This window comes from Trachurus japonicus, chromosome 10 (assembly GCF_045865225.1).
Source record: "Trachurus japonicus isolate A0001 chromosome 10, Traja_1.0".
Classification (NCBI taxonomy): domain Eukaryota; kingdom Metazoa; phylum Chordata; class Actinopteri; order Carangiformes; family Carangidae; genus Trachurus; species Trachurus japonicus.
This window is the reverse complement of record NC_140916.1, coordinates 37,084,539-37,141,318: the sequence shown is the minus strand read 5'-3', so window position 1 is coordinate 37,141,318 and position 56,780 is coordinate 37,084,539. Positions and strand designations below refer to the sequence as shown.

The following is a 56,780-nucleotide window of genomic DNA, read 5'->3' as shown; positions in this document are numbered from 1 at the left end:
TTTGGTTTCAACACAATAAATACTTTTCTAACTTAAACTCTTGTTTCAACTCAATATAGATGTCTAAATGTAAATGTAAATGTAAATGTAAATGTAAATGTAAATGTATCTAATGCCCATATATCTTTACTTTGTTGGAAAATAATTTCTTTTAATACGTTAATCTCCACTTTCTCTTTGTTATAATAACGGTCTTCATATCCAACTATTATTATTTTTACTTCTTCTCATGAAATGATTGTGACAATGTGGTTTATTCTTGATAGATAAAGTGTATATCTTCTGAAGACTTTATTAATCAAATATATCACTGTGAAAATTAAACCTTTGCAAACTGTGTATTCAGGTAGATAAATGCAGTAAGACATCATTGTATAACTGGGACTCTTTATGGGTAACAGTACAGTATATCTGCATATGTCTCTTTATGAATGAATAATCTTATTAAATATGTTTATTGTAAATTCTAACTTCACAGACTGGTGCTGGTCCTACACAGGGTTTCTGTCATAGGTCCTTTTAGTGACTCTTTACTTCCTGTCTAGTTTTTCTGTCAGTTTAACCTGATTCATATTAGACATGTTTCCATGGTGAATCTATCTAGTCTCTTCTCACTTTGTTTTCCACAGTTTCTTAACATCAATTTGACAACACAGGCCTGATCATTCCAGGGGAAACTAAAATGTGAGTTTGCAGGGAGGACTTGCTGTTCGATGCCCAAACGTGACATCTGCAGGTAAAAAGGTCAGTGTATCTTTTGGTCATTGGATTTTCTTTTGATGAATGGGAATTAAAAAAAAAATAAAAAATGATTGGTTTATTGGATGTTCATTTTGAAATACACAAAAAAAAATTGAAACACAAACCGTTCTTCTTTTTGAGCATCTAAGAACAATTCACAAAAATTTTTAAAAACAGTTTGATTTTCATGTTATATTTCATATAACAAAAATAAAATCACTAGACGACAGAAACAAAAAAAACAAAGGTCATATTCCGGCACTGGAAGTTGTAATTTACAAGGCAAGACTGCTGGCCGGACTGGTCTATATCAGGCCAGTTGATAGTCTTTCCTGGGCCCAGGATGGGACAAGATGATTTAAAAAAAAATGTATTTTCCACAAATAGGCCTATTTTGAAACAGTATTCCATAATTGAATGAGGGCCCCCTCCTGCCCTTGGCCTGTTTCTGTCGACTGCTGACTTTATTTTTTGTTATGTGACATATAACATGAAAATCAAACAGTTTTTTACATTTTAGTTAAAGGATAATTTCCGTTTTTTACAACCTGGACCTTAATTCTAGCATAAAATACGATCATTTTACTCACCCAGATAACTTTGGTGTCATTTGGGGTCGTTTTGACGAAATTAGCCCCAGTGGAGCGGCGCGTATATCCGTATAATGTGAGCACGCAAGCGCAGCCTCTAAATAACACATTATCCGCCGCAAAACTCCTTCATGTCACCAATATTTAGTTCTGATAGGCTAGTGCTATTCCCCTCTGAGTCCGGGGTTAGCTGTTATCAACATCCGGGGTCTGTAGGTTGACCTACTGACCTCTGACCTGGATGATGTCATCTCTGAGCGCCGCCCGGCTCATTCTGATAATAATCATTCTGCTTCGGCATTCGGGTCCATTTTTATCTCAACTAGCCGGAGCTTTAGTGAGTCCAGGTTGAGGAGAGGAAGCCTGTGGAAGCTGAACTTCATCCAGCTGCTCATTTTGTTCTGACAAGTCAGAAACACGCAGAAACCAACCGTAGCATTAGCGGTAGCAATAGTGGCGGCCGGTCAATAGGGGGCGCTAGGGCGCCGCCCCCATCAAAATTTCAGGAAAAAAGTGTAGACACAGTAAACATAAATAACATAATAAAAAGTAATTACCATATCTGTTCAGTGTTCACTCATACAATGGGTTTTACTTTGAAATGTGTAAGCCTTTCCATTCCATATTGGGTTTATTCTGGGTTGTTTCATACATTTCAATAGCGAGGGGCGCCGGCCTAATGAGTGTGTATGTGGCCTCTTAAACTTTTGGCTTCCATGTGACTTCATGCTGGTCTCTAATTGGTCACTTCAAGATTCTCCTCCGGAATTCTCATGGAAGGTATACACACGTTTTTTCATTACTCCAAAAATACAGTCTAAATTCACAACATCCATTACTTCAGACTGTTGGCGAAATTGTGGGGAGCACCATGCGAACCACTCACACATTTTCTATTTTTGTCCATCATTAAAACCTTTTTGGAAAAAAATTACAGAATCTTTCTTTTCAATTTTCCAATTTAAAAAAACATTGGAACCGAAATGCATTGTTTTAGGAATAACACCAGCTGAACTTACAACAGAAAAAGACAAATATTTATATAGAATACTTAGAATAGCAGCTTTGAAGCAAATAACAAGAAATTGGCAAAAATCTATCTCACCTTCTTTTAATAACTGGAAATTAACTGTAAACAATATTCTGGAAATGGAAAAAATTACATATAGAGTCAGAAATCAAGAACCAGAATGTCCTAAGAGATGGAATAAGTGGCTTGATTATATAAATAAATAAATAAACGGATGTTTTCAGCCCTGAAGAAATGTTTATTAGATCTCTGAAGAGAACAAATTTGTGTATGTATATATTGTAATTTTGTTTCTATTTTATGCCCCCCTTTTTTTTTTCCTTTTCTTTTCTCCAACTGTTTTTGTCCCACCCCCCCCCCCACCCCCTTTATTATTAACATTCCCCTTAATATTATTATTATTAGTATCTTATTTTTATTTTTTTATTCTTATTTTACTTTCTATTTTATTTTTTTCTTATCCATTTATTTTTCATTTTTCCTTTGATGTTTTTCACAAAAAAAAAATGTTATAAATGTTGCAGGAACGTGCCAGTGACTGATAAGATATGTGCTGGAATATGAACTTGAATTCTGCAATAAAGTATTAAAAAAAAAAAAAAAAGATTCTCCTCCGGGCCAATCAGCGCGTTTGAGTCATTTTTTCATCCAATCGGATTGATTCATGATACCTGACCTGTCAATCAAACAGCTACAGACGCACCCGCGTGCACACGGAGCAGACACACAACAACAACAACAACAACAAGACAGGAGACAAGGGCGGCCGCAGCAAAAGAAAAATCAGTTGTTTCTTTACGAAATAATCCTTTCATGAGGCGTTCGCTGGAGTAAAAAAAGAAGGATAAAGGAGCTTGGACCGGAGCAACCTGACTTAAAAATCCTGCAGCAGGCCAGTGGCCGTGGACGGAGTTACACGACGCTTCTCCCGTCTGTCAGGCCAAACTCAGCTGAGGGCTGTAGCTACTGCGAAGCCAGTTAGTTAGCGAGGTATGTTGAGTCTAAAGCCAGGCTCTCCTGTACTACAAAGGTGGCTCTCTTTTAACCCGACTAGATCACCACGGTAACTTATGCTTAGCTCATAACCTGGTCCCGACCAGGTTATGTTCAGAGTTTCATCCTAAAATCGGCTATAAAGGCGCCGCTGTTTCACTATTCAGCCTAACTCATTTTCAGCGGGCGTCACCTTTACTTTGAAAGTCCAGTGGGGCTAGATCAGAACGGAGCGTTGGACCGGAGGGAGAGATCAGCTGATCCGCTGCTGATGCTGTTTACTGCTGGATGTGAAGTTAGCAATGCTCTTTATTTATCTTATTTATCTGACGCCCCCCCAATTTATTTTAGCACCAGCCGCCACTGGGTAGCAAGTTAGCCGCGCCGCACCACGGTCGGAGATGACATCATCCAGGTCAGAGGTCAGTAGGTCAACCTACAGACCCCGGATGTTGATAACAGCTAACCCCGGACCCAGAGGGGAATAGCACTAGCCTATCAGAACTAAATATTGGTGAAATGAACGAGTTTCTCTGCAGATAATGTGTTATTTAGAGGCTGCATTGCACTGCCCCGTGCTCTCGCATTATACAGATATACGCGCCGCTCCACTGGGGCTAATTTCGTCAAAACGACTCCAAATGACACCAAAGTTGTCAGGGTGAGTAAAATGATCTTATTTTATGCTAGAAATAAGGTCCAGGTTGTAAAAAACGTAAATTATCCTTTAATTGTTCTTTGACACTCAAAAACAAGAACACTTTTACTTTGTGTTTCAATTTTGTTTTTTGTATTTCAAAACGAAAATTGAATAAACCAATGATTTTTGTTTTTTAATTCCCATTCATCAAAAGAAAATCCAATGACCAAAAGATACACTGACCGGGGGGGGGCGGCCATTGGACATTTTTATATTAGGCTATTCTTCATTTTTATGTAACAGTAGCTGGCCTTACTGCTAACGACAGACCGCCACACATTAAATTGCAAAATTCAAAAAGACTAATGTTATAGCATTGTTACAAGTTGGCTAACGTTAGCTAGCATCTAGGAAAAATGAGCTAACTTCCCTAACTGTTAATAAATGTCACAGAATAAAAACCATTAAACCCCCCTTTTGATCCAAGAGTGTGAAATGATATTGAGATCATGCTATTACCACATTAAGAATAGGAACATTATTATTCATATTAACAGTTAACCTACCAGAAAATCCTGATGTGTCCGGTCCAACTGCTCACAGAAAGATCCAGAAAGTTCGACAAAGGACGAGCGGGAAAATGAAGAATGACCCAGCAGTTGGGTCAAAGTAACCCAACCAGGTGTTCAGATAGGAATTAACCCTCACAACCCATTTGACCCAGCATGAAACAACCCAACAGTGTGTTTACAGAAATAACCCAGCATTTTTTGTGTGTATTCTGTCTTATGCTTCTTTTTTTTTATGTTTTGTCTTTATGTAAAGCACATTGAGTTGCCTTGGTATGAAATGTGCTGTATAAATAAAGATGCCTTGCCTACCAAAGCCACATCTGTGTGTTCAGGTCCAGAGAGAGACAGCTGAGGGGCGATGGGCCCTGAACGACTGCGTCACCAGCGCGGACGCAGGTGACTGTGGAGTGTTTGTTGGCCGCCGGGGGGGGTGTGGGGGGGGGGGCCAACATCAGTCCAGCCTCAGCACCGTGAGAGGATGAGATGAGGATGTCCAGTCTGAGCTGTGGAGATGGTAGTGTGGGAGTGGGCGGAGGATTCCCCCTCTCTGTCTTCCCCGCTCACCCCTGTCGCCCTGTGTTTTCCAGCCTGCTGAGCGCCCTGCAGCTGCAGCTGGAGCAGCGTGGTGGGGGGTGGGGGGGGTCGGAGATGCTCCTTGGCTCCACTGTTCCCACACATGGAAAGTTGCATTTGACAGAGCTTCATGTGCAAATCAATTAGCTGCTGCTGCTGCTGCTGCTGCTTCTGTTGCATTGTGCCTCAGATTCAGTTAAAGCAGAAGTAAGTGATATATTTGTGTTAATCTAAGTCTTAAATAGTTGTATCTTCCGACAGCAATCACTTCTATAGAGTGTTTGGTCTGAAACACGGGTCTGTCAGTCACTCTGCTCTGCTCTGAGCCCAGGAGAAAACTTTCCTTGTATCCTACAACCTTTATCCAATGAGGAGAGAGAACGGCATAAAGGGGCAGTCCTCTCTGTGTGTGCAGCCAAGGGATGCGCCTGAATGTGGTGACGTAGGGACGAGGACCAATAGATCCATGACGAGGGCGGGGGCTGCTAACTCCATCGGCTGACAAGACGTTATGGTGCGTTCAAGGCAACTCGTAACTCGTATTTTTCCGACCTGTGAAGTGGTACCAGTTCGATCTGGTACGAGTTCACGGGTCAGAAGTTACGAGTGGCCGTTATAGTGACTTTCACAGGTAAAACAGGTCGGAAAAACAGGAGTGGGTTGCCTGGAACGCTACAGAGTCGTAAGTCGTGACTTGAAGCTGTAACTTACGGTTTCAAAAGCCTGCCTGGAACGCAGCATTAGCCAAAACGACCGGATCGCTTACTTCTGCTTTAACCCACCACTAATAGTTCAACATTTTGGCAAATTGGCCCATTGCCATAATCCCTATAGTCATAGCAGTAGGTTCGTTACCTTTAATTGTCGGTGCAAGCTGTTTTTAGAACGGCGGAGCAGAGCCGTGAGCTGCTCAGAGCTACGCTACGGAGGCTCATTATGGGATTTCTTGGTTTCCCTCATCAAACTCATCAAATACACAATCCAACAACTCCACAACGCTCTGGTGGACAAGTTGTGAGCTGCACATTCACCACGCTATGAGATAATAACACAACGTTACCACACAGAGTTGTTTTAGAGGGAAATTCATGCAAAACCACTGATGCACGTTGCCTTCAGGGACAGTTTTTCATCAACAGTCTCTGAATTTACCTAGAAAACGGCTCAGTTTCGTAACGTTGTGTTATTATCTCATAGCGTGGTGAATGTGCAGCTCACAACTTGTCCACCAGAGCGTTGTGGAGTTGTTGGATTGTGTATTTGATGAGTTTGATGAGGGAAACCAAGAAATCCCATAATGAGCCTCCGTAGCGTAGCTCTGAGCAGCTCACGGCTCTGCTCCGCCGTTCTAAAAATAGCTTACACCGACAATTAAAGGTAATGAACCTACTGCTATGACTATAGGGATTATGGCAATGGGCCAATTTGCCAAAATGTTGAACTATCCTTTTAAAACATGTCACCAAGTTTGAGTGTCTGGGCCTCTCCATCCTCTCAGAAAGCTCCACAGGAAGTTCTCTCTCTCTCTCTCTCTCTCTGTCTGTCTGCAGGGCAAAGCAGCAACAGGTTGTCGTTTCATGTGAACACAACGGCTCAGTTCACATGAAATAAACCAGATCAAATCCCAATAAAACAGTGAGGTTGCAGGGTGAAAACAGAGCAGTGAGGATGTGAGGACGAGGGTGGTCGCGCTGATGTGAAGGCTGACTTACTGAGACATTCAGGCCCGGCCCCTGGCATAAACCCTCTATGTGGTTGTTTAGGGCCACAGCCGTTAGGTGGGGGGCCACATGATCAGAAAGGTACCGGGGTTCATCAAGTCATTTAAACATCCTGAGGTCTGCACGTGCAGCTATGAGCTTTATATGTAATGTGAAGTCAATATTCAGCTTCTTTTATCTCACATTTGAGACATTTGGTGAAAATAGAACGGCAGAATGACAACATTTGTGCTCAAAAAACAATCTAACAAAATGTCATTTTAGACTTGTTTTCTACACTTATCTATTACTGTATTCATATCCTATTTCAAGCACCAAAACAGTTCATTCTCATGACTGAAGGAGTGTTTTCACAAGGGATTTGAAATGTTTCAAAAAGCAGACCTCAAATTTCCAGCATTTGGCCTAAATTATTTCTTTCTACAGTGTTCTAGGACAAACTGGCCTCAGTGTGCTTACAGCGGAGGTTCTAATATTTAGACATAAAACACTTGAGTATTGTTACATCTGCAAGTAAAAGATCAATTTAAGAAAATATGTTAAAGTCGAGAAAATGGCCTCAAACCTCAGAGGGATAAACACGTCTGTATTCAGTTTTAACCAGTGATTTGGTGTTTGTGCTTAGAGTGCAGGGCCACAAACAAAAACCTTGTTTAGGGGGCCACCAACATCCTAGGGCCGACCCTGGAGACATGTGTTAAGTTTGATGAAGTGATTTGTTGGTTGATCTGTGTGCGCTGCTGCATGCTGCTGCATCGTCCTTCTTTTGTTTTCTGTCACTGTGTGTTTTGTTTTGTTTTGTGTGTTTCCAGATTTGTGTGCTTCTTCTTCTACGGCATCTGTGACTCACAGACAAACAACACAGCGGGTGGCGTGTGATGTGATGTAATATGGGCCATATATAAATAAGTGTGCTGTCTGTCTTGTCTGTAGAGGATCTACCTGAGCAGGGAAACCAAACCAAACCAAACCACTGGTCAGCTGCTGCTGCTGGACCCTGGTGGGTTCAGAGTCTAGAGATGTCTCACTATGCAGACTGAAACTTCTCTCTGGGCTGTGATCAGGACTTTTCTTCTTCCTGGTGTTTCATGGAAAGATTTGTGTTGTGCTGTTGATACTAAGTGAATATTTAAGATGTCATCGCCGCGGTCCAAGCTGCTCCCCTCGCTCCTGTACGGGCTCCTCCTGTGCAGCTCCGTGGCTCCTCTGCCAGTCTTCAGCAGCAGGACTCAGACCCTGCAGAGCGCCGTGCAGAGCGCCGTGCAGAGCGCCGTGCAGAGCGCCGTGCAGAGCGCCGTGCAGAGCGCCGTGCAGAGCGCCGTGCAGAGCGCCGTGCTGCAGAGCGCCGTGCTGCAGAGCGCCGGCTCATGGGACAAGAGGGAAGCTGAGGCCAGCGATGGAGAATACCTGCTGGGGATCAAGAGACTGAGAAGACTTTATTGCAACGTGGGCATCGGCTTCCACATCCAAGTCCTGCCCAACGGGAAGATCACAGGTGTGCACAATGAGAACAGATACAGTAAGTATAACCTTTATACCATATCCATAATAACCAAGGGGTGACAGGGGCTTTTCAATCTGTAGCCCCAAAGCTCTGGGATGCCCTGCCTCCCCAGCTGAGAGCAGCTTCCTCCATTCATTTCTTTATTTAAAAAACAGCTCAAAACGCACCTGTTTACACTGGCCTTTTATTAACAGTATTTAATCTCTTGTAATTATAACTGTTTTATTGCTTGTTGATTTGTGATTTGTGTCTGTCAATCAATGTGTCACTGAAATTTTCCCATTGCACTCTGCTTTGTAAAGCACTTTGTGACTGTCGTCTGTGAAAGGTGCTATATAAATAAACTTCTATTCTATTCTATTCTATTCTTTATACCTATAGTCCTCACTGCTCAGATGTTATAGGAACAGCCAGAAGCAGACAAACAGTGACTTATCACTTTGTTTAAATGTTTTATTCATTCATTTTCAGTAGTTTAAACAAAGAAATATTAAGTGTATAATAACACACTGGCACTGTTGCAGTGTGTATTCAATGTTAAATGTGGAAAATGTGGAAGTAAAAAAGCTGCAGTGATTCCACTGTACCACTTTATTTTTTTATTTATTTTATACTTTATTGCAGGATTGCACAAGTTCATATTCCAGCACATACTGTATCTTATCAGTCACTGGAGCATTTCTGCAACATTTATGACATTTTTTAGTGAAAAACATCAAAGGAAAAAGGGGAAAAAAAGAAGAAAAAAAACGTAAAATAATAATAAATGAATAATAATAATAATATTAATAATAAAGGGAGGGAAAAAAAGGTGGGACAAAGACAGTTGGAGAAAAAAAAGCATAAAATACTGTACCACTTTAGATATGATCCACTGCTTCTTTCTACACTTCTCACATGTAAAGTTATACGTATTGATTATTATCATTCATATGCATATACCGGTAGTTTGATTATCGTTTTGAAAAAGTTTTGAATAAGGGCCACCGTATTCAAAATCAACCTCCTGTGCTCACAGTTCGATGTCTGTTCGACTCGATCATGACCTGCTGTGATCGCATCAGCAGTGAGATCGAGGCAGCTGCACAAATGTCGAGATTTGTTCAGATTTTCACTGGCTCAGACGTTTGACCAGAAAATATAGAAATAGATATAAAATGGTGATGTTTTTTAATGATAAAGATTTTATACCAGGATGTTTACCCAGGGTGTCAGAAGCTGATTAAAGGCAGATCTCATCTACACCATCGGAAGTCAAAGATAAGATAAGATAAGATAAGATACAGTAAGATAAGATAAGATAAGATAAGATAAGATAAGATAAGATAAGATAAGATAAGATAAGATAAGATAAGATAAGAATTACTTCATTACTGTAATCCCCAAAGGGAAAGTCATTTTATTATTAGTTATTTGAAGCATTAGAGGAAACAGAGCTCTGTATCAGTCATACACTATCAGAAATACATAATGTAACATAATCAAATGATAATAGATATTGTAAAAATAAATAAATAAAATTAAAAAATCATACCGTATATTGACATATATATCCAACCCAAACAAATACATATATATGTGTGTGTTTGCTTACACTAGACATGTGTTTTGTAAATATACATATATCCATCCCAAAGCCAGGCAGTGTACAGTGAGTTGATATTGTATACAGTGCAGTAAAAGTCTGAGAGCCCTTACACAGGATGTGAAAAGATGTAAAAAATAAAATAAAATAAAATAAAATAATAATGGGGAATTTAGGTTAGGTTTTTATGTGTATGTTGTTTTGATAAATTTGCATATCTATCATAAAATATATGGTTGCAACATGTTCTACCATATAGAAATGAATCATGTATCGTGTATTAGGTCATACCTGTTGTCGATAGATAGATAGATAGATAGATAGATAGATAGATAGATAGATAGATAGATAGATAGATAGATAGATAGATAGATAGATAGATAGATAGATAGATAGATAGATAGATAGATAGATAGATAGATAGATAGATAGATACACTGCAAAAACTCAAAATCTTTCCAAGAATATTTGTCTTATTTCTTGTCCAAATGTCTCATTTCTAGTCAAAACTAATCTCTTTCCACTTAAAATAAGACTCATTACCTAAAAATTAACTTGTTTTTAGATCATTTTCACTTGTTTCAAACTAATTTTCACTTGAAATAAGTAGAACAATCTGCCAGTGAAAGTAAGTTTTTTGTGCTTGTAATAAGAAAGAAAAACTTGCTCCACTATCAGATTTTTCTACTTATTTCAAGTGAAAATAGACTTGAAAGAAGTAAAAAGTGTCTAAAAACAAGCTACTTTTTAAATGTGATGAGTCTTATTTTAAGTAGAATGAGATTTGTTTTGACTAGAAATGACATTTTGACTAGAAATAAGACAAATATTCTTGGTAAGATTTTGAGTTTTTGCAGTGTAGATAGATAGATAGATAGATAGATAGATAGACAGACAGACAGACAGACAGACAGACAGACAGACAGACAGACAGACAGACAGACAGACAGACAGACAGACAGACAGACAGATAGATAGATAGATAGATAGATAGATAGATAGATGCTGACCAGTCTCGTCTCACCCCAGCCCTTCTAGAGATTTCCCCGGTGGAGAGAGGAGTGGTGACTCTGTTCGGGCTGAGGAGCGGCCTCTTCATCGCCATGAGCGACAAAGGGAAACTCTACGGCTCGGTAAGAACTGATCAACTTCTGATAAGAAGAAGAATATTTGTCTTATTTCTTGTCCAAATGTCTCATTTCTAGTCAAAGCTAATCTCTTTCCACTTAAAATACGACTCATAACCTAAAAATTAACTTGTTTTTAGCTCCACTATCAGATTTTTTCTACTTATTCCAAGTGAAAATCTGCTTGAAAGAAGTAAAAAGTGTCTAAAAACAAGCTACTTTTAATATGATGTGTCTTATTTTAAGTAGAATGAGATTTGTTTTGACTGGAAATGACATTTTGACTAGAAATAAGACAAATATTCTTGCTAAGATACTTGAGTTTTTGCAGTGTAATGCTGCATTAGCATCAAAACAAAGAAGGCTAAATAAAAAACGATAATACATACGTAGTCTAAGAAAAAAGAAGGAAAAGTTAGGGGGAGGGGCCCACTTTAGTATTCTTTAAGGGGGCCCAGAATTCCTAGCAACGGCCCTGTCTACAGCTGCCAGTATATGACAAACAGCATTTAATGTAATTTTGAATGTCATGAAATATTTTCCTCCAGTGTAAAGAAGGCATTGATTTTCTGATGTATAGACCAACATGGACAAACATCAAACACACGTAGTACAGCTCTGGAAAAAATAAATAAAGAGACCACTACTCCAAAATGTTGTTAATAAATCAGCTTCTCTACATGTTGCTATGGCAGCCATCGATTCCAGTGTCTGTGGAACTCCAACACAAGCACACCTCACTCTACTGAGCTGATCACCTGAACCAAATCATATTTAATGAGGAAGAAAGATTATAAATAAATAAATAAATAAAAACACTACTGCGATTAAAATCAATGTTGATTTCTAAACTCTTCCTAAGTTTAAAAAGTAGTGTTGTGTTGTTTTAAAATGAATATGAACTTGTTTTTGTTGCATTATACAAGGTCTAAAAAGTGTCTAAAAACAAGCTGCTTTTTAATGTGATGAGTCTTATTTTAAGTATAATGAGATTTGTTTGGACTAGAAATGACATTTTGACTAGAAATAAGACAAATATTCTTGGTGAGATATTAGAGTTTTTGCAGTCTATAAATGGAAGTATCCACTTCCACTTTCCTAACTCAGAGCATCACAACATAACACTGTCAGAACCACATCAAATACACTGAAGAAAAGGTCACAATAAATAACAGTGCATGTTCAAGGATCAGTGTTTACATCCGGAACACAAGGTTTAAAGGGATAGTTCACCCAAAATTCAAATTTCACTCATTATCTACTCACCCTCATGTCGACTAAGAGCTGTGAGAATTTTCCGAGTCCTCCGTTCCTTCTCTGAGTTACCGGGGGGGTCCGTGCAGCAGTATTTGTTCATATAATGGTTGTGAATGGATACCAACTTTCTTCGTCCAAAAAGACACACCAAAAAACATCCAGATACCTCCATACTGCTCGTCTGTAATGTCCCTCTTGTATTGAAGCCCCGACATGAGAAATTGTTCTGAAAAAAATTAAATAAGTCTATATTTTAAGCTTGTTTGTAGCAGAAGCTCCCAGTGTCTTGGTTCACTGCTCTTCAATACAAGAGGGACATTACAGATGAGCAGCATGGAGGTATTTCGATGTTTTTTGGTGTGTCTTTTTGGACGAAGAAAGTTTGTATCCATTGACAACCATTATATGGAGAAATACTGCTACACGGACCCCCCCGGTAACTCAGAGAAGCAACGGAGGACTCTGAAACTTCTCCCAGCCCTTAGTCGACATGATAGTCTACTTGCCAACAATGAGTACCCGGAAATGTTGAGTACCCCAAAGTTTTATGTTAGAAATAGATAGTATGGGTCCCCAGTATTCAGAAACTGCCGGATGCTAACTTATATATATTGGGCAATTAGCACAATTGATGCTGAATCCATTTCTGACATTTTCACATTCTGACAAAATTCAAAATGGCTGTCTAAACCGGAAGTGACCAGATTTTGAAATCCATCAAAATCAGCCCACTGGCGGTTAAAATCTGGTCACTTCCGGTTTAGACAGCCATTTTGAATTTTAAAAATGTCAGAAATGGATTCAGCATCATCAATAACCCCTAAAACCACTCCAATATTGCCCAGATCAGCCAAGTAAATTTTGTTGAAATAATGCCCATATAGGCAAAATATGCTAATTTATGCTAATTATGTCAATTATGCTAATTGCCCAAAATATATAAGTTAGCATCCGGCAGTTTCTGAATACTGGGGACCCATACTATATATTTCTAACATAAAACTTTGGGGTACTCAACATTTCTGGGTTCACAATGGGGCCCTACTATGAGGGTGAGTAGATAATGAGTGAAATTTGAATTTTTGGGGTGAACTATCCCTTTAAAAACAGAGCACATGCGAGAAGCTAAAACGACGACTGACTTCAACCTTCCTCCTCCTCCTCTTCCTCTTCCTCAGGGCCACTACAACGATGAATGCCAGTTCAAGGAGAAGCTGCTGGCCAACAACTACAACGCCTACGAGTCGGCCGCCTACCCCGGCATGTACGTCGGCCTCGGCAAGACCGGCAAGACCAAGAGGGGCAACCGGGTCACGCCCACCATGACCATGACGCACTTCCTGCCCAGGATATGAGGTCATGATGATGAGACTGAGGTGGAGGACAAAGCTTCACCTTCTCCTCCTCCAAACACTCACTCACTCAGCACGGAGAGAGAGAGAGAGAAAAGAGAAGTGTGACTGACCAGAAACACCAACATGTCTGTGAATGAAACATAAAACTCAGACAGTAAAACTGGGCTCTTCACTCTTATTGACGGACACTCAGCACCAGGACAATCTAAAAGGCTACTTTGCTTGAGTATTAGATTTCTTTGGTACTTATTACTCTTACTTGAATACATTTCCAAGACAAATATTTTTACTTTTACTCAAGTTAAAGCAGAAGTAAGTGATATATTTGTGTTAATCTAAGTCTTAAATAGTTGTATCTTCCGACAGCAATCACTTCTATAGAGTGTTTGGTCTGAAACACGGGTCTGTCAGTCACTCTGCTCTGCTCTGAGCCCAGGAGAAAACTTTCCTTGTATCCTACAACCTTTATCCAATGAGGAGAGAGAACGGCATAAAGGGGCAGTCCTCTCTGTGTGTGCAGCCAAGGGATGCGCCTGAATGTGGTGACGTAGGGACCAGAGTCCTGCATCGGGTCGGATCCCCGCGGGTATCCGACGGGTACCCCGCAAAAACGGTGTTCAACGGGTGGATAAGCTGTCTTGTAAAAATTCACGGGTCCGGCACAGGCGGAACTCAAATGAACGCGGGTGTATGTGTCGGCCTACAGAGGAAAACTCACGCGCAGCTGCATGAACCAGCGTAGCTAATCATTTTTTTTTATCACTCACGGCAACAACAGAGCAGCATCTTGATGTAAATAAACGATCTTTGGCCGCTCGTGTGACCGCTCACAGCTTTCCCTGGAGTTTAGCCTGTCATGGCTTGACTGCTCGGCTTCTGGGTAAAAGCTACAAACACACCGATGGGATCAATGTAAAGGCTGAAGTGTCGTGCTTTCATTAAAAAAAGAATTACGTCGCTATCATTCTCCGTTCCGGAAATAGCCGCGAAAGAGTACGGCTCCCCCCCTCTCTCTTTTCTTTTCTTTTTTCTAAAGAGTACGGCTGTACCCCTGTTATCGCCGGTGATGACGGCGATATAACGGGCAGCGGGTCGGGCAGCGGGTCTTAATATTGACGGGCGGGTCGGATCCGGGTTGTAGTAAGAAATAATCACGGGTGACGGGTCGGGACACGGGCTTAAAAACCAACGGGTCGAGCGGGCGCGGGTTTCCAAAATTGGACCCATGCAGGACTCTGGTAGGGACGAGGGCGGGGACTGCTAACTCCATCTGCTGACAGGAAGTTAGACAAAACCACCAGATCACTTACTTCTGCTTTAATTTCTAGGAAGACTGAAAAGTACTCGTTACTTTCAGGTCTGCTCTTTTTTTCTTTTCTTTTTTTCTAAAATACTATTATAAACACAAGCTGTGTTTGTCTGTGAAGGAAACCCTAACCCCTAAAAGCAGCACATCAGTGCAGCTGCTTTCAAAGAGTTCATTCTCACTAACAAGAGTTAAAAGCTCCTTACATTCATTTAGAAACAATTATAGTCATTCATTGATGTGAAGAATAAGACATTTACTCTTAACCTACTCTCATTTTTACTTAAAGTAAATTTAAAAGCATGTACTTTGGGATACTTAAGTTCCTTTAAAAGCAAGTACTTTTTTACTCTTACTGGAGTAACATGTCGACTGAGCTACTTTTACTTAATGGAGTAAATTTTGACCAGTAGTATTTGTAGAGTACTCTGTCCATCTCTGTGCACGTGGAGTTTGCATCAACACAATATATAGGTTAAAGCTGCAGGTGTTGAAGCACACACACACACACACACACACACACACGACCGAGGAGCTGAGTCAGAGTGAAGGTGAAGACCAAAGACCTGGTTAGATGTAGCTATGTTAATAAGCAATATTTGCACAAATCATTTACAACTAATGGTAGGACTCCTCGTGAAACCTTTCCTTCCTTCAGCAGCACTTTATGAAACACAGGAGGGGTCCACACACACACACACACACACACAGGGCCGTTGCTAGGAATTCTGGGCCCCCTGAAAGAATACTAAAGTGGGCCCCTGCTCAGAACAACCATGAAGAACCAGTCAGGGTTCCACCAGTGACCACTTTCTTCAGCGTTGAACACTAACGGCCCAACAGTCAAACCCAGGGCCGGCCCTAGGATGTTGGTGGCCCCCTAAACAAGGTTTTTGTTAGTGGCCCTGCACTCTAAGCACAAACACCAAATCACTGGTTAAAACTGAATACAGACGTGTTTATGCCCTCTGAGGTTTGAGGCCATTTTCTCCACTTTTACATATTTTCTTAAATGTATCTTTTTAAGATACTTGCAGATGTAACAATACTCAAGTGTTTTATGTCTAAATATTAGAAGGCCAGTTTGTCCTAGAACACTGTAGAAAGAAATAATTTAGGACAAATGCTGGAAATTTGAGGTCTGCTTTTTGAAACATGTCAAATCCCTTGTGAAAACACTCCTTCAGTCATGAGAATGAACTGTTTTGGTGCTTGAAATAGGATATGAATACAGTAATAGATAAGTGTAGAAAACAAGTCTAAAATGACATTTTGTAAGATTGTTTTTTGAGCACAAATGTTGTCATTCTGCCGTTCTATTTTCACCAAATGTCTCAAATGTGAGATAAAAGAAGCTGAATATTGACTTCACATTACATATAAAGCTCATAGCTGCACGTGCAGACCTCAGGATGTTTAAATGACTTGATGAACCCCGGTACCTTTCTGATCATGTGGCCCCCCACCTAACGGCTGTGGCCCTAAACAACCACATAGAGGGTTTATGTCAGGGGCCGGCCCTGCTAACAGCTCCAACCTCTGTTACAACAAAACTCATTTAGCAATATGAATGATACACATGTATGAGATGCTTTGTGTTGAACCATATGAGACTTGAAATGTAATTTATGGATGGATGACCCACAATAAACACTGACCTATACACTAAGAGAAGCAAAGTACTGCTGTTATTGTTGCTTTAGATTGATGCTGCTGAGTGATGATCATCAGGCATCAAGCATCAACCTCTGGAGCTGAGAAAGAAAGAAGAAGCTCATGTGCCAAAAGCTGCAGACTCTTTAGTGACCACCAGAGTGAGTCAGTTACCATGACTGCCGAGTTCAAATGACCAGCTTTACAGCCTGAGTAGCTGAGGCCTTTTATATTTACCTACCTTTCATTACGTTTAAAATGAGCCTGTATCAAACTGAGTGTTTGAATGGCAGGTCCTGTCGGTGCTGTTTAGTGTGTTTGCACTCACAGGCAGGAATGTCTGTGCTCACCTGTTTGATAACCAGCTGGTTTAACTAACCAACCCTCCTGAATGAATGAGCCTTGTTAGCACGATGCTAACAGGCCCATTTGCTTTCCACTGTTATTAAACCATCATACATCAAAGCGTCATCTCCACACACACACACACAGTTTAGTCTATGACCACAACTACTGTAGTCAGGGCCGTTGCTAGGAATTCTGGGCCCCCTTAAAGAATACTAAAGTGGGCCCCTCCCCCTAACTTTTCCAGTTTTTTTTCTTAGACTACGTATGTATTATCATTTTTTATTTAGCCTTCTTTGTTTTGATGCTAATGCAGCATTACACTGCAAAAACTCAAATATCTTAGCAAGAATATTTGTCTTATTTCTAGTCAAAATGTAATTTCTAGTCAAAACAAATCTCATTATACTTAAAATAAGACACATCATATTAAAAGTAGCTTGTTTTTAGACACTTTTTACTCCTTTCAAGCAGATTTTCACTTGGAATAAGTAGAAAAAAATCTGATAGTGGAACAAGTTTTTCTTACTTATTACAAGCACAAAAAACATGTTTTCACTGGCAGATTTTTCTCCTTATTTCAAGTAACAATTTGTTTGAAACAAGTGAAAATGATCTAAAAACAAGTTAATTTTTAGGTAATGAGTCTTATTTTAAGTGGAAAGAGATTAGTTTTGACTAGAAATGAGACATTTGGACAAGAAATAAGACAAATATTCTTGGAAAGATGTTGAGTCTTACACAGAATAAATCAGTCATACAAAGATTAGACTACTGGGGTTTTTTATGGGCCCCACTGGGCGCTGGGCCCCTAGAGTTATCATCACCTTTCTCCCCTATACAACGGCCCTGCCTGTAGTCTACCTTACATTCATCATTTATTTTTCTGATTGCAGTCGATGAATTGTTTCATCCATAAATATCAGATATCTTGTTGTTTTCTTGGGGCTGTGACTGACAGGGACTATTAGTTTTTTATATATAAAAAAACCAAACCCTGTTCTATTCACATGGCAATGATAAAACTTATTTCTTGTTTTTGGCACAAAGTTAACACCTGGCAGTCAAACCTTTTGCAGCTGTTCACATTATATCAGATCATGTCCCTGCCCGGCCCCCTAGTACCAATGTAGGCCTATACCATTCCAAACCCAGCTTCAAAAACAAAGTGTGTAGTTGTGCTGGATCACACCTGTGGGAATTATTATTTTATTATTAAATGAAAGACAAAAATATGAAATATCAATCCATTTCCTCTGTGATCAGTGTTTTATTTGTCTTACAGAGGCTCAGCAGGAACTTTTCTTTGGTTTTAAGGCTCATACACTTTTTACACCTTGGTGGTTTGAACTAGATGGAGGAGTTTAGTTTGGGCATCTTATCCAGGGCCGTTGTATAGGGGAGAAAGGTGATGATAACTCTAGGGGCCCAGCGCCCAGTGGGGCCCATAAAAAACCCCAGTAGTCTAATCTTTGTATGACTGAATAAATCTGCATAAGACCCTGATTAATACTCATAGTAATGCTGCATTAGCATCAAAAAAAAAAGTGGAAAAGTCAGCGGGAAGGGGCCCTCTTTAGTATTCTTTCAGGGGGCCCAGAATTCCTAGCAACGGCCCTGATCTGATCTCAAAGTTGTGGTCAGTCACTGATTCTCAAAGTTTGTTTAAATACTAAGTTTTACTCCCCTGCTGTTTGTAATGAAGAGCTCCAGATAACAACCTCCTGAACCACAGACACTGAAGGACTGACAGTGATGGTGGTGATGACAACAACTCCCATGATCCCTGACTATTTCCTGTTGTTTTGACTGATGGAGCCCTGAAGGCACCAGTTGGACCGTGCCGTTCACTCACCAGTCTACAAGGAGCCTGGGTTCAGCATCAAACTTGACCTCATCCCCTCACTCTTCACTCTGGTACCTGTACTGAAGCTAGCAGCTAACTGGCTAGCCCCGGTCCCTTCCTTCCAGTCTGTCCTGAACAAGCAGCTGCTTTAAGAGGATGTAAGGATGGATTCCAACCTTTTGTCTTCTAAACAGCGGCTGAAACTTGTGCACACCGGCACGGACCGACAGGTGCAATACACATTACATTAAAGCATCTCATACATTAATAAGAAAAAAATCGAATAATTAAAAGTTTTTTAAGGTTTTTTAAGACCCTGAGGGGCTCTCGGGGAAACAAAGAATATAGAAAAAATATCTAGAAAAACATCTTTTCGACAAAATACTAAGACATCCAACGATTAAAGTAGCCTACATTTCTGAAATAGGCCTACATGTACATGTTAAGGAGACCGAACAAAACATCACCCCACATCGAAAACAACATCATATCATATCGAAAATATCGAAAATACAAACATAATTCATTTGCTAAAAACATTAGACATTTTTACAAATTTCTTCACATTTCTTCACATTTTTTAAGCCAAAGAGGGGGGTTAGGAAGAAACATGTCAAAATTATCACAAACACACATGAAGAGGCAAATCATCATTCAGACCTCTAGGTGAAAGAGTCTGTAAGTTGTCTGTAAGATTTGTCTCTTCATGTGTGTTTGTGATCATTTTGACATGTTTCTTCCTAACCCCCTCTCTTTGGCTTAAAAAATGTTAAGAAATGTGAAGAAATTTGTAAAAATGTCTAATGTTTATAGCAAATGAATTATGTTTGTATGTTCGATATGATATGATGTTGTTTTCGATGTGGGGTGATGTTTTGTTCGGTCTCCTTACATGTAGGCCTATTTCAGAAATGTAGGCTACTTTAATCGTTGGATGTCTTAGTATTTTGTCGAAAAGATGTTTTTCTAGATATTTTTTCTATATTCTTTGTTTCCCCGAGTGCCCCTCAGGGTCTTAAAAAATCTTAAAAAACCTTAAAAAACTTGTAATTATTCGATTTTTTTCTTAATGTATGAGATGCTTTAATCAATGTAATGTGTATTTCGATACAATGTGTATATTTTGTTGACACTATATGTAACTTTTTCTCTGTGGTGTTGTCACGTGAGGACGCTGTAAATAAAGCTAACACATAGCTCCTTTAATGATTCCACATTTATTCTGCGGTGTCAGTTTAGCATATGTACATGCAGTGATAGTAGAGGCTCTTCAGTGATGTACAGTAAATGACTCTGGAATATTTAATGGATGAGCAGCAACACAACACAACTGTGAGGGAAGAATGAGGAGGTGTAACAGAATAGTTGTTCATGGTTTATTTTAACAGGTGCAGGACTGACAAAAATAAAATGCAGCATGACACTTTCTGTGATCAATGTCGGGACTAATTTCCATAACACACACAAAAATAAGAAATTATCCAGAAATAAATACCTGGACCAAACCTTTGGGCCTGAATTGACGGGACTAGATTGAGAGGGTGCATCGGTTATTGTACAAAGGAGTCATCCACAGTGACTTAGTGCTTTAAAACAAATTAACTTCTGCTGAATCTTCAGTCACCTTGAAAGGAGCGCGCCTGTGAAAATCTGCCTATCTGCCCCTGCAGCTGCTCTCCTCCGTCCACCCTGATGCTCACACTGCAAAAACTCAAACTCTTACTGTACCAAGAACATTTGTCTGATTTCTAGTCGAAACAATCTCATTATACTTAAAATAAGACTCATCATATTAAAAGTAGCTTGTTTTTAGACACTTTTTACTTCTTTCAAGCAGATTTTCATTTGAAATAAGTAGAAAAATCTGATAGTGGAGCAAGTTTTTCTTTCTTATTACAAGAACAAAAAACCTCTTTCACTGACAGATTTTTCTACTTATTTTAAGTGAAAATTTGTTTGAAACAAGTGAAAATTATCCAAAAACAAGATCATTTTTAGGTGATGAGTCTTATTTTAAGTGGAAAGAGGTTAGTATTGAGTAGAAATGAGACATTTTGACAAGAAATAAGACAAATATTCTTGGAAAGATTTGGGGTTTTTGCAGTGCAATAGTCAGGTTTCCACTGGGCTGCTCCTTTAAGGGTTGCCGGGGGTGACAGGCATCCTACGGAGCCTGGGTGGTGCCTAAGCCCACAGCGTTTGCATAAGCAGAAAGCAAACTGACCACCTGCCTGGTCTCCAGAGTGAGTCTGGCTTCGTTGAGCCAGTCCTCGGCCACCCTCCGAGCCTCTCCCCTCAGCTGGTTCACCAGCTTGGCCGCCAGCTCCAGATCCCCGTGCTCTAAGCAGTAGCTGGCGTACGACATGAGCTTGAAGGGGTCTAGGTCCTCGTTGCTCAGCTGGGTGGGCGGGGCCTCCTGCTGGGCCTCGAACAGCAGCGCGGCCTGCAGGTAGGACAGGAAGTACTGGTACAGGGAGTTGTGAGACTCGTCGACGAGGGCGACGCGGCGGGCCAGCGAGCGCAGGGAGTTGAAGCGAGCGCGCAGCGAGGCTTCGCTGTACACGCCGCGCCGCAGCGACTCCTCCGGGAGCGCCGAGGCCAGGGCCGACGCAAAGTCACTGTCCTGGCAGCTGTCCCGCACCACCTGAGCCGCGCCCTCCAGCGGCGCCGTGGGCGACCCCGCCTCGGCCGTCTTCAGAGCGTAGTTCAGAGCCTCCACGGAGAGCCACAGCTGGTGAGCTTTACGGGCCTCCTCCTCCGCCACCACGTGGCCTGTAGTCAACACACAGCAACTCTCTATCAGACACTGGCTTTTTGTGATAGAAAATGTATTCTTTTAAACGGGATAATTGATAAAGCTCCATCTAAGGTTCAATGGCAAAGGGTGGTAGTCGAATATGTTGCTTTAGACCAGTGATTCTCAAACTGTGGTACGCATACCACTAGTGGTACGTGGGCCCCCTCTAGGTGGTACGCAAAAGACTCACTGAATTAAAATAAAATGTATTAAAATAAATTTCAGATGCACCAAAAATTGGGCAACCGCATATTTTCGGCCGAAAAAAGGCAAAAAATGCATTTGCAGGATGTTGTGATGATACCATAGAAGAGAGACTGTATGAATACAAGCAAAAATCTGTCGAAAATGCCGACATCATTATCAGCAAAGGAGTCTGCTCCGACAACACGTGTATCTGTTTACCTGTTAGCTCCGTTAGCTGCGTTAGCTCGGCTACAGTCCAACTGGAGCGGCCCGTTTATAAAATGAAATGAGCAGCGCTTCAAATAACCTGCGTACTTGTGTACTGCGTACGTGTGTCTCTGATGTTAAAGTTACTTCTCAGAGTTTTATTTTTACATAAACATGACGTACTGCTAATCTTTTCCGGTCAGTCATCATGGAAACATGACACTCTGTCAGTGCTGTGGCTTTTGGACCCGAGTGAAAACAAACGTGTGTATGAGCTTACCGTTTAAGTTTAAATTAGGTAACTTGTATACACCCCCCCCCACCCTTGGACTTGGTGGTACTTGGAGAGGCAAGTATTTTCTGGGGTGGTACTTGGTGTAAAAAGTTTGAGAACCACTGCTTTAGACTACTACAGTATCTCTCGCCTGTACACATTTGAATCTGAGTTGGTATGTGAGCCAAATTTATGTTATGTTTGTTTTTGTTATGTATATTCTGTCTTATTTCTTGAAAATTTGAATAAACATATTCAAAAAAAAAAAAAAAAGAGACACATCAACTCAACACTCAACAATCTGTCTAGAACTTCATGCATTTGTGTCCAGATTATTATGATTATTAGCAAGATTTTTCTCTTTTATTCTCTTTTTACTCTCTTGTTCTACAAAACAAAAGGGGCAGAGAGCTGCACACAACTCCAACTGATCCTCCAAACCAAATCAGACTGTCAGTTCATCAAACAGGAAATCTAATAAATGAATCAGGTGGTGGATTGATTCCTGCCTCCTCCAGTCCATGTGTCCCAGTGTCTTAAAGGGGAATTTGCCTATTGCCATAATCCCTATAGTCATGGCAGTAGGTTCATTACCTTTAATTATCGGTGCATGTTGTTTTGAGATCAGCAGGGCAGAGACGTGAGCTGCTCAGTGAGTGGTACAGGTCCCCTGTCACTACCCGATTTGCATCGCTGCCCGATTTGTGACAGCCATGTACGGCAACTCCACTTGGACAAACTTAGTTGAATTGACTTAGGATCACTGCCCTATGTGCGTCGCCAGAGACGGTTTATCTTTTTATTTATTTTTTTAAATACTTTATTAGTAATGTAAATTGAGGGTTGGTTGTGGTGGTCTGGATCTTGATGCTCAGAAAACAGGAACACAGGAGGACTTTTAATGTTTACTGTCCTCTTTTCTGGCCGGCCTCATCACCATGACAACCACAAACAATCACAACTACCACAACACTCACTGAATAAACGAGTCTGCCGCGGCTGTCTTATGACGGACCTCCGCGGTTTTTATTTTATTTTATTTTATTTTTTAATCATTTTCACAGTACCGTATTTTAATTTCACAGAACTTTAAGCATGTACGCAAATCGGGCAGTGCCCAAATGAAGTTTGTCCAAGTGGAGTTGCCGTAGGCAGCTGTCCAAGATGGCGGCCGGTCTGCGCATGCGCAGACCAGTTTTGTCACAGATCGGGTAGCGTCGCAAATCGGGTAGTGACATCCCCTGTCCCTCATCAAACTCATCACATACACAATCCAACAACTCAGAACTACTGGCACTGTGAACTCACTCCGCCCAGCAGCCGTGTCTGTAGTTCCAGCTGCATTTGCCTCGAAAACAACTCTGTCTGGTAATATTAAGAGTTTAAGAGTACATATTCAGGGAGAAGTGCGTGCATAGGATCTGCTAGAATAGAGCAAACTCTATTCTAGCAGATCCTATGCACGCACTTCTGCCTGAATATGTACTCTTAAACTCAGGTAGAAGATACCGAGTTCCCCTGTGCAGGCACAATCGCCTCAAAAACTCGTTCATCCCACTGTCCATTAAATTTATGAATGAGCAGCTTGTGTGATGTGTATGAATGTTTGTGTGTCTGTACATCTGCCACTATCTACTCTCTGAGGCATATTGCACTTTAATGATTTTACTGTATGTTTTTAGTATTTTACTGCAGCTCCTCTTTTGTACTGTTTTTGTCTTGTTGTGAAGCAGCACTGCTCTCTGTCCCAGAGAAATTTCTCCCATGACAGACTAATAGATGATTTTGAACTTTGTTACCAGACAGAGTTGTTTTAGAGGCAAATTCATGCAAAACTGCTGATGCGCGTTGCCTTCAGGGACAGTTTTTCATCAACAGTCTCTGTATTTCCCGCTAAAACAACTCTGTGTGGTAACGTTGTGTTATTATCTCATAGTGTGGTGAATGTGCAGGTCACAACTTGTCCACCAGAGCGTTGTGGAGTTGTTGGATTGTGTATTTGATGAGTTTGAAGAGGGACAGGGGACCTGTACCATTCACCTCCATTGTGTTCACTGAGCAGCTCACGTCTCTGCCCCGCTGATCTCAAAACAACATGCACCGATAATTAAAAATAATGAACCTACTGCTATGACTATAGGGATTATAGCAATTGGAAAATGTTTGCCAAAATGTTGAACTATTCCTTTAAATTGACTCAAATCATCCTGTATGAGTAAGTGTGTGAAAGAGATGTACTGTACGAGTGTGTGTGAATGGGTCAATGTGTCTGATTGAGACTAGAAAAGCTCCATATAAAAACATCCCATTCACCATTTACTGCATGTTGCAAAGTGTCAACAGAAAAAATCGGGGCTCAGGTCGAAGCCCACATACAGCTGAATGCGCTGTATCCATGGCAACATACTTCCTGTTTGTTGGAAGAGTTTGGTTTCTATCTGTTTGTAGGGCTGGGACGATATGCTTTTCTCCCGATTCGATTCTTCTACGATTTTTTTGGATGGCGATTCGATTTAAATTGCGATTCTACGATATTGCCGATTCTCTCGATTTTTAGTCTTTAGCATTTTTAACATTTATCTGCACACAAATAGTCTACTTGCCAGCCCATAGGGCCCCATTGTGAACCCGGAAATGTTGAGTACCACAAAGTTTTATGTTAGAAATAGATAGTATGGGGCGGTGTTTAGCTCAGTTGGTAGAGCACCCGCCCCATGTGTTGAGGCTGTAGTCCTCGCTGCAGGCGGCCCCGGTTCGAGTCCCGCGTCGGACGGCCCTATCCTGCATGTCATTCCCCCCATCTCTGCCTCCCATTTCCTGTCACACTCTCAACTGTCCTATCTAATAAAGGCATGAAAAAAGCCAAAAAATATACTTTAAAAAAAAAAGAAATATATAGTATGGGTCCCCAGTATTCAGAAACTGCCGGATGCTAACTTATATATATATTGGGCAATTAGCACAATTGACATAATTAGCATAAATTAGCATAATTGCCTATATGGGCAATATTTCAACAAAATTGACTTGGCTGATCTGGGCAATATTGGAGTGGTTTTAGGGGTTATTGATGATGCTGAATCCATTTCTGACATTTTCAAAATTCAAAATGGCTGTCTGAACAGGAAGTGACCAGATTTTAACCGCCAGTGGGACGATTTTGATGGATTTCAAAATCTGGTCACTTCCGGTTTAGACAGCCATTTTGAATTTTGAAAATGTCAGAAATGGATTCAGCATCATCAATAACCCCTAAAACCACTCCAGTATTGACCAGATCAGCCAAGTCAATTTTGTTGAAATATTGCCCATATAGGCAATTATGCTAATTTATGCTAATTATGTCAATTGTGCTAATTGCCCAATATATATAAGTTAGCATCCGGCAGTTTCTGAATACTGGGGACCCATACTATCTATTTCTAACATAAAACTTTGGGGTACTCAACATTTCCGGGTACTCATTGTTGGCAAGTAGACTAAAATACTGTAGGAGCCTATAAATTAACATACTCCATTATAAAGTGAACTTAAACCCTTTTCAAAACCTGGACTCTCTGTATGTAAAAAAGGCTAACAAATGCACATTGCACAATATTAAAAAAATCCCCCCCCCAAAAAATCAATTTTTTTCAAAAAAATAAAAAAATAAAAATAAAGATTTTTGAAAAAAAAAATCAATTTAAAAATCGTCAAAAAAGATATCGCGATATTTATGTGAATCGATTTTTTCTCCCACCCCTAATCTGTTTTGTCTTTCAGAGCCTTTTGGTGAGCTACCGGCAGCTCTCACAGTTGTGTGTGTGTGTGTGTGTGTGTGTGTGTCTTACTGTCGATGGCCTCCTCAACCCCCTTCAGTCTTGCGTAGGCCGTGTTCATATCCAGAGTGAAGTTGTCCAGCTGCTCCTGGCTCAGCTGGCGGTAGCGGGTCTCCTGCTCCAGCATCTTACTGCTCAGCACCTGAACCAAGCCACAGCAGAGCAGTGAAGGACACACACACACACACAGCTACACACACACACAGCTACACTGCAAAAACTCAAATATCTCACCAAGAATATTTGTCTTATTTCTAGTCAAAATGTCTTTTCTAGTCCAAACAAATCTCATTGTACTTAAAATATGACTCATCACATTAAAAAGCAGCTTGTTTTTAGACACTTTTTACTTCTTTCAAGCAGATTTTCACTTGGAATAAGTAGAAAAATCTGACACTGGAGTAAGTTTTTCTTCCTTATTACAAGCACAAAAAACTTGTTTCACTGGCAGATTTTTCTACTTATTTCATGTGAAAATTAGTTTGAAACAAGTGAAAATGATCTAAAAACAAGTAAATTTTTAGGTGATGAGTCTTAATTTAAGTGGAAAGAGATTAGTTTGGACTAGAAATGAGACATTTTGACCAGAAATAAGACAAATATTCTTGGAAAGATTTTGAGTTTTTGCAGTGTAGAGGCTGGTGAGCTGCTAGTGTGGTCTTTTTGGTGCGACCAGACTCTATTCAACTTAAGATAAATCAAGAATGGAACAAGGTACAAACAAATGAGTTTTTCCCTAGTTAAATAGAGAGTCTCCTCTTTCCTTGGAACTGTTTGGTGTTTTCAGAGTCATAATACAAAATATTTGTTGGGTCTTGAAATATTACTCAAAATGCCCCAAAACGCTGGCACATGGCACTGACCATTTTATAAAAGGGCTGGCACTCAATGAGTTAATACAGGCAATGCCACAACTCTAGTCACTTGCACCTCAATATTTCTCCAACCCACTCACTAAACATATTGTTATCTAAAAAAAAACATCTCAGCCACTGACCATGTGATGGAACAACACGGGTACTACTGTATGTACCGTTTGTTTTTGTAATCATTCTTTTTTCTTTTCTCCTCTTTTTTATTACATGCACTGCAAAAACTCAAATATCTTACCAAGAATATTGGTCTTATTTCTAGTTAAAATGTCATTTCTAGTGAAAGCAAATCCCATTCTACTTAAAATAAGACACATCACATTAAAAAGCAGCTTGTTTTCAGACAGTTTTTACTTCTTTCTAGCAGATTTTCACTTGAAATAAGTAGAAAAAATCTGATAGTGGAGCAAGTTTTTCTTCCTTATTACAAGCACAAAAACTTGCTTTCACTGGCAGATTTTTCTACTTATTTCAAGTGAAAATTTGTTTGAAACAAGTGAAAATGATCTAAAAACAAGTTAATTTTTAGGTGATGAGTCTTATTATAAATGGAAAGAGATTAGTTTGGACTAGAAATGAGACATTTTGACTAGAAATAACACAAATATTCTTGGAAAGATTTTCAGTTTTTGCAGTGTGAATATATATTGGTGTTCGAATACCTTGCAATTTAATCTTATTATATTTATGATGTCTGTCTTGTGTGTTTATGTGCTGGACCACAGGAAGACTAGCTGACACCGAGGCATCGACTAACAGGGAATGTGAGTGTAAAGTGTGTGTAGAAAGGAGGACAGTGTGTGTGTGTGTGTGTGTGTGTGTGTGTGTGTGTGTGTGTGTGTGTGTGTGTGTGTGTGTGTGTGTACCTGCTCCGCCTCAGACTTCAGCTCCTGTTCCTGGACTTTCAGGACGTCTTGGACGTGGTCGGTGTGAGCAGCCGCCTGGCGCCGCAGCTGAGTCCTCATCTCTGCCTCCATCACCTCCCTCAACTCCGACAGCTACACACACACACACACACACACGGACACACACACACGGACAACACAATTTTGTTAAATGAAATAAAAATCTAAATGGATACGACTACGTGAGCGCGAGTGTCTTTTTATTTAAACATTTCAGTCATTTTACAGAACATTTCCTGACATATGGCTTCATATAATAAATGAGTGACAGGCCGTATAGCAATATAAGTTATAAAAAATACATAATTAAATAAATAAATAACAAAACAAAAATAGAGAAAAAATAAAAAGGCAATTAAATACTAAGAGTAGAAATAAATAGATAAAATAAATAAATGAATTAGTTATTTAAAGCAGAAGTAAGCAATATTTTTGTGTTAATCTAAGTCTTAAATAGTTGTATCTTCCGACAGCAATCACTTCTATAGAGTGTTTGGTCTGAAACACGGGTCTGTCAGTCCCTCTGCTCTGCTCTGAGCCCAGGAGAAAACTTTCCTTGTATCCTACAACCTTTATCCAATGAGGAGAGAGAACGGCATAAAGGGGCAGTCCTCTCTGTGTGTGCAGCCAAGGGATGCGCCTGAATGTGGTGACGTAGGGACGAGGACTGTTATGGTGCGTTCAAGGAAACTCGTAACTCCTGTTTTTCCGACCTGTGAAGTCGTACCAGTTCGATCTGGTACGAGTTCACGGGTCAGAAGTTACGAGTGGCCGTTATAGTGACTTTCACAGGTAAAACAGGTCGGAGAAACACGAGTGGGTTGCCTGGAACGCTACAAAGTCGTAAGTCGTGACTTGAAGCTGTAATTTACGGTTTCAAAAGCCTGCCTGGAACGCAGCATTAGCCAAAACGACCGGATCGCTTACTTCTGCTTTCAATAATAAGTAAAAAAAAAAAAAAAGGTAATAAAACACACATTTATCCATACATAAACATACACAAACATGCATACACATACCTTCATCCACATATACACACATTTATACATACAGTTTAAGATAAGGATACAAGTGTCTTTTTAATCATTACTGGAGCTGGTTGCAGCTGCTCTGAGGTGTGTGTGTATGTGTGTGTGTGTGTGTGTGTGTGTGTGTGTGTGTGTGTGTGTGTGTGTGTGTGTGTGTGTCCCCTGTACCTTCCTCTCCTGCTCCAGACGGCTGTCCTCCTTGTAGTGCTGCAGCGCCGTGGCGACAGCTTTCTCCTGGGCCTTCTGGTCCTCCAGCCGCTGCTGCTCCAGAGCCCCGTCCATGTGGATCTGCTCCCGGACCCTCTGCTCCGCCAGCTCTCTGTTCAGCTGGTCGATGCGCCGGTGAGCGTGGGCGATCAGGGCGTTCAGGTCGTCTGGCGACAGTTTACCAGCTGAAACACAGGTTAGGTTATAATCCTGTTGTCAACAGGGCCGTTGCTAGGAATTCTGGGCCCCCTTAAAGAATACTAAAGTGGGCCCCTCCCTCTAACTTTTCCTTTTTTTCCCCTTAGATTACGTATGTATTATCGTTTTTTATTTAGCCTTCTTTGTTTTGATGCTAATGCAGCATTACACTGCAAAAACTCAAGTATCTTAGCAAGAATATTTGTCTTATTTCTAGTCAAAATGTCATTTCTAGTCAAAACAAATCTCATTATACTCAAAATAAGACACATCATATTAAAAGTAGCTTGTTTTTAGACACTTTTTACTTCTTTCAAGCAGATTTTCACTTGGAATAAGTAGAAAAAATCTGATAGTGGAGCAAGTTTTTCTTTCTTATTACAAACACAAAAAACTTACTTTCACTGGCAGATTTTTCTATTTATTGTGAATTTAAGTGAAAATGATCTAAAAACAAGTTAATTTTTAGGTAATGAGTCTTATTTTAAGTGGAAAGAGATTAGTTTTGACTAGAAATGAGACATTTGGACAAGAAATAAGACAAATATTCTTGGAAAGATGTAGAGTTTTTACAGTGTACTATGAGTATTAGTCAGGGTCTTACGCAGAATAAATCAGTCATACAAAGATTAGACTACTGGGGTTTTTTATGGGCCCCACTGGGCGCTGGGCCCCTAGAGTTATCACCACCTTTCTCCCCTATACAACGGCCCTGGTTGTCAATAAACACACGTGGAGACGGCGCTTCATGTCAAACATGCGGCCCGCGGGCCAAAACCGGCCCGGCAGTGGGTCCAATCCGGCCCTCAGCATGAATTTGCCAAGTGTGAAAATTTTAAATTGCACATATTTTTATCAAGAAATTTCGGGTGGTTCATAATATGTTTTGTAAAAGGATAGTTCATTAACTGTAAACATCTTAATAATGTACTAAAACAGAGGGAAAATTCTAATTTTAAAATATATTTATAGGCTATCATGCTATTGTTTTACTGGTTAGGCCTACTTGAGATCAAATTGTGCTGTTTGTCGCCCCTGAACTAAATTGAGTTTGACACACATTGATTGGCTGTTTGTCTGTCACTGTTGTTTCAATGTCCCACATCCTTGAGTTTTACAGGGGCAACTCAATAAACTAGAGTAACGTGGAAACGTCTAGGCTATTTCCAGTAGTTCAAGTCAAATGCCCCCAACCAAGCATTGAGAGCATATAGATGGACATGAACATTTTCATATTAAAAATGATTTTTTAAATTGGTCTTTTCTAATATAATTTTTCAGGCTCTTGTGCAGAGAAATTCAGTTATGTAAAGAACTCAGGTGTTTTATCTGATCATCGAGAGCTCATGTAAATATTACATTTTTTTCATTAAAAAAGTGCAACACACACATTTTGTGATAATTATGTAACAACTTATTACAAAATGCAGCAAAGTTTATTACATATTGCATTTAAAAAATTGTACTACAAAATGCAGCGTTATTACATAATGAGGTGAAAATGTATTACTTTATTACATAATATGGCGCTTCATGTGTGTTAAAATTAAAATGTGAACACAGGTGAACGTCCAGACGAACAGTGTGTGTGTGTGTGTGTGTGTGTTCTTACTGAGTCCCTTCCAGTTGGCCTGGATCTCTGGGGTCAGACTGCTCACTTCCCTCTGGAACTGTAGTTTGGCCTCGTTGACCAGTTCACTGTACTGGGACACGATCTTAGATTCTGACTCTGCAGACTGCACCTACACACACACACACACACACACACACACGCACACACACACACACACACAGGGTTTAACATGCAGTTTGACACAGGTGCAGTCGTCTTGTTTTCCATCTCATGCCACCAGGAAACAACTCTTGTTAAATGTAGATGTAGACAATGTGTAAGTGTTTGTGTTGTTAACCCTGTGAGGACGGACCGGTCAGTGTCAGTCTCAACCCTTTAACAACTCATGGGCTAGGCCTGGCACAATGTGGACATTTGAGCTGACAATTCATTTCCAGAAAAATAATTGCAATTTACAATTGAATTGTCTTTTTTTTTTTTATCATTAAGCCACTATTAGTATAAGCCTAAACATAGTTCAATAATACACATACACCTTATGAAGAAGAGGAGCCATTTATTGGCTTTGCAACTAAATCCATGATGCTGATCAATAGATGCTCATCGAAAATGTGATTGTCCGTAGACAGTCCGTAGCAAAAGACAGTTGATGTTTTTACGATGTTAAAAAATGTAGTAAAGTAGTGTAATTGACATGTTGAAGGTGAACTTTGACCTCCAGAGGGTTAACAATGGTAGAGGGGACTGAGCAGTGACAGAGGAAAAGACCAGATGCAGAGCTACTTGGAGCTAACGTCTGGAGAGGTGGGACTAGTTTTTTCACAGTGAGGCTATTTTATTGGATAATATGTATTTCTGGTTGAATAAAACTACATGAAATTGATTGCGTATCCCTCTTTCATATTGTCATTATTGGTAACCGTTTTATAAAAGCTATATATCACTCCAGTCCGTGGTCTATGCTCATTATACCACTCTAACAACGCCCCTTAGAGTGGTATAATGAGCATAGACCACGGCCTGGAGTGATATATTGCTTAATTATAAAGAAGCTCCTCCAGATAAACACAGTCGTGTCATTAAACCACAGCAGAAGAAGGGGACACCATGAGGATGAGGATGTCATTAAAAGAGGAGCAGGAGCAGTCAAACGGTGGAAACAGTGAGGAAATATGACATTTCTACAGATGAATGGAAACCATCTGAACCATCAGGTGACTGTGTAATAACTGTGACAGGTCAGTCTGGACCCTCCTGCAGACTGGAAGGGGAGTTTCCATTTCAACGTGTCCTCACCTTAGTGATGACTTTATCCAAGTCCACCACCATGTTGTGGAGATTCTCCTCTGCTGCTAGGACCAGGGGGCGAACAGCAGACACCTTCAGACCTTTAGACTTGTCAATCACTGATTTCAGACTGTCCAACGCTTCACTACAGGGGGAGAGACAGGGGGAGGGAGAGGACAATGCACTCAAACACTATACTATACACTAGTCCCATACATGGTGACAGATTACACTTAAAGGGATAGTAGCATTTTTTTTTAAAGTGGGGTTGTATGATCTACAAATAGCCTCTAAGTACTTTAATTGCAGTAGAAGACTCTCTGCACTCCTCCCGTTAGCAACGCCAGCCCATAATAGCCCTGCCCAGAGATTTACAACATACAGTGTTGTGAACAGACCCAAAGAAACGGCCTATTTTCACGGCCTAAAAGAGGTTTTACCTGAAAAAAAATACACAGTTCCATTGTTCGCTATAATATAATTTTTTCCAGCCCCTCAAAGTGCAGGAAAAACACAGTTTTTATTTGGACCTAACAAACTGCTGATCGGTGGGCGCTAACCCTGGGCGGAGGGATACGTGAGTTGGTTAGGTCCAAATAAAAACTGTGTTTTTCCTGCACTTTGAAGGGCTGGAAAAAATTATATTATAGTGAACAATGGAACTGTGTATTTTTTTTCAGGTAAAACCTCTTTTAGGCTGTGAAAATAGGCCGTTTCTTTGGGTCTGTTCACAACACTGTATGTTGTAAATCTCTGGGCAGGGCTATTATGGGCTGGCGTTGCTAACGGGAGGAGTGCAGAGAGTCTTCTACTGCAATTAAAGTACTTAGGGGCTATTTGGAGATCATACAACCGCACTTTTTAAAAAAATGATACTATCCCTTTAACATGTGTATTTAGTCTAAAACTGGACTAAATGGATAAACTCCTCCATCGCCACATAGTAAAGTTACAGGACAGAGATGTGTTTGTGTCACCAGGTGTGTGTGTGTGTGTGTGTGTGTGTGTAGAGTTCCTACTTGGCTTTGGTCAGGGCAGACTGAGCATCATTGACAGCAGAGGTTCTGTCAGTGAGAGCAGCTTCCAGATCCTTCCACTGGTCAGACTTCTCCTGAGGAGGAACCTGAATGAGAGAGCAGCTGTAGTCACTCTGGTGTTACACATCTGGTGTTACACATCTGGTGTTACACATCTGGTGTTACACATCTGGTGTTACACATCTGGTGTTACACAGCTGTGTTGGGATCATTCACCAACACTCATTTGTTCTTAGGTCCTACTCACCAAGTTTTAGCATTTATCAATGTTTTCTTATCCAGGATTTGTTCTTATATTAGCTAAGAACAAAATCTACACACACTCAGGAGCACACTTGTGCACATTTGAGAGCTGACACTTGTGCAAAATGACTGATTAAAGGGATAGTTTTGGCAAATTGGCCCATTGTCATAATCCCTATAGTCATAGCAGTAGGTTCATTACCTTTATTTGTCGGTGCAAGCTGTTTTTAGAACGGTGGAGCAGAGCCGTGAGCTGCTCAGAGCTACGCTACGGAGGCTCATGGGATTTCTTGGTTTCACCACGCTATGAGATAATAACACAACGTTACCACACAGAGTTGTTTTAGAGGGAAATGCAGAGACTGTTGATGAAAAACTGTCCCTGAAGGCAACGTGCATCAGCGGTTTTGCATGAATTTCCCTCTAAAACAACTCTGTGTGGTAACGTTGTGTTATTATCTCATAGCGTGGTGAATGTGCAGCTCACAACTTGTCCACCAGAGCGTTGTGGAGTTGTTGGATTGTGTATTTGATGAGTTTGATGAGGGAAACCAAGAAATCCCATAATGAGCCTCCGTAGTGTAGCTCTGAGCAGCTCACCGCTCTGCTCCGCCGTTCTAAAAATAGCTTGCACCGACAATTAAAGGTAACGAACCTACTGCTATGACTGTAGGGATTATGGCAATGGGCCAATTTGCCAAAATGTTGAACTATCCCTTTAATCTGAATCCTGATTTTAGTGTGTGTGCACGCACTCCCTGGATTATCAATATCAATTATGCCTCGTTCTTTGTTTTTGCCATTATCCTTCATGTATGATATGTGAAAGGTAATATTTGATTATTTCACACAGGCAATCAGCCTTCTCTATAAAGGGTTCCTTCCCAGATGTGGAATTCACTACCGACCGAAATAAAACTATAAAACTAACCCGAGACATTAGAATTTTTAATACAAAGGTTAAAATCTGGCTGAAACAAAATCAGAACAGTATGCATTTTTAATGTGTCATGACTTATGATTTTAGATGTATTGTACATTTTATAGTGTTGTTATGTAATCTTGATGTCTTTCTTCTTACCTTCTTTTTTCTACTGAAAGCCTAACTAGGGACGGGAGTTGGAAACTACACTGCAAAAACTCAAAATCTTTCCAAGAATATTTGTCTTCTTTCTTGTCAAAATGTCTCAATTTTAGTCAAAACTAATCTCTTTCCACTTAAAATAAGACTCATCACCTAAAAATTAACTTGTTTTTAGACAGTTTTCACTTGTTTCAAACTCATTTTCAATTGAAATAAGTAGAAAAATCTGCCAGTGAAAGCAAGTTTTTTGTGCTTGTAATAAGAAAGAAAAACTTGATCCCCTGTCAGATTTTTCTACTTATTTAAAGTGGAAAATTTGCTTGAAAAAAGTAAAAAGTGTCTGAAAACAAGCTACTTTTAAAATGTGATGAGTCTTATTTTAAGTATAATGAGATTTATTTTGACTAGAAACGACATTTTGACTAGAAATTAGTGTTGCACCGATACCATTTTTTGGCCCCCGATACCGATTCCGATACCCGGCTGTGCAGTATCTGCCGATACCGATACCGTTCCGATACCACACAGTTTGGAAAAAAAAATATATAAGAGCTTTTTTTCTTCTAACACTATAATCCAGTAGAACTTTTTTATTGCCTACCTGGTAAAAATGTTTAAGTACCACGTTATTTAACCTTTAAATAATGTTGAGGGTCCAATGTAACCCCATTTTTACATTTAGGAACAGTAAAAACACCCCAAACATTTTTCCTCTGACTTGACCAACACAATAGATTTGATACATGAAATGGTCTTTCCTGCCCCTACACTATGATGATTACTTATACATAAATAACAGTAGCATAAACTGATTGGTTGAACGCAGCCTGATGTAAACATTAATAAACTCAGTAACCAATCACACAGGCAACTCCATGCTGTCCATGTGTGATGTTCAGGGACAGGTCTGAAGACAGAGCTCTGAGGTTGAAGTCCTATAATAATGAGATGAGATGAGAGACACCTGTGACAGTGACAGGTCTACTCTGTAGCTTCGTCTTGACCACATGTCAGCTGATCAGCTGCAGCAGAGGAAACTCCGCTGCTCTCAGCTGCACCGCAACGAGCGCTTTTTTTTATTTTAATTAAGCTCCGGTAGCCGACATAACGTAGCGGGATCTCTATTTACATGTGTGCGCACCGCACACGGAGAGAGGAGGTGAAAAGAGACAACACTGTTACCTGCTGTATAGGCTACTGGCCACAGACCAGTGTGTAACGAGTGAAAAAGCCGCCGTCACTGCAGCCTGAACGCAAGTCAAATCGACCTGGTGTCTCGCACGGCGACCAAGCTTTGATAAACACACCGGATCCGCGTCGGTTTGGCAGCTCAGTGACGGCGGCTTTTTGACTTGTTACACACTGGTCTCTGTGTTTTAGCGATGGTACAGCCTGAGGCCAGTATACAGCAGGTAACAGTGTTGTTGTCTCTTCTCACCTCCTCTCTCCCCTGTGTGCTCAGTGCGCTGCTCAGTGCGGTGCGCACACATTTAAATAGAGATCCCGCTACTTTATATCGCTTTGCTTTGCTTGCTTCACAAAAAACCCCTTGAAAAGGATTAACTGCAATTAATTGAATTGTTTACATCCTTACTTGGCTTGGCATGCACTGAACACGTGTGATCACACAGCAGTGAGTGTCGGGCGAGAGAAGACACAAGGCGCAGCGTTCATATCAGTAAATGGCATCGGTGCGTCATTTGTTTTACTCGTCGATACCGATGCCAGCATTTTAGTGCGGTATCGGGCCCCCTACCGATACTAGTATCGGTATCGGTGCAACACTACTAGAAATAAGGCAAATATTCTTGGTAAGATATTGAATTTTTGCAGTGTAGCATTAGCTATAATCTCTGTCTGCAGAACATCAGTCACATTGACTTGTTTGTAACGAGTGGAAGTGTCACTAATGTTAACCTGCATTGTCCCTATTGTCAAATAAACTGAATTAAATGAAACCAGTAGGCCTGGGACGATAATAAATTTTGCTGGACGATATATTGTCCCACAAATTATTGACGATAAACGATATTATTGACACATTTTTTTGAAAACAAATTAACCACTAATATAATAATAATATTTCATAATAATGCAAGTAGACCCTTTTAAATGCGATAAACTTTTATTTCTCGTGAGTATTTTTTTTTAACCATTGTAATTGGAATGACAAGAACTTATATAGCTACTATCCTAAATAAATAAAATAAACAAAAAAATAATAAACAGTGCAGTGCAGCTCTTCTGTCCAATAACGTTACACACCTGAAGCTCCACTTTTCATTCAAACAAACTAATGTGACAGATGTAAGATTTCATCAGTGAGACTAGCATTTATCTCCTATCAAGTATTAAACCAGCCGGCGGTAAACCTCTAAAAACCTGCTGATAAGTTTTCTTAGTCGTTTTCTCCCCCAATGACGGAGGTTGACCGGCCCGTGAGCTGCTGCAGACGGCTGCTGCCTGTGGGAAGCCCCGCTCCTCCTGCTCGATGCTACCACATTAGCTCCAAAACGTCGGAGGAAATCTCCTAACAGGCGATATGTGGATGAACTGACCACAGACTGGGGCTCTAAACTGTGACTTTCTCACATGAAAAAATATTAAAACTTTAAAAAGTTACGTGTTAACAGCGCGGCAGCAAGAATTACGGTAAAATAGCTTTTAGCTGCTTAGCTATACAGCTAGCGCTGCCGGTTAGCTGCGAAATGCATTCTGGGAAACAAAGATCCTGGATGACTGAAAAGAGGGTTCACTCCTTTCATTCTGCAAAACAAACGCCCAGGTGCTGAGACCGATGCACAGAGTGAAGCCTCTTGTCATCCAGCCTGTTTGGAGGCGAGAGACCAGGAAAACAAATACGTGCGCATGCACATGGCGATTTATCGAGGCCGGAAAAATTATTGAGTTCATTTTCATTTATCGTGCGATTAATTGATTTATTGATTATCGTCCCAGGCCTAGAAACCAGTGAGGTGAGACTGGGCTCTAGTCTGTACCTCTGCCTCCATGGCCTCCTTCAGCTTCAGTGTGTGTCGTGTGATGGCCTGCAGCGCTGCCTCCTGGGCCCCGATGGCCTGCAGCGTGGCTTTAGCCGAGCTGGACAGAGAGTCTTCAAGACCTTCTGATACAGCTGCAGGACGGACAGACAGACGGTCAGAGAGACAGGCGGTCAGAGAGACAGGCAGTTTGACAGGGCCAGTGTGTGTGTGTGTGTGTGTCAGGGTTCCTACAGCTTAAGCCAAGTTAAATTTAAGACTTTTTAAGACGTTTTTAAAGCCACTTGAAATGAAATTTAAGACCGACTTCACATTAAACACAAATGCAAAAAAAAATAAAAAAACGTCACCACATACATAGGGTTAGGGACAATTTTACCCACTTTCCTATGGTCCAAGGTGAAGCGACTGCTAGATGAATAATTTTTTTTTGGGGGGGGGGGGGCATGAGTGAGTGAGTGACATCATTTAACAGCTGTGTAGTTGTGGAGAGGAGATGATAAACTAAAAAGGACACGTTTGCTCGTTCGTATGTTTCCATCCAAAGTGATTCAAATAACTGGGAAATGATGCGCATTAAAAGAAATTTCTGTGTGTTTCCATTAAAAGGACGAACTTTGGTGAAAACTACAAACTCGCACGAGTTTTCCACAGCTGTCCTTTCAAAATAAATGCATAAAAAGTCCGAAAAAAAAAAAAACACTGACTCGGGAGCTGGTGGCGGTGAGAAATTTAGCGTTGACGGCCGCCACTAACTTCTCTATGTGGGAATGTTACCAATTATTTTGAGATTTGAGACTAATTACAACCATAAAATATCAATTAACAATTTTAAGACTTTAAGATTTAAGACATTTTAATGCCAATTAAGGCCTTGTTTTTAGATTAATGAATCCAATGCCTTTTAAGACTTTTTAAGGATCCGTAAGAACCCTGGTGTGTGTGTGTGCAGGGCCGTTGCTAGGAATTCTGGGCCCCCTGAAAGAAGACTAAAGTGGGCCCCCTACCCCCCTGACTTTTCCACTTTTTTTTTTTCTTAGTCTACGTATGTATTATCATTTTTAATTTAGCCTATACTTTGTCTATTCTCATTCATCCAGGTCATCGTTCTTTTCTGGGCGAATTGAGTCGTAGGCAACTGGACTTGTATTTGTCTGGGAAGACGTTTCGCCTCTTATCCAATGGGCTTCATCAGTTCGTACGCAATGCAAAAAAAAAAAGAAAATAGCCAATTTGTTACTATAAGTATTAGTTAGGGTCCTATGCAGAACTAGAGAATGTGTAGTGTATTATCCACCTTATACCAGCAGAATAATTCAGTCATACAAAGATTAGACTAATGGGTTTTGGGGGGCCCTACTGGGCGCTGGGCCCCTAGAATTATCATCACCTTTCTCCCCTATACAACGGCCTTGTGTGTGTGTGTGTGTGTGTGTGTGTGTGTGTGTGTGTGTGCCTACCTGCCACCACGTCCTGCTCCTCCAGGTCTTGTTGAGCCAGTCTGGCCGTCACCTCCTCTACTGGACGCTCCCTCAGTGGTTCTGCAGCAGCTGACTCTGGGTCAGGCTGAACGGCTGCCGACACTGGAGCTTCTGTGTGGTCATGGCACTCTTTACACTCCTCTGAAGAAAACACACACACACACACACACACACATTTACTCAGACCTGAACCCCTGTCAGTGTGCAGTGACAGTATATAAACAGTATATGCACTGCAAAAACACAAAATATTTCCAAGAATATTTGTCTTATTTCTTGTCAAAATGTCTCATTTCTAGTCAAAACTAAACTATTTCCACTTAAAATAAGACTCATCACCTAAAAATTAACTTGTTTTTAAATAATTTTCACTTGTTTCAAACTAATTTTCACTTGAAATAAGTAGAAAAATCTGCCAGTGAAAGCAGGTTTTTTGTGCTTGTAATAAGAAAGAAAAACTTGATCCACTGTCAGATTTTTCTACTTATTTCAAGTGGAAAATTTGCTTGAAAGAAGTAAAAAGTGTCTAAAAACAAGCTGCTTTTTAATGTGATGAGTCTTATTTTAAGTATAATGAGATTTGTTTTGACTACAAATAACATTTTGACTAGAAATAAGACAAATATTCTTGGTAAGATTGTGAGTTTTTGCAGTGTGCATGGCCTGCATTGCTGAACATACAGACTTCTACACCTCGTCGTGGCTCATTGGTCTTATTTTCAAATTGTTAATCTTTCATATGACTTTGAATGTGACATGAGGCGAGGCCATGCACTGAGCCAGTCTGTGGAGGTGAACAAGTGGGAGGAGCTTTGATGATGTGTGCTGTGTGACCTGCATTGGACTGCAGCATTCATTCAAATAGTCGCAATCGTATTGTTTTGTTTTTTTCATATCTGCATGGACTATTGGGAACTGAAACTCAACCTGATAATTCCACTTTTAATACATTTATTAATATCATTATAGTGCTAAATTACTAAATTATTGCCATCCAAGCTGAGGTTTTTTGAGATTTAATTGACACTTTAACATTTAGACCTGGGTTTTGTTATTGCTGCTGTTAGTTAAGAAATAAGTCTTTCATACTGAGTTTTGATGGTCTTCATGGTTTCAGTAGAAATCTGTAGTTCACAGGTGTGTGTGTGTGTATTCAAAGTTTAAAAAGGCTGAAACAATATTAAAGGGATAGTTCAACATTTTGGCAAATTGGTCCATTGCCATAATCCCTATAGTCATAGCAGTAGGTTCGTTACCTTTTAATTGTCGGTGCAAGATATTTTTAGAACGGCGGAGAAGAGCCGTGAGCTGCTCAGAGCTACGCTACGGAGGCTCATTATGGGATTTCTTGGTTTCCCTCATCATCAAACTCATCAAATACACAATCCAACAACTCCACAACGCTCTGGTGGACAAGTTGTGAGCTGCACATTCACCACGCTATGAGATAATAACACAACGTTACCACACAGAGTTGTTTTAGAGGGAAATTCATGCAAAACAGCTGATGCACGTTGCCTTCAGGGACAGTTTTTCATCAACAGTCTCTGTATTTCCCTCTAAAACAACTCTGTGTGGTAACGTTGTGTTATTATCTCATAGCGTGGTGAATGTGCAGGTCACAACTTGTCCACCAGAGCGTTGTGGAGTTGTTGGATTGTGTATTTGATGACAAATTGATGACTAATTTGCATGTGCAAACACACACGTAATCTATATGTACTGTCTAGAGCTAGACTGCAGCTCTATGTGCTACCTACTGCTGTAACATGTTATGTTAAAATGTCATAAGTAAAAGAATGTTATATCAAAATGTAAAAAAGCAAAAACAAAAGAAAAAGATTATGATATGATCTGATTATGAAAAAGATTTTATTCTGTGGGTAATGGGGGCGGGACTAGATCAGCTTTTGCTTCTCCCGCTTTCCCTTTCGGCCATGTGTATTGTATTATTTGAACTAAGATGAAGTGTGATGATGATTATTTAAATTGACATGCCCGAAATAAACAAATTGATTGATTGATTGGTTTGATGAGGGAAACTAAGAAATCCCATTAGCCTTTGTAACGTAGCTCTGAGCAGCTCACGCCTCTGCTCCGCTGCTCTAAAAATAGCTTGCAATGACAAATAAAGGTAACGAACCTACTGCTAAGACTATAGAGATTATGACAATGGGCCAGTTTGCCAAAATGTTGAACTATCCCTTTAAATAATTGTATTGGAATTTCAATATAATAACTTGCATTCATTCTGTGTTTTTATCTTGAGAAGAAAGAGTGTTTAATCATGATTTATTATGACAACAGACACATTAACCAAACGCTTCCACTGATGGAAATATCAGAGGGGAAAGTTTGAGTCTGTTTGACTGATCGTGGAGAGACGTTCGTTACCTTTGACTGCTGCTGCCTCGGTGTCACATGGAGCAGGGACTGTTGGGACCTCACTGATGGCTGAGATAATATGAGTCGCCTCTGTCGAAGCCTCTGGATGGGACACACACACACACACACACACAATTAAGTTTCAACAGGCAGTTTGAAACTAAATCCACGACTCACCAACAGCTTCAGTTGTAGTGTGGCAGATGAGATAAATGGACTGGACTGAGCTGTTCATGGAGTCTAAGCTACAAAGAGAGGGAGTGGGGCTGAGACTAGTCAGTAGGGGTGGGCGATATGGCAAAAATATCATATCACGATTTTTTTAAAATGAAGTCACGATTTCGATTTCATCACGATCTTAAATCGAAAAAAGAAAAACAGACAGTTTAGGCCAAAGACCCTTTCTGAACAGATTTTAATCTAAATAATAATTGCAGTTTTGCCAACATGTGCAAACAACGTAAACATAGTAAAAGGTAAACAACAACACTCTGATAAAGTGGACTCTTGCAACATAAAAGGTAGCTTTCAATAAACATTAAAGTAAAATATTAATGAAGACATTACTGTTTGTTTTATTCAACACAGTCATTTTAACAGGATTTTAAGTATCAAAACACTAAATAGCTGATTGAAAAGGGTCAAATAAAAATACAAACTAAAGTAACTGTTGTTATCTCTTTTAGCAAACTTTGCAAATGTCCTTTGTTTGTGCTTTGCAGCATAGAACTGCAGTTTATAGAATGAGCCCCAGGGCCCAGTTGTTCAAAAGGTGTAATCTGGATAAAAATTATCCAGATTTTGAAATCCCCTTTTTTGCTATCCAGGATCACATAATCTGTTTTACTTTTATCCCAGTTGTTCAAAGCAAAGTTGGATTGGATCAGTCTGATCCAAATCCAAATTTTCAAGATTACCAAATCCGGATAATGAGTGCTCTAGATGGGACTGTTCATCACACTGAAGGCTGATTGGTCTGTTAACTGAGTATTGTTTTCTGTGCTCTTTGTTGTTTCTTCAATGTCTTTTAAACAGCCAGACTCCATCTGGTTGGGCTGTTAAAATAAATTGAAAAAAGCAAATATACAGTTCATTAGTGAAATTGTGAATATTTCCCCATGTGTTTCAAATTCAAACTTCAAATTTCAAAATTCAAACTTAAAATTTTAAAATTCAAACTTCAAATTTTAAAATTCAAACTTCAAATTTCATTAAATTCAGTTTGGGGAAAAGTTTTTCAGTTGTCGAATATTCAAAAGTTAACATTATTTACTAATCACTGTTGTGGTTTAAAATTAGGTGCAAAATATAAATCAAGAACTGTATATATACTACTTTATGAATATTGTTTATTTGACCAGTTTGAATTTAATTTAAATCACATTTTGTTCCTGAAATCCCCCCTGAATCCACCAAACTGCTGGGATCAGAATAATCCTGATTTTTTGAATCAAAGTTTTCCCGATCCTACTGAAAAGTTTTGAACAACACAAACTGAGGGTTTTATCCAGATCAAAACCAAGATTGGATTACGTGATCTAATCCGATCTCAGAATCCGTTTTTGGTTTTGAACAACCCATTTTCAAGATTTGATCCAATCCATTACCCAAAATCCGATTGGATTACCTTTGAACAACTGGGCCCAGACGATCTACGATCTCTGCACTTTGGCAGATCGTCTACACGCTCTAATCCTTCACCATCTAATATCGCCATATCGCCCAGCCCTACTAGTCAGTGATCAATCTGCTACCTACCTATACCGCTACTTATTTCTATTTCATCACTCAGAGAAAAGGGAAGAACTGTCAATGTTCACATCTAAGAAGTGCAGTCTAGCAATTTTGGTTGTGTTTGTTTATTTGTTTCAGTTGAAGGACAACACACAGCAGACACACACACAGACATGTCAGAACCAGCTGTTCTATACAGAGTCACACAGGTCAGGACTGAGGGAGCAGGACAGTGGTGGACCCTGCCTCATGTCCACTCCTATAGGGCAGTGTGACCATCCCAGACAGGTGCACCCACATCTGTGTTCCTCTTCCCGGTTCGTCAAATTCGGACGAACCGGGAAGAGGAGCTTCGAGAAGCTTCCGCTACAAAACAAGCTTGAAATATAGACTTATTTAATTTTTTCGGAACAATTTTGCATTTCGGGGCTTCAATACAAGACGGACATTACAGACGAGCAGCATGGAGGTATTTGGATGTTTTTTGGTGTGTCTTTTTGTTACGAAGACAGTTGGTATCCATTTGCAACCGTTATATGGACATGCACTGCTACGCCGAGACCCCTTGTAACTCAGAGAAGCCACGGAGGACTCTGAAACTTCTCCCAGCCCTTAGTCCGCATGAGGGGGAGGAGATAATGAGCTGTGAAATTTCAATTTTGGGTGAACAATTCCTTTAATAAACACTAAATCTGAAGTGAATGTAAAAACACAGTGTCCACCACCAGGCCTGTTTGTCACCATGTGTGTGTGTGTGTGTGTGTGTGTGTTGCCCTTCACTGTCCTGTCTACAGTCTAACTACAGCAGGTCAGAGGTCAGCTTACCCTCAGACATCTCTGTGGATGGATGCACAGAACAACAGATGCAGATCAAACACACAGTTCAACAACACACATCAGTATTATCACTAGTTTGCTGATCATGTTACTGTGACTGCAGCACGTGTTTATCTGTTATGATGTTGTATAAAGCCCTTTGTACGGGAGAGTATTAGGGCCACTGTGGAAAAGAAAAGGTCAGAATTCTGACTTTAATCTCACACCGTGTCCTCACTGAATGCGACGCGAGCGAGCGTCCGACAATCTCGTCACATCTGACGCTCTCTGTCCACACTGAATCTGTTGACTATGTGCGTCTGTTGTCATGGAAACACATCAGCTGTGCGCTCGTCCGCTCGACATCATATTGGAGACGTAACTCGGTTAAAAGATGGGTGAATACTTGCTTCTTACGTTTGTACCTTTTAAACAGAAAACAAGTTTTTTGAAACTTCTGTAACATTATAAGACGGCGCACTGTAATGGTAAATCTTAATATTCCTTTGTTTTAATCACTTGAGACGTTCCTACACCCTACTTTCCCAGACTTCCTTCTGCAATTGTAAATTCAAGTTCCTTTACACTTAACCATCTGTGATGCCCAACTTCCCACTTCCTAATTCACACTCAAACCCCTTTGTATTTTAAATTGTATCTCTTAACTCCATACCTCGGGAGACCGGTGATGATACCTTCAAAGGTGAAGGTGTGAAAACACAATCAGGGAAGGGGCCGGCCAAAGGACACAAACACACCCCACAAGTGGACCTTCCCTCAGCTATAAATGTTTAGGTTTTCCCATTGTCTTGGTCTTTTTCTTTACTATCACCCACTCGGGTAGAACTGACCTTTCCTTGCAACGAAATAAATTCATGTCGGCCGGCGAAGTCTCTATTTCATTATTCACCAACAGCAGCTCCGGCTAAGAATTTCCACGACAGCACCGCCCCCCGCTCAAGATGAATGAAGAGGTTTTTTTTTTTTTTAAAGTCCACTAGTCTCCTTGAAGCGGCCGTTATGTGTCGCACAAGACGACCACCATTGAAGAAATGAATCAGCTGCTCCTCATCCACGGCGCTGTCGACGCGACGCGAGCGACAGATATAGAAAGCGAGCATCGGGCTCTAAACGGTGCACCACGTTGTGCTGCGTCGCTCGCAGCCAGTTAGGACACTCCAATAGAAAACAATTGATTTTGTAGCTATCGTTCGCATTGCATTCAGTTAGGACACAGAGTTAAAGGGATAGTAGCATTTTTTTTTTAAGTGGGGTTGTATGATCTACAAATAGCCCCTAAGTACTTTAATTGCAGTAGAAGACTCTCTGCACTCCTCCCGTTAGCAACGGCGCCGCTGCAGAGAGTCTTCTACTGCAATTAAAGTACTTAGGGGCTACCTCACTTTAAATGAAATGCTACTATCCCTTTAAAGTCAGAATTCTTTTCTTTCCCCACAGTGGCCATAAAAATCTTCCGCACCTTTGAGACAAATTGTTTGAAAAAAAGAACTAAACTTGCCTCGCTTCTCTCGCTTGTAGCAGGATGACATTTAAACTACGTAGCTCGGTACTGTTCCAGGATCAGAGTATCGTTTTGTCTTTCCTTGTACTGGAGAAATGTTTCTGCATTGTTTTTAAATTCAATGTCATTCTATGGACACTGAACATGCAGTTAGATACGATCACTTTGTTTTCTCTATCACACACTCAGAGAGTTGTCCAGGGATGACCGACAGATTCCCTGCAGTGACTCCTCCCACTCAGCAACGTTAATGTTTTACAATATCACAAACTGGGCTGAATGAGGTCAAGTCGCTCGTCTGTAGTGCGGTCTGAGATGATGTCATCGCACCGCGGTGCCGCGCCGACACGCCGAGCATCTGACCTGAGAGCAGCGGGGAGCGGAGTGACATCAGCGGACCTACCCTCCAGGCTCAGTGCAGGCTGCGTGGGGACAGGACTCGACTCTGCGGCTTCTGCTGCCTTCTTCTCCGACTTGGCTTTGGCCTTCATCTGTTTCTCCAACATGGAGGGGGGCTGGGCCTTCTCCAGCTGCACAGCACAAACAGCCACATTCAGTATGCACAACAGCACATTTTAAAGGTACATTGTGTAAGAATTCCTCCCATCTAGTGGTGTTGGTTGTAGATCGCAAGCAACTCGGTCGTATTTGCTGCACGTAACGGCATAAACAAGCCTCTATGTAAACAAGTGGTCCGTCAGCACGAGGCAAAACAATACACGTGACAATATGTTGTCATGGCGATGTTGTATTGTTGACCTGACCTAGTTCAACATTTTGACAAATTGGCCCCCTGCCATAATCCCTATAGTCATAGCAGTAGGTTTGTTACCTTTATTTGTCGGTGCAAGCTATTTTTAGAACGGCGGAGCAGAGCCGTGAGCTGCTCAGAGCTACGCTACGGAGGCTCATTATGGGATTTCTTGGTTTCCCTTCATCAAACTCATCAAATACACAATCCAACAACTCCACAACGCTCTGGTGGACAAGTTGTGAGCTGTACATTCACCACGCTATGAGATAATAATGGAGCGTTACGAGCCTTCATAGCGTAGCTCTGAGCAGCTCGCCGCTCTGCTCCGCCGTTCTAAAAACAGCTTGCACAGACAAATAAAGGTAACGAACCTACTGCTATGACTATAGGGATTATGGCAATGGGCCAATTTACCAAAATGTTGAACTATCCCTATAAATATATAAAGCTAAACTGTTAAACATGTCTTATTCATACAGTTCATAATAAGAATCAAGTGTTGAGTGTTTCTTAGTGCTGACAATCTTCCATATGCGGCAGAATAAATAACAACTGAAACTTCTAAATATGGGACACTACTACTGAAGTTCCTGTTGTTGTCTGTTGTTAACACCACTTTTAAACAGTGACTTCTATATTTCTGGGTCAGAGTCAATCACAAATGCAAAATTGTATCTCACATTCTCACACTTTTCTCCTAAAATGCAGTAAGAGCGTAGAGCCAGCGCAGAGAGCAAAACTGATCTGAACTCAGTTTGCGTTTTTTACAGAAACAGTCAGTACGTTTACATGACACTTGAGAAAACCGAATTATTGCCTTAATCCGACTATAACTGCACAACTGAAGTGCATGTTAACGCATTAGTCCGACTAATATCGGAGTTCTCCAAGTCCAATCAAGGCACCCAGATAATGCGATTGGAAATCAATTTTCTCCAGCATGTATACGCCTTAATTGGAGTTTAACTGGACAATGCATGTGCGCATGAGCCACACCCCCCTGCTGCCGTATGACCCCGACCCTCTCCAAATCACCATGACCAGGATGGATAGCGTGCACCTTATCTGCACAATAAGTAACACGTACATTACGTATGAGATGAACAAAGCTGCACGATTAACCATCTTGCCGTTTGAAAATGCTGGTCTGCCGCCTGGCTAGTAGGTCAACCGGAAAGAGGCCGTATTAACCTGCTGAAACGACGCCACCTGGTGTTGAGGAGGAGGACACGTTCCCTCAGTTATTCCATTTTCTCAGTTGCATGTAAACTGGGACAAGGAGAGAAGTCCGATTAGACGCCAAAATCTAATATTGAGCCTAGCTGGATTAAGCTGAGCATGTAAACGTACTGACTGATGGGACTGATCAGACAGAGGGTGTCAGTAGAGCAGGTGGCTCTTCACTGTGGTCAGCTCAGCAGTGATGGATGGTAACAGTGTTACTAACAGCATTACTTTTTTTCAGTAATGAGTAATTTAAAAAGTTACTGTACGTTAGTCCCAGATAAACAGGAGGTTAGGTTTATGGTTAGAGGGTTAGGGGGGTGAGTCCAAGTAATTTTATTACTTTTTTACTAATAACATTTTATAAAAAAGTAACACCACTTTTCCTGGTTACTTTTATAATGAAGCAATTCATACATTCATACTAACTCAGTTACTTTTTGGAGAAATTACTAGTAACTAGGGATGGGCATTTCGAATAATTTTCTAACCGAGTATCCTAACCTGGTGTTACCCGGGTAACCGATTACTGTAATAAAAAATAAAATGACGTCATGTCTGATGGGCAGAGCGCAGCCGGTGCATAAATGCGCTCTGACCGTCAGACAGTCGCATCACTGACACACAGCGTCGTCAGACTAAACATCAGCTGGATAATAAGAGTAGAGATGGAGTTTAAGATGCACATACGGGGCAGATGTGCATGTTTATGCCGGGGAATAAATGCGCTGCATGCTCTCTGAGCGCTGTGCGCAGCGCATTTATGCCTCGGAGGAGAAAACCTTTTTTTCTTTTCTTTTTTAAATCATTAGCGGTGCTTATTTATTAGTCCACACTACATGTTGGTGCCTTCGGTCCTCTCTGCCTCGCATCGTCTCAGGAAATAACTGGGAAGGTTTCAGAATGTTTGTAAACTGAAAGCTGATTTTCTAACAGACTTGATGACACCTGTCGTCTCCGAGGGAACCACCACAGATTATTGTAAAAGGTTTGAAAGTCCGAGGCTCGATCCAAAAACGCTTTTTCACAGCAGAAAATCACGTTGCTGCTTGATCTGAAACTGTTTAACACGACAAAAAGCTGAACCACGACATGATGATGTAGTTTGATCGGACACTAGACTGTTGCTCTAATGTGCCGTTTTTTTAATCCTAGGTCAACCGGATAATAAAGTCATAACCGGATAGCAGATTGCCTACTCGGGTACCCGGGTACTCGGGTAACCGTGCACATCCCTACTAGTAACTATACTAATTACTTTTTTAAAGTAACCTGCCCAACACTGCAAGTCATACTGATAAAAGACTGTGGCTGGCCACGTTTAGCCCAGACCACCTCTGAATGATCGGATCTCCAACCGGTCCTGAATGTGTTCACATCAGCTGCTACAGATATTAATACCAGGCCTGAACGGGTCTGAACCGAGGGGGGGTCGGGGGGTAGAGTATGTCAGGTGTTTACTGCAGTGTGGTGTCTGCAGGGGTCAGACTGATGCCAACACAAACACTGACCGACTCTCTGTCTGTCTATGGTTCAGTCATTTGACATCCCAGTTAGCATACAGTATGTTCCTGCTCTTCAGTCTGACACCAGGAGATCAAGTTCACAGTTCATCTGGTAATGTGCCTTCAAACATGTTAAGATTTAAAGCCCCAGTCTGTAACTTATTTGTCTTTTTATTAGCAAAAATCAAACCTGTCTTTCATAAATCCGTATTTGACTGAAGGTGAATCACAGCTGCATCCAAAGTAAAGCTTTCTGGTTCCTTAGAATGAGTTGTTACAAGTCGTTACAAATACATAAGTGGGCGACGCACCGAACCGAGGCGGCCATGTTGCATCGTGACCGTAGGTAACCACGGAAACGGCCTGTTAAAACTGTCACCACTGTGTAGTGTGAGGAAGGACGGAGGCACCGGTGTTGCATTCAGGTGCAGTCAGGCAGACAGCCGTCGGCAAACCAACCGGATGTCATTTTACTCCACCAGAGAAAGACGGTAAAACAATACCTCATCACCATGACAACATGTTGTCAGACCACTTGTTTACATAGAGGCTTGTTTATCCTGTTACATGCAGCGTCTGTTGTCTGTCTGACGTCTGCCCCATTTCACGTGAATGCAACATCAAGAATACGTTCAGATATGCGACCGCACCGCTAGATGGGGGGAGTTCATACATATTATACCTTTAAGTCAATAACAGACACACTCTCCTGTTGACAACACTACATTTTATTTGATGTACCTTCATCATCATTATGCTGATTTCTGCCCTGAAGCAGTTTTAACCAACAAAGAAAGAGATTCCAGTTACCTGTTTCTTAAATGGGAGACCAGCATCTTGAGAGGGGGGTCCCAGGGCCAGGCCCAGCACCCAGTCAGAATAGGGGACGTTGCTCTCCACAGCTGCTCGGAACTTGTGGTCCCATTTGGCGTAGATTATTGTGCCTCCGACGCCACCGCCGACTGTCAACAGGCCAGCGACCACCACTTTAGCAGCTCCACTGTGGCGGGAAAGGATCAGACAGAAATCTGAGCTCAGTATATGATGTGATAGGGCTGGGCGATATGACGATATTAGATGTGAAGGATCAGAGCGTGTAGACGATCTGCCAAAGTGCAGAGATCGTAGGATCGTCTGGGGCTCATTCTATAAACTGCAGTTCTATGCTGCAAAGCACAAACAAAGGACATTTGCAAAGTTTGCTAAAAGAGATAACAACAGTTACTTTAGTTTGTATTTTTATTTGACCCTTTTCAATCAGCTATTTAGTGTTTTGATACTTAAAATCCTGTTAAAATGACTGTGTTGAATAAAACAAACATTAATGTCTTCATTGATATTTTACTGTCATGTTTATTGAAAGCTACCTTTTATGTTGCAAGAGTGCACTTTATCAGAGTGTTGTTGTTTACCTTTCACTATGTTTACGTTGTTTGCACATGTTGGCAAAACTGCAATTATTATTTAGATTAAAATCTGTTCAGAAAGGTTCTTTGGCCTAAATTGTCTATTTTTCCTTTTTTTGATTTAAGATTGTGATGAAATCGAAATCGTGACTTCATTTTTAAAAAATCGTGATATGATATTTTTGCCATATTGCCCAACCCTATGATGTGAACATGTCTCACTTTCCTCAACAGAAAGAGTCAGAGTGTGTGTGTGTGTGTGTGTGTGTGTGTGTTGGTGTGTTGGTGTTTTACCCAGACGATCCTCCTGTCGTGTAGTGCCGGGAGTGTTGCAGATTGTTCAGAGGAACCCTCCCACAGTGCTTCTAAGAGAGACAGAAAGAGAGGATGAAATGTTACAGCCTCACCTCAAAAAAAAAACAGACATACACACACACAGACCAAATTTCTCAGACTAACTGAGCATTATTCTTATCCAGGGTTGTAAAATTCCGGGAATTTTCAAAGTTGGAAACTTTCCATGGGAATTAACGGGAATATATGGGAATAAATGGGAATAAATCAGAAATTTACAAAATTGAAGGTTGGCCCTTAACAGGGAACTTAAATATAGTTGTGAAAAATATATTGTAGCATACTAAAACAACCAGATTTAATGCAAGTACACGTGAATATCTATGGAAAGTGAAGTGTTTAACTACATTTCCCATGAGCCTCAGCGCGCACGGTGAAATTCTTGGACCGGCGCAAGACGGACAAAAGCGAAAACACTTGGCAAGAATGTTTTCATTGATCAAGAATGAAAGTCGGAGGTTCGCAGATGATCAGATACCATCGTAGTAATATATATAATATATATAGTAATATTTTAGTCAACATTCATGTTTTTGTTGTTCAGTAAAAGAATTGATTGTTCATACAAGAATTAAAACTTGATAAAGTTCTACTCACAAATAAATCTGTTGAAATGTCATGTTTTTTAATTGTATTATTTTGCATGGATGTCTGCTTATGACAAAAAAAAATTACATTTATGTTTGGATATGATACAGCTTGTTTAAATTACCCCCAATTTCCAGTTAATTCCTATAAATTCCCATAATTCCCATGGAAAGTTTTCAATTTGGAATATTTCCAAAATTCCCCAGCTTAACTTCCCATGGAAAGTTTCTGGAAATTTTCCGCCCCTTTGCAACCCTATTCTTATCCCACAGCAAATCCCTTTCTCACCTAGGATGGGATGTGTCAGAAAGAAGTCCACTATCATAACCCAGAGATCAACAGACCCAACAACCATCCTCTACTAATTCTAGGGTGGCACGGTGACGGTGATGTGCTGGTTAGAACTGTTGCCTCCCAGCAAGAAGCTTCTGGCTACCTTTCCGCCTGGGCTCTCAATGGAAATGAAACATTCTTATCGAGTGTGAACTGTGTGAAGTAATGAATCGATATGTGCGAGGACAATTTATTAACATAATGACAGTAACTGCAGAGCCAACACTTTATTTGTTATGGAAACAGTCTTGGTGACACTTATGTTCTTGTGTTGTCTAACTGCCCTGTAGAAGCAGCTCGTTGTGAGGGTGGCGCTGCTCATCATCAGGCCGATCGGTTTAAAGGACCTCCTGCAGAGGCTAATGATCAGCATTCAGGCTCCACAGGTACAACCACAAACTTCAAGATTACAAATGCTGCCTGAGGAGACTGATGTCAGGTGATGCAGGGGAGAGACGTTCACTCACATCTCTACCCTCTGACCAGGGAGATGCCACAGCACAGCCCAGACTGAGGGCAAGTAGCTGCGTCACACCTGGATGATACGCCACATCCCCTAGTGCGACACTCCAGGACAGAGTGAAGTATTTCAGTGTGTGGATGTGACCCACTTTTATGCAAAGATGATGCAAATAGTGTCCAAACACAAGCCCTTCAAATCTGTCTATTACTAGGTTTACAGAAACTATTGAGAGTGTGTACTGAATATGGTGTGCAATACGATATCAAATTTAATCCTAAAAAGAGTGTGGTTATGATAGCTAGAACTAAGGAGGACCAAAAGCAAACGTTTCCCTCTTTTTATTTGTCTGAGCAATCACTCAATGTTGTCACCAAGATTAAATACCTGGGACATATTATTCTAGATGATCTCTGTGATGATGATGATGATGATGTGCAACGGCAATGCTGCAAACTGTATGCGCAAGCAAATATGATCGTTCGTAAATTTCACATGTGTTCAAAGGATGTTAAAATTGCTCTCTTTAGAGCTACTACACCATTATATACAGCACACCTCTGGTGCAATTACCGTATTTTCCGGACTATATGTCGCACCTGAGTATTAGTCGCATCTGCCTTAAAATACGTCATGAAGAGGAAAAAAACATATATAAGTCGCACCGGTTTATAAGTCGCATTTATTTTTCAAACATTTAATTAATAGCCGGGTGTCATATAATGACCAGGCTTTGTTTAAAGGCCGGCACCTATAGCGCGGCTGCTGTTATGCATGCGCGTTTCTCTGTGGTGTGTAGCCTATGTGTGTGTGAGGATGCGGAGATGAATGAAGGCGATCGTCCCAAGGGGGAGGAGGGGGGGGGGCGGCGGCGGCGGCGGCGGTGAATATCGCTCCTTTTTTTTTTTTTTAACACGTTAGTTTAGGCGGCAGCGCTGGAAACCCTGTGATCAGAAACTCTTTGTGGACTCTGTGAAGACGGACGGGAGTGAAGCCGACCTCTCCTCTGCTTCAGAGAGGGACAGGCTTGCACTGTCGGACCTGGCTCTCTGCTCCGTGTCCGGAGCCCAGTCGGGACAGGAGCAGAGACCGAAGACTGACCGCAGAACACGCTGTGAAAATACTCTGAATTGACGGAGTGAAGCGCTACGGCGCAACGGAGACAGGTCAGACAACGCAGCGAGGAGAACAGCACATGAGGAAGATGAAGATGAGCTACTGAATGAGGAGGGATTTAGAAATAAAAGCCTTGCTTCCCTCTTGTGGTCATAGCGTAGGTTTTTTTTTTTAATATATAAGTCGCTTCTGAATATAGGTCGCATGGCCAGCCAAACTAGAAAAAAACCGCGACTTATAGTCCGGAAAATACGGTATAGTAAAGGTCAGATGAACAAGATCAAGGTTGCGTATAATGACGCCCTTCGTATCTTGCTGAAGTATCCACGGTGGGAAAGTGCAAGCCATTTGTTTGTGTCCAGTAATGTCCCCACATTCAATGCTTTGTTAAGGGGATAGTTCACCCTAGAATGATATTTCGCTCATTATCTACTCACCCTCATGTTGACTAAGGGCTGGAAGAAGTTTCAGAGTCCTCCGTCCCTTCTCTGAGTTACAGGGGGTCTTGGTGTAGCAGTGCATGTCCATATAACGGTTGCAAAGGGACACCGGAGCTCTTCGTAAAAAAACACACACCAAAAAACATCCAAATACCTCCATGATGCTCGTATGTAATGTCCGTCTTGTGCTGAAGCCCCAAATTGCGTAATTGTCCCGAAAAAAATTAAATAAGTCTATATTTTAAGCTTGTTTGTAGCGGAAGCTTCTCGAAGCTCCTCTTCCTGGTCCGTCCAAATCTCGCGTGATTTGCAGTAACCGCACTGACGCTGGCGCAAATCACGCGAGATTTGGACGGACCAGGAAGAGGAGCTTCGAGAAGCTTCCGCTACAAACAAGCAGATAGATAGACTTATTTAATTTTTTTCGGGACAATTACGCAATTTGGGGCTTCAGCACAAGACAGACATTACATACGAGCATCATGGAGGTATTTGGATATTTTTTTGTGTGTGTTTTTTTACGAAGAGCTCCGGTGTCCCTTTGCAACCGTTATATGGACATGCACTGCTACACTAAGACCCCCTGTAACTCAGAGAAGCCACGGAGGACTCTGAAACTTCTTCCAGCCCTTAGTCCACATGAGGGGGAGTAGATAATGAGCGAAATATCATTCTAGGGTGAACTATCCCTTTAAGAAACTTTATTTATAAATTTATCTGCAGACTGACTGTATCGATCAAAAAATTGAATTATAATGTCTCTGACTGACCCAGCTCAGAGTGACACGAAATACACTTCCATGTTTTGGAAATACTGGTCTAAACAACTGTACTGTTTTTAGTTTGTGTGTGGACAGACTGTGTGCTGTCTATATTGTTTGTCTATGTTTCTTTGTTTGTGTCAATTGTTGGACTTAGAGTCTGTGAAATAAAGTTATATATATACACTAGAAGATATGTCAAGTTATCACAACAAAACAACCCTAAAATCACATAAAAACTACATTAAACATTAGGATCATGTGAGGCATATTATTAATTATATATTACATTTAAGAAACGTCACAATCACAAAGCTGTATCATTCTCGATTTTGAACGCAAGATGGCGGCAGTCAGCTGCCCGCCCGCAGTGACGGGGCTCAGACCTGGTGGGCCGTGTCCCGGTCCCGGTTCTGACTGACTGACTGACAGCACAACATCATTATTGGATGTCACGGTATCTGTCACACACACGTGAAGCCGGTGTGTGTGTGTGTGTGGCGACAGACCTGTGGGAGTGAGGAACCGGACAAATCTAGATACGTGCAAAAAAAAATGTCGTCACCTAAACACAACCACAACAGTTAGCTCAGCTGGACTGGTTAGCTTCGACCAGCTAGCTGTCAGTCAGTTGAGTGGACGTTAGCTAGCTAGCCTAGCAGCGAGCTAACTAACTAACGGTTAAACGGCTCTGACATTGCGCCCGCGGTTCAGCAAGTGACAGATGAAATGATCTCCTCAGAGTCGTGTTACCGGTACCGTGTCAGGTTAGCGCGTGTTTTTAAGGTCAACAGCCCCCCCTGTCACAGTGGAGCCGCCGTGACACCTTGAGCCGGGCTGTGGGTCACTGAATGACAACACGCTGCTAATGTTAGCATAGCATAGCATAGCATAGCGGCTAGGGCGGCGGCTCTTACCCGGGCTGTGGCGTTAGCTCCTCTCAGACAAGCCCTCAGCATGGTCCTCGGTCGCTGGGGGGGGGGTTTCAAACACTGGTGATCACTTGAGCCTGCACAGACAGAGCACTGACTGACTGACTGACTTCTTTCTCCTCTCGTCTTCCTTTTCCTGCCCTCACTTCCTCTTCCTCGCCTTCGTAATTTGGATCGTTTGGATGCTCGTGTTGCGCCACTGCGCCCCCTTCATTCAGACACGTGGAACCTGCACGCGCTCCTGCAAAACTAGAGATGGGATTTATGGCTCTTTGAGGGGAGCCGGATCTTGGTGAGCCGTTCCTTTCAAAGAGCCGTTCAAAAAACTGGCTCATTTGACTGATTTTTATATTTATTAAGTTTTAAGAAGCCAGCCTGGTGGTAACTCATTTTATCTTGGAAATAATGGGGTGAGATTTGGAACAAAATAATATAAAATTAGATATCCCACTAATATCTGAGTTTGAATTATTCTGAAATATTGATTATAACCTCATTTGATATGTGTGGACTAGATTTTAACGTCTGGATTCATTGTAAATATTAAGACCGTTGTTCTATGTAGTTTTTACCTGTTGGAGGGCTGCATAGCGGCGCATTGAGGAAATAAAATAGACCAGCTGTGCAAAACAACAACGCCCGCACGGGTGCACGCCACTTACGTGGCCGGTGGAGCAGCTTCAATTGACTGCTATGAACACACAGAGATGTAAGAAAAAAAAAAGAAGAAAAAAAAAGAACGGTTCCCAGCTGCGAGTCGGCTCCCATCGTTCATGTTAACGAGCCGTTCAATAGAATCGGTTCGTTCGTGAACGTCACAACACTATGCAAAACCACAACTTCTCATGTTTGTGTGTTAACCCTCTATGGTACGCTGCATTATGACGCCAGTGGGGGAAAAAATGTTTGTAGTGTTTTTATGTCTCAAAATAGACTAAATAAACATAATCTAAAGAAATTTTTAAAAATTATTTATTTTTGGAAGTTTTTGGGATTTGTTTCCTGTAGGCAACATTGTACTATTACGGTTCATCATCTACTGTATTAGAAACACCGACCAGTCTCTGTAGACTTTCACCTTCACTGGCCTCATCCTCATCCTCATTCTCATTCTCATCTTCCTCATCATCATCATAATAGCCTGATGTTTACTTTACTGCATCCAAAATCACATTTATTAAGGATAAAAAACTAAATTATGATGAATTATATGTTTTTGAACATTATATTTACACCTAAACACACACTACCATGGTCTCATAATGCGATATTGATTCCATAATGGTCCACTGTCGCCTCAAGGCAACATTGCAATTTTCTATAATGGTACGTTGTTGATTTCGGGCAACAGGTGCATTTTAACAAGTTTCCATTATTTAATAAGTAAATAAATTGCATGGAACTATTAAAAATTAA

The 56,780-nt window shown here is 40.9% G+C and overlaps 2 protein-coding genes across 3 annotated transcripts; one reads left to right on the top strand and one right to left on the bottom strand.

Moving 5' to 3' along the window:
- Positions 1-7,994: 7,994 nt before the first annotated feature.
- LOC146980375 (fibroblast growth factor 4A-like) lies at positions 7,995-13,688 on the top strand. Its single transcript, XM_085788785.1, has 4 exons — positions 7,995-8,108; positions 8,202-8,379; positions 10,979-11,082; positions 13,512-13,688. Exons 1-4 carry the CDS (start codon positions 7,995-7,997, stop codon positions 13,686-13,688), a joined length of 573 nt encoding a protein of 190 aa, XP_085644911.1.
- Positions 13,689-20,852: 7,164 nt separating this feature from the next.
- On the bottom strand, positions 20,853-55,521 carry immt (inner membrane protein, mitochondrial (mitofilin)). 2 transcript variants are annotated; one of them, XM_085788609.1, is made up of 14 exons: positions 55,350-55,521; positions 50,675-50,745; positions 49,785-49,974; positions 45,895-46,021; positions 41,429-41,521; positions 39,014-39,175; positions 37,554-37,687; positions 33,210-33,313; positions 32,200-32,335; positions 30,943-31,072; positions 29,094-29,317; positions 27,859-27,990; positions 26,133-26,262; positions 20,853-21,610 (listed from the first exon to the last, which is right to left on the bottom strand). In XM_085788609.1, exons 1-14 carry the CDS (start codon positions 55,389-55,391, stop codon positions 21,003-21,005), a joined length of 2,283 nt encoding a protein of 760 aa, XP_085644735.1. In that variant the 5' UTR covers positions 55,392-55,521; the 3' UTR covers positions 20,853-21,002. The 2 variants fall into 2 exon arrangements, with proteins under 2 accessions (XP_085644735.1, XP_085644736.1); XM_085788610.1 differs by having other exon boundaries at positions 45,895-46,012.
- Positions 55,522-56,780: the final 1,259 nt, after the last annotated feature.

What these genes read in the sequence shown, in the direction of transcription:
- immt (XM_085788609.1), bottom strand. Translation starts at nt 55,391, where the DNA reads ATGCTGAGGGCTTGTCTGAGAGGAGCTAACGCCACAGCCCGG. An exon ending in GGAGCAGGACGTGGTGGCAG is followed by an intron (nt 37,688 to 39,013) that starts GTAGGCACACAC and finishes TCCGTCCTGCAG; the next exon opens with CTGTATCAGAAGGTCTTGAA. An exon ending in AGGAGGCCATGGAGGCAGAG is followed by an intron (nt 33,314 to 37,553) that starts GTACAGACTAGA and finishes TCTCTCATTCAG; the next exon opens with GTTCCTCCTCAGGAGAAGTC.
- LOC146980375 (XM_085788785.1), top strand. Translation starts at nt 7,995, where the DNA reads ATGTCATCGCCGCGGTCCAAGCTGCTCCCCTCGCTCCTGTACGGGCTC. An exon ending in CTCAGACCCTGCAGAGCGCC is followed by an intron (nt 8,109 to 8,201) that starts GTGCAGAGCGCC and finishes GCCGTGCTGCAG; the next exon opens with AGCGCCGTGCTGCAGAGCGC. An exon ending in GCACAATGAGAACAGATACA is followed by an intron (nt 8,380 to 10,978) that starts GTAAGTATAACC and finishes GTCTCACCCCAG; the next exon opens with CCCTTCTAGAGATTTCCCCG.